Consider the following 72,089-nt stretch of genomic DNA (forward strand, 5'->3'; position numbering starts at 1 on the left):
AATAAAACTGCATCTCTCCATCATAAAAGTGCATCTATCCATCATAAAAGTGCGTCACTCCATCATAAAAGTGCATCGCTCCATCATAAAAGTGCATCTCTCCATCATAAAAGTGCATCTATCCATCATAAAAGTGCATCTCTCCATCATGAAACTGCATCACTCCATCACAAAAGTGCATCTCTCCATCACAAAACTGCATCTCTCCATCATAAAACTAACTGCATCTCTCCATCATAAAACTGCATCACTCCATCATAAAAGTGCATCTCTCCATCATAAAACTGCATCTATCCATCATAAAAGTGCATCTCTCCATCATAAAAGTGCATCTATCCATCATAAAAGTGCATCACTCCATCATGAAACTGCATCACTCCATCATAAAAGTGCATCTATCTATCTATCTATCTATCTATCTATCTATCTATCTATCTATCTATCTATCTATCTATCTATCTATCTATCTATCTATCTATCTATCATAAAAGTGCATCACTCCATCATAAAAGTGCATCTCTCCATCATAAAACTGCATCTATCCATCATGAAACTGCATCTATCCATCATAAAAGTGCATCACTCCATCATAAAAGTGCATCTCTCCATCATAAAACTGCATCTCTCCATCATAAAAGTGCATCACTCCATCATAAAAGTGCATCTCTCCATCATTAAAGTGCATCTCTCCATCATAAAAGTGCATCTATCCATTATGAAACTGCATCACTCCATCATAAAACTGCATCACTCCATCATAAAAGTGCATCTATCTATCTATCTATCTATCTATCTATCTATCTATCTATCTATCTATCTATCTATCTATCTATCATAAAAGTGCATCACTCCATCATAAAACTGCATCACTCCATCATAAAACTGCATCTATCCATCATAAAAGTGCATCACTCCATCATAAAAGTGCATCTCTCCATCATAAAACTGCATCTATCCATCATAAAAGTGCATATCTATCTATCTATCTATCTATCTATCTATCTATCTATCTATCTATCTATCTATCTATCTATCTATCATAAAAGTGCATCACTCCATCATAAAAGTGCATCTCTCCATCATAAAAGTGCATCTATCCATGATAAAAGTGCATTTCTCCATCATAAAAGTGCATCTATCATCATAAAAGTGCATCTCTCCATCATGAAACTGCATCACTCCATCATAAAAGTGCATCTATATATCATAAAGTGCATCACTCCATCATAAAAGTGCATCTCTCCATCACAAAAGTGCATCTCTCATCATAAAACTGCATCTCTCCATCATAAAAGTGCATCACTCCATCATAAAACTGCATCACTCCATCATAAAAGTGCATCTCTCCATCATAAAACTGCATCTCTCCATCATAAAAGTGCAACACTCCATCATAAGTGCATCTATCCATCATAAAAGTCCATCACTCCATCATAAAAGTGCATCTCTCCATCATAAAAGTGCATCACTCCATCATAAAAGTGTATCTATCCATCATAAAAGTGCATCTCTCCATCATAAAAGTGCATCTCTCCATCATAAAATTGCATCTATCCATCATAAAAGTGCATCTATCCATCATAAAAGTGCAACACTCCATCATAAAAGTGTATCTATCCATCATAAAAGTGCATCTCTCCATCATAAAAGTGCATCACTCCATCATAAAAGTGCAACACTCCATCATAAAAGTGTATCTATCCATCATAAAAGTGCATCTCTCCATCATAAAAGTGCATCACTCCATCATAAAAGTGCAACACTCCATCATAAAAGTGTATCTATCCATCATAAAAGTGCATCTCTCCATCATAGAAGTGCATCTCTCCATCATAAAATTGCATCTCTCCATCATAAAATTGCATCTATCCATCATAAAAGTGCATCTATCCATCATAAAAGTGCTCCACACGGCTCTGCGCCGGTTAACAAAGGCCTTCTGAGGCGAAGTAAGAAAAATGTGTTTGTGTAAGAAAAATATGTTTGGATGAACTAATCCTTTAACTATGTAGCGAATACGACTTTGGGTAAATTTGAATTAGCTCAAGAATATAGGGAATTTTGGAAATATTAATAAGTATTAATAATTCATAAGTCGCATGTACCTTTATTTTATCAATTATGGAGATTAACTGGTTCTGTAACTGATCTAATCGTTATTCGTCCAGCGAATAAAGGTGAGATTATCACAGTTAAGAAGGGTTATCTCTTTACAAACTCCAAGAAAGTTTGATCTCCTGGCCACGGACCTCAAACCTTCTGAGTTTATTAATTAAAACTACTGAATGTAGTCTAATATCGAGCTTGTAGCTTAATCTTTTGTTTCATTGACTTTAGAATGGTGGGTTTTCAAACACAGAGACAGTGAAAAGTATAAATGGATTTTAATAAATGTGACTAAAGATTTATGAGCTACGGATAGAAACGTACGTAAAAATGCAAACAATAAACACAAACAAACATTTAAACAATAATAACATACGTGATAAGAATAAAATGAAATGAAAGAAAGAAAGAGAGAAAAAGAGAGAAGGGAAAAGCTAGTAATTGTTACATACAGAAACCTAAACGACGGACCCCAGAAAAGCAGCTTTTATCAGATAAATATACTTGCACGTCTGTTCTCTGTTTGGTTGATGCTGAAAGCGCGGACGAGGTCCTGTTTCGACTGCGTCTTCCGGTGTCGCGGGAAGCTTGAAAAGGCTCACTGAAATGTAACGTTACTGAGAAAGTTCGTCTTCATCTTCCGTGAAGGAAGAGGCAAATATAACTTAGTTGCAAAAGAACGGCTGCTACGACTCGAACATGTGTTTGTCCGAGGCCTTCCGGGATGTTCCTCGGGGAAGCGTCGCGCCGGTAGAAGAGGAGGAAGGATGAGAGCGAGGTGAGAGAGAGAGAGGTGAGAGAGCCCGCTGTGTTTTGAAGGAGCTCAAGTCACGCCCCCTTGCGTGCGTGACCCAATCGCCTGGGAGGACGTATTGTGGTCATGTCCTTTCATTTGGAAAGGTACACGCCTCTTCTAACTAATGCTGGCGGAATAAACTTCGTTCATAAACATTTATAAAACTGGTATTAATCAAATAATGCATCCTCTAATATTCTGTGCTAAATATTCAACACCGTTGTGTTCTTCTGAACAAAACAATACCGCGAATGACAATTCTGTTAGTCAACAACACAAAGAAACAGGATTTCTCGTGATTACATGCATATTAAACTGATTACATATCAATAAAGCTTATAGATATCGTATTTCGGGTATAAGTATCATAAGCACAGCAAGAAATACATTTTAAACATTTTAAAAAGGTAATTTTGACCACAAGTGGTCGGGCATGATAAGGAGTCTGTGTTTTGTGTGTGTGTATGCAGAGTCGTGCACACGTGGAACCGCGTGGTGAACTTTGTCCTTCGTTTTCAGTGTGAATATCTTCTTGAGTTGATGAGATTAACTCAGGGGACCTGACCGAGCATCTGCTAACACTGTTGTTTTGTTTTGAGGGGTTAATCAGTACCTTTTGTTTGTTGATTAGATTTGATTGATCAACACAAAGGCAGACCTGATCATCTGCTTTCCGTTACAACTAGCAGAATTTGTTTTGATTCTGTCTATATGAATTGTGTATGATTCTTTTTTTTTTTATTATCACACACACACTGTTAAAACTGTTTATAGTAATTTAATTAATAGCCTTTATGTGTATGTATATGTTTATGTATATATACAATTATAGCTTGATAAACACACACACACACACACACACACACACACACACACACACACACACACACACACACACACATTCATTCTTATTGTCTCTATAAATGATTTAATACACACATTTATTCTATTTTTTTTCTGTGGCAGAAGTTATGATATTAAAGAAAATTAAAATAAGAGTCTCTGTATCTCACTGTTACTGATTTATCGTGCTGCTCAAAGTATTTTGGGTAAAATCTCTCTACAATCTGTTCTGAAACATCAACACAGTTTCACTGATGATCCATAACCAAAACCAAAACCAATCCCAGGATAGAGTGTCTGAGTGAATGTGGTCTGGACTGTGTGGATGAGGCTAATTGTGTCAGAGACACTGTAGAAGGACAGAGTTCCTGCACTGTGATCCACATACACTCCTATTCTTCTGCTGATGGGCTTCACAGGGAGAGAAGTGTGTGTGTTATTGTGACTGAATCTGTAACTGGAGGAAAAGCAGACCAAACCCCAGGACTGATCATTATATCCAAACGCACGCTCATGACCCCGTCCCTTCCTGCTGATGCTCTTATATGACACTGATATATACACACCTTTATCTCCAGTCCACTCAATCTCCCAGTAACAGCGTCCACACACACTCTCTCTACACAACACCTGAGGATAATAATCAAATCTGTCTGGATGATCAGGATACGGCTGCTCTGTGTCAGTGTTAGTAATCACTCTGTTCCTCTCAGACAGACTGAGGCGTTTATTCACTGTGTTCAGATCCAGAGTGAGCTGATGGGAATCTGATGGAGAGAAAACACATCAGAAACAGGAATTATGAATCTGTCTGATCTTTTAATATATCTGAACTCTTCATGAATCAATGTTCAGTGTATCATCAGTGTCTCAGTACAGCTGATCAAATATCCTGTGCAAATCATCATTTACATGATCAATTATAAAACTCTTCTATCATGATTTATTTCTCCTTCTACAGGAAGAACATGAACACATTCAGTGAGTTTTTCTGCTTGTTTTCTAGTGACTCACATTGTAGGAAGTCGTTCCTGGTCTTGGGATTCATGTTGGTGAAAGTGACTGTGGAAATAAACAGACATGAACAGTGTGAAGAGAAATGACAAGATACAATACATTCATTCTGAGACATTTATAATATAATGCTCTATAATATTAGATGATGGACTCATTTCTGAGAGCAGATTAATAATCTCCAGGGGCTTCATTTATAAAAAACACACATCGGATTGATCCTAAATTCCATGGATTTCATCCTCTGTCATGTGTGTATAAACGCTTGTCCACGATGATGAGTCCGTATTTCTGAATCATCAAGAGATATTTGTGGCCGTTCTGTAGGAGGATTTGATGGACTTGAATTTAATTTATTAATAACTGTGATTTAAAACTGGGATGCATTTAATTACATTTTAGTTAAAATGGATGTTTTATAAATCGTAGGAACATTTCAGAAACGGTTGTACGTTCAGATTTGGGATCTTTCTCCACACGTCTGTATAAACGAGGCGCAGGACTTTACCTCCGTCTGAGATCTTCTTGATCTCCTCTTTGCAGAAATCCTCCAGTTTGTCTCTCAGCTGACGGACAGATTCTCTCATGCCATCAAAAGAGGAGAGAGAACTGAAGGAAACGTCGGGTTCGTCTGTAGATTCAGGAGGTGCTGAGAGAGACTGGAAACTCTACAGAAAACAGAAATCAAAACTCATCATCTCCACACTTCAGCCAATAACCTGCACTATATCAGATCTGAGCGGCTCTTGTTGACTTCACTTCTCTTCAGTGACTCGCTTCAATCCAGCACTTTCACACAATCAGCACATTCTCCTCATATTCATCATTTAATGCTACAAACTCTAGTATTTCACACTTAATAATAATGAACTGACACACATGTATGATAAACTCAAATATACTCAATGTAATTTCTATAGAAAATTGTTTGTTTAACTTTATCAACATTATCAATATCAAGTTCACTGATTTCATCAAGACAGAAGAAACCAGAAGGAAAAATGAGTTAATATGTAATGGTAAATTTCCCAGGGCTTTGTAAGTGTGTCTCTTTAAACAGAAGATGATCAGATGAGAGTCTGACTGATGATTATATGATAACACGACACTTGACTGAATCTGACTGAATTCCTGACAACATCTCAGTCAACGGCTCATTCTGCTCTCATGAAATGTTTCTCTGTCATAGCAGGATCTTGCTCAAGTCCACTATGACCCTGTTCTTCTAGATCTCTGTTACCTGCAGGAACTGGATGTGATCTTGTGTGTGTGAAAGCTGCTCCAGCTCAGCGTCTCTCCTCCTCAGATCATTGATCTCCTGCTCCAGTCGCTCCAGTCGTCCTTCAGCTCGACTCACTGCAGTCTTTTCCTGATCTCTGATCCGCTGTGTGACCTCAGAGCGGCTTCTCTCAATGGAGCGGATGATCTCAGTGAAGATCCTCTCACTGTCCTCCACTGCTGTCTGTGCAGAGCGCTGTTACACACACATCACAATCACACAGTGGCTTCAGCACGACTGACAGAGTCCAAACTGAGACGTCTCAAACTTCTCTTCTTCTCCAGACTCACCTTATGAGACTTCACAGCCTCTCTCAGATGCTGAAGATCTTTCTGTCTCTGCTGGATTCTCTGACGGATATTTATCTGCGTCTCCTTCAGCTGTTTCTGGAGGACAAACCAATGACAGGGAATGACACATAAAACTACTGTCAAACAAACATTAAAGTTACATGAATCCAGAGTTGGTGAAGTGGTTAAAGATCTTGCATGGTCAGTTTTTACTGTCTGGTTCAAACCACAGATTCATGGTTTCCTGAAATGAATGTCAGCAGTATTTCATCAGTGCCTAGTTTTATATCATTAGTATCATCATTTACTTTCCCTCATGTCGCTCCAAACCTGTATGACTTTCTGTCTATTGTGAGACACAACAGAAGATATTTAGAAGAATGTCTCAGCGGTTTACAGAGGCCAAATAAAATATGGTGACACGTCAATAACATCATCGCACCTTGGAGAAACTCAACAGCAGTGCAAAATATGAAAAGACAATGCAGAAAAGCAGAGCGCATGTGGCGGAAGACAAAACTTGTAGTCCATTATAACATCTACAAAGACTGCATCCATGCTTTTAATATGGAACTAGGCAAAGCTAGACAGACTTTCTTCTCAAATATTATAAACAGTAATTTAAACAACACACGCACTCTTTTTGCTACTGTAGAGAGACTGACAAACCCCCCAAGCCAGATTCCCAGTGAAATGCTCTGACAACAAGTGCAGTGAGTTTGCTTCTTTCTTCTCTGAGAAAATCAATAATATCAGAAAGGTGATCAGCACATCCTTGAGTTGCCCTGGGGTCAGACAGATCAGACCACCTGAGAAAGCTGTTACTATGTCTGACTTCAAAGAAATTGATGGCAAAATTTTGGAAGAAACCGTACAGCACCTTAAAACATCAACCTGTGCTCTTGACACACTTCCCACATCATTTTTCAAAAGTGTGTTAAACAGTTTAGAAGCAGATCTTCTAGAAGTGGTAAATGCCTCACTTCTCTCTGGGAGTTTTCCAAACTCCCTGAAAACTGCAGTTGTCAAGTCCCTCCTGAAAAAGAACAATCTGGATAAGACCATATTAAGCAAATATAGACCAATCTCAAATCTTCTTTTCATAGGCAAGATCATTGAAAAAGTTGTCTTCAATCAGCTGAACAAATTCTTATGCTCGAATGGATACTTTGACAATTTTCAATCTGGTTTCCGACCGCACCAGAGCACAGAGACAGCGCTCATAAAGATAATAAACGATATTCGCTTAAATACTGATTCAGGCAAATTATCAGTGCTGGTACTACTCGACCTCAGTGCTGCATTTGACACTGTCAATCATAACATACTTCTTGACAGGCTGGAAAACTGGGTGGGGCTTTCTGGGATAGTCCTAAAATGGTTCAGGTCATACTTAGATGGGAGAGGTTATTATGTGAGTATAGGAGACCATAAGTCTGAGTGGACATCCATGACATGCGGAGTCCCTCAAGGCTCAATTCTTGCGCCACTCCTGTTCAACCTGTATATGCTCCCAATGAGCCAAATAATGAGAAAGAACCAAATTGCTTACCACAGCTATGCAGACGACACACAGCTCTACTTATCCCTATCGCCTAACGATTACAGCCCCATTGACTCCCTGTGCCAATGCATTGACGAAGTCAACAGTTGGATGTGTCAAAACTTTCTTCAGTTAAACAAAGACAAAACTGAAGTCATTGCATTTGGAAACAAAGATGAAGTTCTCAGGGTGAACGCATACCTTCACTCTAGGGGTCAAACAACTAAAAATCAAGTCAGGAATCTCGGTGTGTCCCTAGAGTCAGACCTTAGTTTCAGTAGTCATGTCAAAGCAATAACTAAATCAGCATACTATCATCTGAAAAATATTGCAAGAATTAGATGCTTTGTTTCCAGACATGACTTAGAGAAACTTGTGCATGCTTTTGTCACAGGTCGGGGTGGGCCAAGCCAGACTGCACCCACCCCTGGGGACCGGGCACCGCCTCGAGGAGCGTGTCAAGGGACCAGACAAAGACAGAGGATAAAGGAATAACAATTTCTTTATTAAGTTAAAAGCAGGTAAATTTGAAAAGTCCTAATTAAAATCTCTTCTTTCGCCAGAAGCAATTCGATGGGCCCCCTGGACCGGGGCGGGATGGACGTTCGTGGACACCCTGCGGCTCATCGGAGAGGAAATCAGAGGAGGACGCACACCACTCAGGTAAGCCACTGGGTAAGTACCCTTTACAAGGCTCTCAAGGAAGTCTTGGCTACACGAACCCCATTCGGACTGGAACCAGGTAGGTATTCGCAGTGAGGATGGAACGAACGCCGGAGGCTGCCCAGAGGTAAGTATCCAGAGGACGGGAATCCTCGACTCAGACGGGTCACAAGGACACAGGTGGCGAGCGGGCCGGGCCAGGAGGGGACCATGAACAGCAGAACAACACTTTAATCGAGACACATGCCGTAGGTACTCTCCTTCCTTCTGAACAGTAGCAATGCTTTGCAACACGGGCACGGAGGGCCACCCGGCAAGAGAACACTTCACTTTGGCTGTGCCCTGCAACGATACGACAGGGTTCAATGGTTCAACAAGATGCGACGTTCAACAGTAATACCTTCTCTCCTTCTGAACAGGGCGGAGGCTTTCAGTGGGGACAGGTGGGGACCACCAGACGGAGAAGACGCTTTGAGGGAGACACTCCACTTGACTGCACACTGTAACCAGGTAACAGGATTTAACTTCCCAACAGCATATGGAACGTTCAATTAAAATACCTTCTCTCTTCTGAACAGGGCGGAGGCTTTCCGTGGAGACAGGTGGGGACCACCAGGCGGAGAAGACGCTTTGAGGGAGACACTCCACTTGACTGTACACTATAACCAGGTAACAGGATTTAACTTCTCAACAACGTATGGAACGTTCAATTGAAATACCTTCTCTCTTCTGAACAGGGCGGAGGCTTTCCGTGGAGACAGGTGGGGACCACCAAGCGGAGAAGACGCTTTGAGGGAGACACTCCACTTGACTGTACTCTATAACCAGGTAACAGGATTTAACTTCTCCACAGCATATGGAACGTTCAATCGAAATACCTTCTCTCTTTCTGAACAGGGCGGAAACCTTCAACAGGGCATGCGGAGACCACCAAGCGGAGAGGACACTTGAGCGGGGCACTCCACTTCGGCTGTGCACTGTAACCAGGTAGCAGAGTTTAACTTCTCAACAGCATATGAAACGTTCAATTAAAATACCTTCTCTCTTTCTGAACAGGCGGAAACCTTCACTAGGGCATGCGGAGACCACCAAGCGGAGAGGACACTTGAGCGGGACACTCCACTTCGGCTGTGCACTGTAACCAGGTAGCAGGGTTTAACCATTCAACAGCGTATCAAACGTTCATTTCAAATACCTTTTCCTTTTCCGAACAGGGCAGCGACTTTCGATGGAGCATGTGGAGACCACCAAACGGGAAGGATGCTCTAAGCAAAACACTCCACTTCAGCTGTACACTGTATCGATGCAACTGGGTTTGACCATTCTGCAGTAATGAAACATTCAGCTGTAATACCTTCTCTCGTTCCAACCAGACAGCGGCTTTTGATAAGGACGTGTGGAGACCACCAGACAGGAGGGATGCTTTAAGCAAGATGCTCCAATTCAGCTATGCGCTGTAACAATGCAACAGGATTCGACCATTCAACAGTAAATGAAACATTCAACGGCAATACCTTCTCTCGTTCGAACCAGGGCAGTGGCTGTTGATAGGGACGTGTGGTGACCACCAGACGGGAAGGATGCTCAAGCAAGACGCTCCAGTTCAGCTGTCCGCTGCAACAATGTAACAGGAATCAATGGATCAACAGCATTAACAGAGCGGGGCTGTCTCGAATGGTGAGTTGGGTGCTTAATGTGACAAACCCTGTTCAGGAACAGCGGGTGAAAGACTATAGAGGAGAGTGCACAGCAGACTATTAATATTTCTCCACACGATAAACTTCACTCCATAACACAACCCGTGTGAATCGTCACTTCAGGCACTGCATTCCACTCGCACACCGTGCATTCGGGCCAGCACTCACCCACCGGTCTTTCTCCCACCGGATCGACTCTCGTCTCTCACACGGCTCAACTTCTCCCAGAGACAGCCAGAACGGATGTAGCAATCGTCACATTCAGTGAAGGAAGAACAAAGGTTGAAGACAGATCATTAATTCACTTGGTGTAATAATCCACTCGTGCCACACGCTTTCCAAACGCTCCACACCACTTCAGTATCAGTGCATACAAACAACGGATCAAGTACTCATCACTTTGCGTCTCTCCCACTGCTGACGATCTCCCTTGGGTTTTCGTTGACAAAACTTCACTCTCTCCTTTCCATTCCTCGGCTTCAATCTTCGCCCTGCTGCACAGTCCAGCTTCAACTATAAACAACCCGCCGACAAAACACAGTATCTCACGGGAGGAGAACCACACTGACCGTCTGTTTCCTCTCTCTTTTTAAAGCCCCATCTTAATGCGCGTTCCTCTCACAACACTCTCTGTAATTCTCCTCACCTGCTGTCAATCAGGCAATTGGCCTCGCTGCCATGGCAACAGATTTCGCGGTGTGATGAGACGACCATCCACAAGAGGTCTCCAAATAATACTGCCTTCACGAGGATTTTACTCTCTCCTTATCTGGCTTTTGTCACACCGTGACATACCCCCCTGCCAAACCGTTCTAGTCCCTAGAACGGGATCCGGACACCCAATCTCCATACCTGGATGGGGGTTGTCCCCGGTTCTCCCTTTGGGACCGTCTTGGCGGGGAATTTGGTTCCTCGGGCCTTGGCCCTATCCCCACTCTCTGAGGGACCACAGCCCATCCCACCACGGGAGGCATCCACACTGGTTCAGTAGGCGGTCTCTCTACAGCTGGTTTGGGGTAGTTTGGACAAGGGCGCATCAGATTGCGGTGGAGCACCCGCTCTGGCCCTGTTCTTCCTTCGGGACGAATGGTATACACAGGCTGATCGAGGCGCGGCTGTCGTTGGATCACATACGGCTGGGGCTCCCACCGATCACTGAGCTTACCCTTTCCTTGTCGTCGGTTGTCTCGAACTAGAACTCTCTCGCCAGGCAGTAGTGGTGCACTTCGTGCCGTACGGTCATACAACCTCTTATTCTTGGCGGCGGCTTGGTTAATTCGGTCTGAGACCCGTTCATAGGCCAGTTGAAGGCGTTGATGGTGTCTGGTCACCCACCCCGTTACGCTGCCTCCTTCTTCAGCCGCCGCAGTCCCCAGCAGTAGGTCCACTGGTAGCCTCACATGCCTTCCGAACATCAGGTAAGTTGGTGCGTAGCCAGTCGTACTATGAATGCTATTATTATAGGCATGTACCATCGCCGGGAGGTTATCCACCCAATGTCCCTGTTGGTCACCTTCCAAGGTCCCCAAAAGACCAATCAGCATCTGGTTAAACCTCTCACAACCTCCGTTCCCTTGAGGATGATAGGGCGTCGTATGGGTCTTCCTACATCCATACAATTGACACAACTCATGTACGACCCTGGATTCGAAATTGGGTCCTTGATCCGAATGGAACACTTCAGGGCACCTGAAGGGCTGGATGACATACCTCCACAGGGCATTAGCGGTAGTGATGGCGGTCTGGTCCAGAGTTGGGATGGCCCAGGCATATTTCGTGAAAAGGTCTGTGATCACTAAGATGTTTTGGATACGGTCGACCGGCCTACCTAGCGTCAGATAGTCCATAGCGATGATATGCATCGGTGCTTTGGCTCGAATGGGAACCATTGGAGCTCGAGGCTCCTTCCTGGCTTTAAACAGGGTGCAGCGCGGACAGCCCCGCAGGTAGGCCCTCGTAGTTCCCTCCATCCCAGGCCAGTAGAAGTGGTGTCGCAAAAGTGCCGTTGTCCTCTCCTGCCCCTGATGACCAAACTTGGTGTGGTAAGCCTCCAGCAGGGCGTGACACCTCTTCTCGGGATGGAGCCTCTCCTTCTGGCCCAACAAGCCTCTCACAATTCGATTTTGCGCCCGGCGTTCCGCACCCTCCGGCCAACTGCCCCGCTCCAACCAGGCCCGAACCATCAACAAGTCCTCGTCTTCGCCCTGCCACATCCTCCAACGCTGTGGATCCCATCCCCAACTTGCAGGCGGCTCCTCCGGTGGCTGCCCCGGTGCCTCCACAATGCCCACCATCATTCCCTCATCACGGTCTGCCTCCAGCATGGGTCTCGGACCTTCCGACCCTCCTTCAGGCCACCTAGACAGCACGTCTGCGTTGGTATGTTCCCTTCCTGGCCGGTACTGAAGCTGATAATCAAAGTTGGCCAATTGAGCCACCCACCTCTGTTCTACCGCCCCCAGCTTGGCGGTTTGCAGGTGTACCAGCGGATTGTTATCGGTCACCACGGTTACCTTTGCTCCCCATAGGTAGTCCTTGAACTTCTCACTGAGCGCCCACTTCATGGCCAGTAACTCGAGCTTGAAGGAACTATAGTTGGCATCGTTTCTCTCCGCGGGGTGTAAACTCCGACTAGCATACGCGATGACTCTCTCTTCTTCCTGTTGTTTCTGGGCCAAGACAGCCCCCAAGCCCAGATGGCTAGCGTCCGTGTAAAGAATGAAGGGCTGTGTGAAATCGGCATATGCCAGAATGGGTGCTTGTAACAACTCTTGCTTGAGCTTCTGAAAAGCAATCTCGCATGCCTGGTCCCACTCCACCACTGGGGACCCTCGGCCCCGGACATGTCCTGTTCCACCCAGCAACTGGTTCATGGGTTTGGCGATCTTGGAGAAATCATTGATGAACCTCCGGTAGTACCCCACGAAGCCGAGGAAGGATCGAACCTGGCGCACAGTCTTTGGGGCCGCCCACCCCTGTACGGCCGACACTTTCTCTGGGTCCACAGCGATTCCTGCCGCACTCACAACATGGCCCAGGAACTTGACCTCCTTCCGGAAGAGCTGGCATTTATCCGGTTGGAGCTTCAGCCCGTACTTCTCCAGAGAGCGGAACACCTGCTCCAGGTGCTGAAGATGAGACTCAAAATCGGGGGAATAGATAGTCACGTCATCCAGGTACACCAGGGTGGTATCCATCAGCTGGCTCCCCAAACAGCGCTGCATGAGTCACTGGAACGTGGCAGGGGCGTTGCAGAGGCCGAAGGGCATCCGGTCCCACTCGTATAACCCAAAGGGGGTCGTGAAGGCCGTCTTCTCCCGGTCCCGCTCGTCCACCTGCACCTGCCAGTAGCCGCTCGCCAAGTCCAGTGTGGAATACCAGGCCGCCCGTGTGAGGCTAGTAAGGGAATCCTCGACTCGAGGCAATGGGAAAGCATCCCGCTTTGTCACTAGGTTCAACTTCCGATAATCCACACAGAATCTCCATGCGCCTGTCTTCTTCCTCACCAGTACGATAGGGGCCGCCCAGGGGCTGCTGCTCTCGCGGATGATCCCTTTATCCAGCATCCCTCGCAGAAGAGCACGAACCTCAGAATATAATGTTGGAGGCACCGGTCGGTAGCGCTCTCTACTAGGCGTGGCTTCTCCAGTGGGAATTTGATGTTTCACAATGTTAGTACACCCGTAGTCTTCGTCGTGGGTGGAGAACAACTGTGGCCATTTTGAGAGAAAAGCCTTGAGCCGTCTTGTCTGATCCTCCTCCAGCCCTTCTCCCCGTAGGGACTCACCTCCAAGGTGGGCCGGCAGTCCTTCTCCGGCCCCTCTGCTGCGCATTCCCGTCTGCGCCAGAGCAACTTCCACTATGGTTGGGCCTACTTGGCTAAACTTGACTTCTCCTGGCTCTTGCACTTGCTGCGGCTTCACCGAGATGACTCGGGCTAGACACTGATGACGGTACAGTTGGATTGGAAAAGGATTCGTGTTCCGAACTCTCACCCTAATTGACCTCTTTGGGCGGATGCCAGTCCTCTGGCCACCTCCACCTTAGGACCTTCGTTGTGAGGTTCAACCAGCACCCACTCCTCCGGGTGGTAAAGTCTAGGGGGCACCCTGACCCAGACCATCGCCTCGCTTTGAGCCGGGACAGACAAAGCATAACGGCAAGCCACTCTCCCAGTGCTCTCCCGGGCCTCCTGTTGCTCAGCCAGACAAACTCGGCGACAGTCCGCCCGGATACGCTCCCATTCTCTGCCCTCAGGTGTCACAGTTGCTCGGGCCGGCCCACTCTGGAACAGCTCTTCCCAGCAGTCGGAGATAACATTCATGCCCAGTAGGGCGCGATGAGACCCCAGACACACGTCACGAACCACCACCACTCCTTTCTGGGGTACAACCATACCGTGGATCTCCAGGTCCGTCATTACATAACCCACATACGGGATATCGAGTCCATTGGCCCCTCGCAGAGTTAACCAGGGGGCCTCAGTCGTTGGCCGACCCTGGGTGCCGAATAGTTCCTGAGCTAGGCTCTCCGCAAACAGAGTGACTTGCGACCCCGTGTCCAACAAACACTGCACCTTCTTGCTGTTGACTCGGATCGTAATAACCGGACAGCGGCCCACCAGGCATTCTTTGGACAGTCCAGGAGAAGAAGGGTCTGAAAAGGGGGTCCCGACCACTTGACCCACAGTGGCCGGAGACTCTAAAAACCCCCTTGTGAAGCGCGTCTGGAAGGGCACTGGCGGATGTAATGTCCAGCTTCTCCACAACCGTTACAGATAGGACGCCCTTGTTCATCCCACTGGAATCGGGGACCCATGGATCGGGCGAAACGACGCTCTGGAGGGCGACTCCCGTCAGAGTAGGCCCGCTCCCGCGGCGAAGGAAGTGACTGGAGGCGTTCTCGGCGGAGTTCTTCGACAACAGATTTGGACAGATCAGACATTTGTTCACGAATATCCCTTTTCAATTCTTCCCGGAGGGCATGCTTCCAATCAGAGGTGGCAGGGGCCGAAGGCCCACTAACAGCATTCGCCACCAGACAGCTGGGAGGATCCACACCTTCGGTGTGATCACGCTCAAGGGCTAGAGCTTCTCGCCGCAATTCTTCAAACGTGAGGTCAGGGTTCCGTCTCAACTGCACCCGCAGACTCTGACGTACGGGGCCCTCCCGTAATCCTAGCAGAAACTGATCTCGCAGTAGGGTCTCCTCGTCGCCCAGTCCATGGTCCTGTCTTCCCCTTAGCCTGGTAAACTGTTCCCTCAGTTGCAACGCGAATGGCCGAACAGTTTGTCGAGGCCCTTGCCTACAATTGAAGAATTTGGTTCTCAGGACAGCTACCGGGGTGGTGTCTCCGTATTGTACCGTGAGGAAATCAAAGATGGCTCGGACTGTGGTGCGGGTTGCTTCCGGTGCTGCCTGTACTTCTCTTCTTGCTTCTCCCTCTAGTGAATTTAATACAAACTGTACCTTCTGCAGGGCGTTCAGCCCTTGGAGCCCTGCCAGGTATTCCACCTGGGCCTTCCATGCTGACAGGCTTAATTCTGAGCCCGGACCTCCATACTTCTGGGCCCACGGGGCCCCCATAAAGAAGGGCATAACCGGCTGTCTGGCCTCTGGCTCTTCTTCCTCTGCCATGTAGGACCTTGATCGCTCCACTCGAGACGGTAACCCTGCCGACTACGCCAAGTTCTGTCACAGGTCGGGGTGGGCCAAGCCAGACTGCACCCACCCCTGGGGACCGGGCACCGCCTCGAGGAGCGTGTCAAGGGACCAGACAAAGACAGAGGATAAAGGAATAACAATTTCTTTATTAAGTTAAAAGCAGGTAAATTTGAAAAGTCCTAATTAATCTCTTCTTTCGCCAGAAGCAATTCGATGGGCCCCCTGGACCGGGGCGGGATGGACGTTCGTGGACACCCTGCGGCTCGTCGGAGAGGAAATCAGAGGAGGACGCACACCACTCAGGTAAGCCACTGGGTAAGTACCCTTTACAAGGCTCTCAAGGAAGTCTTGGCTACACGAACCCAATTCGGACTGGAACCAGGTAGGTATTCGCAGTGAGGATGGAACGAACGCCGGAGGCTGCCCAGAGGTAAGTATCCAGAGGATGGGAATCCTCGACTCAGACGGGTCACAAGGACACAGGTGGCGAGCGGGCCGGGCCAGGAGGGGACCATGAACAGCAGAACAACACTTTAATCGAGACACATGCCGTAGGTACTCTCCTTCCTTCTGAACAGTAGCAATGCTTTGCAACACGGGCACGGAGGGCCACCCGGCAAGAGAACACTTCACTTTGGCTGTGCCCTGCAACGATACGACAGGGTTCAATGGTTCAACAAGATGCGACGTTCAACAGTAATACCTTCTCTCCTTCTGAACAGGGCGGAGGCTTTCAGTGGGGACAGGTGGGGACCACCAGGCGGAGAAGATGCTTTGAGGGAGACACTCCACTTGACTGCACACTGTAACCAGGTAACAGGATTTAACTTCCCAACAGCATATGGAACGTTCAATTAAAATACCTTCTCTCTTCTGAACTGGGCGGAGGCTTTCCGTGGAGACAGGTGGGGACCACCAGACGGAGAAGACGCTTTGAGGGAGACACTCCACTTGACTGTACACTATAACCAGGTAACAGGATTTAACTTCTCAACAACGTATGGAACGTTCAATTGAAATACCTTCCCTCTTCTGAACAGGGCGGAGGCTTTCCGTGGAGACAGGTGGGGACCACCAAGCGGAGAAGACGCTTTGAGGGAGACACTCCACTTGACTGTACTCTATAACCAGGTAACAGGATTTAACTTCTCCACAGCATATGGAACGTTCAATCGAAATACCTTCTCTCTTTCTGAACAGGGCGGAAACCTTCAACAGGGCATGCGGAGACCACCAAGCGGAGAGGACACTTGAGCGGGACACTCCACTTCGGCTGTGCACTGTAACCAGGTAGCAGAGTTTAACTTCTCAACAGCATATGAAACGTTCAATTAAAATACCTTCTCTCTTTCTGAACAGGCGGAAACCTTCACTAGGGCATGCGGAGACCACCAAGCGGAGAGGACACTTGAGCGGGACACTCCACTTCGGCTGTGCACTGTAACCAGGTAGCAGGGTTTAACCATTCAACAGCGTATCAAACGTTCATTTCAAATACCTTTTCCTTTTCCGAACAGGGCAGCGACTTTCGATGGAGCATGTGGAGACCACCAAACGGGAAGGATGCTCTAAGCAAAACACTCCACTTCAGCTGTACACTGTATCGATGCAACTGGGGACCATTCAGCAGTAATGAAACATTCAGCTGTAATACCTTCTCTCGTTCCAACCAGACAGCGGCTTTTGATAAGGACGTGTGGAGACCACCAGACAGGAGGGATGCTTTAAGCAAGATGCTCCAATTCAGCTATGCGCTGTAACAATGCAACAGGATTCGACCATTCAACAGTAAATGAAACATTCAACGGCAATACCTTCTCTCGTTCGAACCAGGGCAGTGGCTGTTGATAGGGACGTGTGGTAACCACCAGACGGGAAGGATGCTCAAGCAAGACGCTCCAGTTCAGCTGTCCGCTGCAACAATGTAACAGGAATCAATGGATCAACAGCATTAACAGAGCGGGGCTGTCTCGAATGGTGAGTTGGGTGCTTAATGTGACAAACCCTGTTCAGGAACAGCGGGTGAAAGACTATAGAGGAGAGTGCACAGCAGACTATTAATATTTCTCCACACGATAAACTTCACTCCATAACACAACCCGTGTGAATCGTCACTTCAGGCACTGCATTCCACTCGCACACCGTGCATTCGGGCCAGCACTCACCCACCGGTCTTTCTCCCACCAGATCGACTCTCGTCTCTCACACGGCTCAACTTCTCCCAGAGACAGCCAGAACGGATGTAGCAATCGTCACATTCAGTGAAGGAAGAACAAAGGTTGAAGACAGATCATTAATTCACTCGGTGTAATAATCCACTCGTGCCACACGCTTTCCAAACGCTCCACACCACTTCAGTATCAGTGCATACAAACAACGGATCAAATACTCATCACTTTGCGTCTCTCCCCCTGCTGACGATCTCCCTTGGGTTTTCGTTGACAAAACTTCACTCTCTCCTTTCCATTCCTCGGCTTCAATCTTCGCCCTGCTGCACAGTCCAGCTTCAACTATAAACAACCCGCCGACAAGACACAGTATCTCACGGGAGGAGAACCACACTGACCGTCTGTTTCCTCTCTCTTTTTAAAGCCCCATCTTAATGCGCGTTCCTCTCACAACACTCTCTGTAATTCTCCTCACCTGCTGTCAATCAGGCAATTGGCCTCGCTGCCATGGCAACAGATTTCGCGGTGTGATGAGACGACCATCCACAAGAGGTCTCCAAATAATACTGCCTTCACAAGGATTTTACTCTCTCCTTATCTGGCTTTTGTCACACCGTGACACTTTCATCACCAGCAGGGTGGATTATTGTAATGGACACCTCACTGGCCTTCCCAAAAAGACCATAAGACAGTTGCAGCTCATACAGAACGCTGCCGCCAGGATTCTGAGCAGAACCAGAAAATATGAACATATCACACCAGTCCTCAGGTCTTTACACTGGCTCCCAGTTAAATTTAGGATTGATTTTAAAGTATTATTACTGGTATATAAATCATTCAATGGCCTAGGACCTCACTACATTGCAGATATGCTCACTGAATATAAACCCAACAGATCACTCAGATCACTAGGATCATATCAGCTAGAAATACCAAGGGTTCACTCTAAACATGGCGATTATGCCATTATGCGATTATGCCGCTTTTAGCTATTATGCCAGCCGCAGCTGGAACCAGCTTCCAGAGGAGATCAGATGTGCTCCTACAGTAGTCACATTCAAATCCAGACTAAAAACACTTCTGTTTAGCTGTGCATTTACTGAATGAGCACTGTGCCAATGTTCGTCCGACTGTTTGTACTGTACTGTATTTTTATTTTTATAAACTGTTTTAATTATTCTTTTTTCTTTTTATTATTTTAATTTCTTCTATGTAAAGCACTTTGAATTGCCACTGTGTATGAAATGTGCTATATAAATAAACTTGCCTTGCCTTGCCTTGCCTCATTGGTTCTTTCATGTCACAGTCACATGACTAAACACCATGATGTCATGACACAAACACCAGTGAAGTTTGATGTTTTTGATGTCATATTTGATTTGGGCTCCACATGAGCTTATCAATGATTTGATTTGTGAATAAAAATTTGGCTCTTTTAAAAGTATCATATTTTAAAGACTGCCCTTATTTTGGAAATTATATACTTTAAAAGAATATAATATAATTGTGAAATAAGTGTGAACTGAACGGAATGTTTTCAGACACGACGTAATTGCATGTTAATTGCTATTAAATGATATGTATTATAGTTTAAATGTAAATATAAAGCAATTAGCTGAACTCAATAGTGACTTTTTGACCCACTTAAGATTTAAGTATATAATTGTAATAATAATAGCTCAAAGGGGGAAATATTAATAATAATCCATAATTACCAATTATGATTAATTATTAATATTTGGGTTAATTAGATTAACTTTGAGGTAAGCCAAATTAATATTACAATCAATTAATCAGTTCCAACAAACCGATTGATTATTAATTATTCTAAGAACAATGTATCTTTCATGGTCACTGAAAAATAATTATTCCCTAGCCTGTACGCTTAAAGCATGTAACAAGATCAAGATCGTAAAAGGGACTTTGTATGCAAACAGAGAATCAGAAACCAAATGCATAATTGTGCGCAAGTTTTATTAACTAAATCACAAACATAACTAAACAAAACAAAACAAACAAACAAACAAACAAACATACATACATTCATCCATCCATACATACATGCATAGGTCAAGTGGTGAGTGTTATGGAACCGGAAGCAGGAAATAGATCTATGGAGCAAGATCTATTTTAGTATGAAAAGAACCATCAGCTGATCATTTTCAGAACACCTCATTTAATACTTGCATGGTCAGTTGCAATCGTGGACAATTCTTGAAGTGGTTGAAAAATGAGTCCATTGGTGGGTCTGTGAGGGTCAAAAGTCATGGTGCAAGTTGCCATCGTGTGGTTCCGAAGCTGTTGTGGGTCGGAGCTAGCATGGTGGCTTCGAGCACATGGCTGTGGTGAGTCGAAGCCTGCTGTCCTGGCCTGCTGAGTGCACGCTGGATGGTGCGTCCTCCTGAAGTGCCAAGAAGGCCAGGAGTTGATCGTTGCCATTTCAATGATGGTAAAGTTGCAGTTTTTCTGGATTGAAGAAGAGGCAGTCTGTCTCCTTTTGGGGAGGCAGGCAGTGCTCCGACCTGCTGGGCCCAGGGTCCAGGGCCCCAGGGATGGGGGAGGGGTTTTCCCCAGTATCAGCAGAAGTAGTTTTGTAGCTGGATGAGACAAGCTAAGAGAGAGGCAAGGCTAACGGAACGGCCTTTTAAAGCTAAACAAAAGGCATGCCTTGCAGGTGGTCTTAAACCAATCAGAAAAAGGGAATTTCTGGCGGGAGTTTCCTTTTTGTGGGAGATTTACGACGCTGTCTCAAGTACTATTTTCTGTTCATTAATACTCAGATAGATATAACGAATTCACACTGCATTCTAAGAGAAGGTGATGTACATCAAAGTGTGAGTCATTAAATGAGGAGTAATTAGATAGGAGACATGATACAGGTAAAGTTACACTGACCGTTGGTTGTATAATAAAATACATACCATGGTGTATGCATAATAGTACACAAAACATCACAATCATTCACACAGTTTCTGGAATGCACGTTCATTTCTAGATCAGTTCGTTTCTGTCTAATGCAGCGAAGTCTGCATGGAAGATTGTTTCTGTCTATAATAATAGAAGAAAATCCAAAGCACTCTTCTTTTAGAAATTAATAAAAAGCCTTTATTTGACTGGCTATTTCATGTTAGAAAATTTTAAAAGACATGGGAAAAAAACAACCCACGCGTAGCGGCACAAACAGCCTTCTTCAGGGTATGAAGTCTTTTCATGGTCTCTCTCTTGCATTTGACCACATTCTTTAACACCCATAAAACCTTATCTGATCGTTGTCCGGGTAACGGAGACCGTCTTGTCCTGTTTGGAGGATGGGACGCAGATTCCCCAAGTGAGTTCTAAATATCAGTTGTTAAACTACAACAAATATTCGTGTCTGACTTGTCTCAGTTGTTACATAATGTAATTTCATAATTCTATTGAGTTAAATTGAATAGAAAGTACTTTAAAGAAAAACTTTCATTTTAAATGATAAAAACGTACTTTTTAAAGTGTACTTATGAAACAGTCATGGAAGTTGACTCTCTTTAAGTGCACTTAAGTGGCCTTTCACTTTATTAATATTATATTATCTGCAAGTAGTTTTTTTTAAAATATACTTTTAATTTGAAGTACACTACAAGTGCATGTCAATACACTTAAGCGTACTCCTTTCTTTAACCACTAGTTGTTTAGATTACTTTTATGCTTTTTCTCCTTTTTGGAGCTTGGAACTTTTTTACTCCATTGACTTACAGTGTATAAACTAAAATAGACGAGAAATTCTTCAAAATGTCATCTTTTATATTCCACAGAAGAAACTCAGTCAAACTGGTTTGGGACAACATGAGTAAATGAGTGAGTAAATAAAGACACTTTCATTTCTGTGTGATCAATCCCTCTCAGTTCATACCTGTGTCTCTGTCCTCTGTGCTGCAGTTGATACAGTGTTGTGGTTTTTATGTTCACTCTCCTTACACCACACACAGATGCACTGTTGATCAGTGATACAGAACATTTCTAGCTCTTTATCATGTTTACGGCAGATCATGTCCTGCAGTCGTCCAGTGGCATCAATCACTTTGTGTGGCTTACGAGAGTGAAATTCCTCATGACGGTCAAAATGAGTTTGACAGTAAGATTCCTGACACACCAGACAGGACTTGACGGCTTTGTATTTTCTTCCAGTACAGACGTCACACTGCACGTCTCCAGCTCCAGCGTAACAGTCAGCAGGAAGTTTAGTCTTCTTCAGTTTCTCCACCAGTTCAGCCAGAATGGTGTTTTTAGCTAAAGCAGGTCTTGGACTGAAGGTCTGTCTGCACTGAGGGCAGCTGTAGACTCTCTTCTCATCCTCCTGATCCCAGCAGTCTGTAATACAGATATTACAGTAACTATGTCCACAGTGGATAGTCACTGGATCCTTCAGGAGATCCACACACACTGGACACGTGAACTCATCCTGATCCACTGAAAATCTGGCTTCTGCCATTTTACTGCATGAATACAGAGAGACACAAACACACAACAGCTCAACAATACTTCAGTTTCTGTTTCTCTGAACTGAGGAGTTGAAATAATTTCCTGCTTTTGTGTTTGAGTGACGTGTGTAAAACAGGAGTGTCTGTAAAGCAGCTTCCTCATTCCTGGTGAAGGAGAGTCACTGTACTGCTGTGTTTATGTGCCCTAGTGGAGTTGAAAACATCGTAATTACGAGTTCTGAGAACATGAATAATTCAATCTGTTAAATTCCTTAAATTTAAGGCTTCCACGGCTTGATGAAGAGATTCTCAGATGATCATGGGATGCGTGTTGCAGCAGCACGTCATATCTGGCTATAGCATGTCATAAAGCCACACACACACGCACGTTTAATTTTTTAGCATTGTAACAGTGTCGTCTGCGTAGAGATGAATATGAGAGTTGCCTGCAGCATGAGCGACATCATTAATATAAACAGAAAATAACATCGGGCAAAGGATCGAGCCTTGGGGCACCCCCATAGATACAGCCAGAGGCTCAGACAGCAGAACCTCAGACTTAACACACTGCAATCTGTCAGTGAAATAATTAGAAAACCAGGAAAGGCACATGTTTGAGAGACCCAGGACCCAAGTTTTCCAATAAGAATACTGTGATTAACAGAATCGAAAGCTTTGGCCAAGTCAATAAAAACAGCAGCACAATGTTGTTTTTGGTCGAGAGCTGTTTTTTTAACACCTTTAGTGTTGCTGAGGTGCACCCATGACCAGCTCTGAAGCCAGATTGCATATCAGAGAGGAAATGATGGGACTCAAGATGACCTATTATCTGTTTGTTGACTTGACTTTCAAAGACTTTTGAAAGGCAGGGCAGGACGGAGATGGGTCGGTAACAGTTTGGGTCTGTAGTGTCTCCCCTAGAGGTATTTAATTGACAGTATGAGGTTATTAAATGGCTTTCAAATACACAGAGAAATTACTTTAATATTTTAAACTTATCTTTAATGACTGCCATCAAATGTAGTGAACGTTTAATAAGTCCTTTTCTTTGTGATTTAAAAAAAAAAAAAAATCATAAGCGGGAATAGGCCACGTTTGTTTTTGAATCATTAAAACAGTGCCAAAAGCTCAAATGTTGAAAAAAAGTGCTAACAAATAACATTGCATATTCATAAACATAAAAAATACATCACATGTGGAAACAGGCAACAGCACATTGTTTGTGAATCAATAAAACTGTACAACTCCTAAAAACAAAGTTCTCACATTTCATGCAACAAATTTCATGAGGCTGAACACTCATGCATGTTGCAAAATGATTACAGCATTACACTGTTTTTCAGTCTTTGAATTTTGGAGGACAGCCTTTCAGAATCCATCTGCAGAATGACTTTCTGAACAAATTCAAAATAGTACTTGAGTTCTTTTGGGTATGCCAAATCAAATGCATAGATTGCACCCAGCATCACTGCACAGGCTTGTGCAAAAGATTTAATCTGCTCCAGAATCATTTCTCCTTCAACAACAATGCCGATGTCATCATACTCTCCAAGAACTCCCCTTTCCTTTTTAATCACGGTGATGCCCATGGTGATGTTTGCCAGGTCTTCCAAGAACTCATTTCTTTGAGTGTCCTATATTTAAATGACAAGAAACTGTTATTAGAAATTGTTTTTGATTCATAACTGTTTGAAAAGTCTATACAATCAAAGGAAATTAGGACCACAACATATATATATATATAATTATTAAAACAGTAAGATGTTTTAATTTTTTTACAATATGAATAGAATATGCTGGAAAAGCAAAGAATCTGCAAGAGCTGCAGGACCGTCTCCAGAAGACCGCAGAAGATCAACGCCTAATACATCATTACCACTGTGGCCCTGCTAAAACTGATTTGCACATGAAAAGTAGTAGGTAAATAACATGCTTGACGCTAACACTGGATTGAGCAACTAAGCAATAAACATGCCTTTGAAGAGTGCAAAATAATGTGCAGTGCCAGGTAGTAGCATGAAAACAATCTGTTATTTAAACTGATTAAATTATATATAGAAAGCGATCAAAGAACGCTCCCTTTAAAATCGCTGGAGCTGTCAATCAAACAGCACAAGTTTAGGTGAGTTCTTAATCTGGACTCTTGCCAAATGTCCCATTATAATCAACTAACCTTTTATTTACATTGTGTTTGCACTGTTAGTTATGATGAAATCCTTTGTGAGCGCAAAAATCAAGTTGCAATGACTAGATCACAGCATTCACACTCTGTCACGTTTTGGGTTTGTTCTTGTCATGTTTCTGTGTCATGTCTTGTTTCCATGTCTGTCATGTGATTCCCTGTTTGTCATGTGATCCTGCCATGTCTTGTCATTGGTTTATTGTCTGATCATTGTTCACAGGTGTCCCTTGTTTTGTCATTAGTCTGTGTATTTAAGCCCTCATGTTTGCCATGTGTCTTTGTCAAGTATTGTTTCCTGTAGTCTGCTGTTGTGCAAAGTTCATGTTCATGCTTTGGTTTCTGTTTTCATGCAACGCCATGTTTTTGTTTCATGTTTTGTTTTAGTTATAATAAACTGCACTTGGGTTCTCATCTTTCAACTTGCCTCCAGTGGATCCTTATTACACACTCTCATAATGTCTGTGATCGGCTACAATGCTCATCTTGTTAGGCAATCATAGCAGTGGGTGCTTACACTTAAGTCAATAATACAAAATAGGTGTGCAAGTTCCTCAAACCCAAACTGGGCTCAGGTGCAGGACAAAGGAGGCAAACTGAAGCAAAAAACTAAACGTAATGTCTGATGTCTAAGGAGCCGTTATATCAGTGTGCGGACATTACATTTAGTTTTTTGCTTCCGTTTACACTTAAGCCTCACAGCAAAGCGTTCAAATCAGAGGGCTAGAATCAGGGAAGGAAAAACTGATTTTATTTCTAAATTATGGCAATTTTTGAAGTAAAATCATACTGACATTGCAAGTGGACCTTTGCAACATTTATAAAACAAAATAATGCAGTTCATGACCCCTTTAAGACCCCTACTATGAGTGATGATAATAATACAATTTATATATTATAATTATTATAATTTTAATTTATAATAATATAAAATTACTTACTGTGCAAAGTGTTGGAATAATAAAACTCCAGCAAATTCACATCCAATGTCGACCTAAGGTACAAAAAAAAAACACATCCTTAACCAGTAAACAGATTGTTTACTGTAATGAATGATGCTTCATAATGAAACATTACTTACTGTGCAAATCGTTTGAAAAAAACTCTGGGACTGGACTGAAAACGTTTAGAGAACCTGGAATCTCTGCGTCACTCATGCGCAGACAGCACCTCAAATGAAAGCATGCAAGCACAAAATGATTATTATTGTTTGTTCTGGAATCTGGATACATTTTCATACCACACCATTGTCTCAGTCAGTAGTAAAGATAAAAAAAGCATAATGTAACCAATGTAAATGCTTTAGCGTTGAGCATATTATATTATGCTTCATAACCACTATTTTCTTTAACCAGTCAATAGATTGTTAACTGTAATGAATGATGCTCCATAATGAAACATTACTTACTGGAACCTCAGTGTCACGCATGCGCAGACAGCACCTCAAATGAAAGCAAGCACACAATGATTATTATTGTTAGTTCAAGATATATACTGAACATACCACAACCACACAATAAAACTAGCGAAAATAGGAGATGTTTCAGTAGTAAAGATGTTTGCTTAAATCACAGGATCATAATTACAGGTACATATTTACAGGATCCCTATTGTTAACTTGTGTCACTGAAAGATTCAGAAATCCAATGCTATATTTTGAACTTTACCAATATGAAATTATCCACATATTATAAAATACTACAGCACACACAGTCGTTGACTGACAAAGTAACTTACAAGGAAGCAGAAACACAATCTCCCCCTCATTGCTTCAAAAACCCATAACCGCTAACTGAAGTTTTAATTTTTCAGTAACATGCAAACCGTAACGATTAACTTAGAGGCCTTTCCCACAGAAGTCGTTTTCCACTCCATAGTTTTTCTATAAGCACACGCTAAATTGACGTTTGCGCCGCGAGTTCACCAAAGTCTTTTTCAGCCACTGAAAACGCCAGGCGCTCGGCTAAAAACACCCAGCTGCTCTAAAAGAAATAATAGATCAAATATTACCCGTCCAGAACGATTTATATCTCACGTGTAACCACCAAAGACACATTAGAAGCCGCAGCAAATTCTTGAAGGACTTAGGTATAACCAGATAACCGGGTATAACGTAAACAGTCTGTTCGGAGGATGACGGTCTGGAGCTCAGAAAACGTTGAATTTTTAAATAGGAGCTATCTTTATAAACAAAGACCATATTTGAAGTTTATAAAACTACATTCTCGCCTAAAATATCTTAAAAGTACATACCGTGACATAAAATCAGTAATATTTGAACAATTATGGTGTGCGCGCGCAAAGTATTTGACGGTCGCTGTGTGTTTTTGTCTAGCTCAGGGGTCGGCAACCCAAAATGTTGAAAGAGCCATATTGGACCAAAAAAACCCCAAAACAAATCTGTCTGGAGCTGCAAAAAATTAAAAGCCTTATATAAGCCTTATAATGAAGGCAACACACGCTGTAAGTGTCTATATTAGCTTTATTAGCCCCCTCTCTAGCTGCTATAACGTTAACTTTACATGTTCTGAATCTGAACCAGAGCATTTTATACTCTTTATACAACCAACAAACTATGTATTGTAATAAACAGTGATATAATAAGAATTATTACTTACTGTGCAAATGGAATGAAAAAACTCCACCTCCAAAAAAATTCAACTCCGACTCTTGCACTGCTTGAAGAAGCTGACTGGAAAGGCACCAAAGATGTGCGCATGCGCAAAGAACCAACTTATTTTTTTTTAAGTGACTTTAATTAATTCACATAGCTTGATTCAAAATGCATGTCATTCTCATAAAACCAATGATTTTTTTTTTATTAAAATCAACAACTAAATTTAAATGATTATGAGCAAAATTTCACTATGCTTAATTTAATTGGGGCCATAATCATTTTTTTCAGTGCAGCTGATTTATATGGGTTGAGGTTTTGTAGCTCTCTCAAGACGTCTTCAGTATGAATTTCAGCAAAAGAGAATTGTGGGTGGTTAAAGCCAGGTGCTAACGTAGGTGCTGTGTAGTTGGGCCGGGTGGATGCAGCCAGATGGAATGCATGGCCAGCCATAGTGAAGTGCTTATTGAATCCCTCTATTATAGTGGACTTGTTGGTGGTGACGATGTCTCCTAGCTTTAAAGCTGTGGGCAGTTGGGCGGAGGTGTTCTTGTTCTCCATTGATTTGACTATGTCCCAAAACTTTTTAGAATTGGTACTGCAAGAAGCAAATTTATGTTTATAGAAGCTAGCCTTCCCTCACTACCTGTGTGTACCGGTTTCTGGTTTCCTGAAAAAGCTGCATATCATGAGGATTAATTGAGGCAAGTGCAGTCCGCCATAGAATGTTTTTGTGCTTACTGAGGGCGGTCAATTCCGGAGTAAACCAAGGACTATATCTGTTTTTAGTTCTGAACTTTTTAAAAGGAGCATGCTTATTCAGGATAGAAATAAAAGCATCCTTAAAAAAGAACCAGGCATCTTCCACATATGATATCAGGTCAATGTCCTTCCAGGATACCTGGGCAAGATCTGTTAAATAGGCTTGTTCGCTGAAGTGCTTTAGAGAGCGTTTGATGGTGATGAGGGGAGGTCTTTTAACTGCAGACCCATTACGATCACATGCGATGAGACAGTAATCACTTAGATCCTGACTGAAGACCGCTGGAGTATATTTTGAAGGCATAGTCAGAGCTATATCAATTAAAGTGCTTTTGTTTACAGATTTTAAATTGTATCTAGTGGGTTCATTGATCATTTGTGTAAGGTTGAGTGCATCCAGCTTAGACTGTATATTTTTTGAGACGTTTAACATGTCCAAATTTAAATCTCCTAATAGTAAGAACTCAGAAGATAAATATGGGGCAATCAATTCGCATAATGTATCTATAGCACAACTGGGAGCTGAAGGAGGTCTATAACAAGCAGCTACTTATCTTTGGAAAAGTGGATTTTTAAAATTAATATTTCAAACATTTTGGGGGCAGACCTAGATAGAACAATGGAGCATTGTAGATTATCTCTGCAATAGAATCCAACTCCACCCCCTTTTGCAAGTAACCTCAGATTGAGCTCATACACATGTGTTCCGAGTTTAGTGAAAATGTCTAGTTCCGTTCATGAGTTTTAGAAAATAGTAGAACATTTTGGCACCCCCTAGCGACCGTGCAGCAAAATTTCGAATTTTCTTGATAATAATTGACAATCAGACTCCAGAGAATCTTGCTGCACTGGTTTGGTTCCGATCGGGCCAAAAGCCGAGGACTAGTGCGCAAAAGTATGTTTTTCACAAAATCCAAAATTACTCAAAATTATCGCCTGCAAAATCTGCATGTTGTCCATGCATTTTGTCCGCCTTTAAGGTTCGGTCTGCCCGATCAGCTTTAGATGGAGAATGCTGCATCATGGAAAAAATTAAAGGGGTGGTGTAATGCCCTTTTTAGAAGATGTAAAATATGTCTTTGATGTCCCCAGAGTGTGTATGTGAAGTTTTAGCTCAAAATACCCACAGATATTTTTATATAGCATGTTAAAGGAATGGTTCGGAGTAAAATCAACCTAGGATCCTTTGCACCATGACCTCGAGCCTAACACTTAAAGTTAGAGCTTATTTCGAGATATCAGCCGGATGGCTTAGTGCAGGCGCTAATGGATCCAAGGATATATCTCGTAAATTACCCCACTAATAATGCCCAGAATGGTACCAAACTTCTACAGTAGACAAAATAGGTTCTGTACTCATAAAACAAGGCATTGGAAAGTTTGTAAGTACATCAGGAGTTTATTTAAATAACACTTGCCTGATGGCTCATTGTTCTTACCTCCCTTACTGACCAGTAAACAGGAGAAAATAATGTTAAAGAAAAAGGGCCTCTTGTCTCTCTCAGGAATTTATTTTACAAAGATAAGAGGAGTAAGCTAAATACAATTACCGGCCTATACCGCTACAACAGTTAAAGCTCCTCTATAGGATAGTTCACATGAGCTGGGGCGCAACGCAGCTCTCACTGATGAACAGACAGCACGAATCTCACTCTAGATTTACAACTCGTTTTGGGCAGCAGTCGTACACACGCTCTACCATGGAAGTAGGAGGGTGAACTCGACGAAGAGATGGTTCACTCTGCTTTTACACACACGCTGACACGCTGAGTGGCTTCAGCCGCACCCACTTAGCAGCTGCACCTGTTGCACTCAAATGAGCGGGGAGAGAGAAGAACACAACAAGAAACATGCATACACTCACATGTGGTACAACAATCATTAAACGACATTTACGTTCTGACACGTAACATCTTCAAAGGTTTCATAATCTTAACCACACTCTCTGCGAAGCTCACCTCCTGATCTGACAGATGTGAGGCGTCCTGCTTGTTCTTTACTGACTTGTCTGTTAATGCCGAGTAAATGGCAACTTGATGTTCCAGATAGCGCTCGACCATTTTGTATCTGGAGTTCCAGCGTGTCGACACATCATGTATGAGGCAGTGTTTTGGCAAGTCGAGGATCACCTGTTTACACCCCAAAACATACGCAGCCATCGTGCTACGATGGAAAAAAGTAACAATCTTTCTTATTTTTCCTAATAATCGAGATACCTGGTTGACTGCCAGTGCTTTTTGTGCAGCTAAATTTAGAGTATGGGCAAAGCATGCAACATGCGGACCCAGCCCGGCTTCTCTGATGGCATTAACAATGTTTTTTGCATTGTCTGTGGTCACTGAAATAGTTGTTCCAGGTCTCTCTAGTTTCCACTCTCCCACGACCTCCTGTAGCTTCTCAGCTAGATGAGTGCTTGTGTGCTGCTCATACAGGGGCCGCGTCTGTAGAACTGATGCTTTAATTTCCCTCTCAGAGTCAATAAAATGAGCAGTCACTGTGAGATAGCTTTCCGTAGCACGGGAAGTCCAACAATCAGGCGTTAGTGAATCGGAGGATGCAGCTGACAACTCGTGCTCCATCAACATCCATGTCTGGTTATGGAAGGGACTACAGTTTGCCTCATATGTGGATGGGATGTTGTAACGAGGTTTGAGTATATACAGCAAATACTTGAAGTCAGGTCAGGGCCGGCGCTAGCCATTTGGGTGCCCACAACCATTCAGAATTTCTTAGTTAGGTTCTCTTTACTTCCAAAATAACTGCTGCAAATAAATAATTTTACATTAACAATGGCACCAAACATGAAAATAAATAAATAATATAAAGGTTAAAATTATAAATACCAAATACCACCACAATTACTAAAAACACAGATTTGGAACTGAACAATGTAAACACAGAAAGTTAAAAGTGCAAATAAAATATACAAACACTGAGATTGTGTTTTTTTTTTCTAATTGCAGTTTCACCAACAGATGTCGCCCTTGGCCTATGAACCTCTTGAAAATGACCGCATAGAACAACAACGAAAAAACTTATCTAAGCGGTCTAATTTGGCAAAATCACATCACGTTCAGTTGCAGGGTTTTTCTAAAGTTCACCTTACCAAGAGGCAGACAGACATTGTATTGAAGCAAAGAAATTACAATAGGGAACGTTCTGCACTAATAGCCTATGCACACATCTGTAACGTAATAGCCTACCTAGGGTAAAATTTGCTTTATTTGTCATTCAAATATGACAATGAGGACCCCAACGATTGGCCTTCCTTTCCTTGTCAAACAAACTAAAGCATCTTTAACAGCCCAAGTTTAAAAATTTCCCAGGGGAGACACGGACCCCCGTTAAAATAAAAGACTTAACATGCAGGGCTAAAGCCCCGGATCTTTTGCACTACTAGCGACGCCCCTGGACATGCATACATGCAAAGGCTACAAAACTAACATTTTTATTTAAAACATTGTCTTACCTGCAAGCGACGCGCGAGCATCATCCCGCTGACTCTTCTTTTTTCCGCCCCCAACTCTTGGTGCCTTTTCGAGGCCATGTCTGAGGTCGGTGTCTGCCAAATTTGACATTGATTGAGGCATAATCGAACAGACCACTGGGAGGTGGGGAAGGGGGGCACCAGAGGGAGACTGGAGAGAGGGCCGCACAGGAGATTAACCTTTTTCTCGACTAATTTGGTCTAGGCCTATATTACTTTTGTATTGCTTTTGTATATTAACATGCTTTAGACATATTTTATTTGTTATTTATACTAGTAGCCTATTGTGATGATTTTTCACGACCCAGATTTTTTGGTGCCCCCCCAAGCACTTGGTGCCCTACGCGCAGTGCGTGATGTGCGTGTGCGGAGCGCCGGCCCTGAGTCAGGTTCCTCTATGAGTGAATATGGGCGCATTGAAGACGACATGTAAATTCCATTTGCTTCAGTGATTTTTTGGCCCTATTTGTATGTGTATCTAAAGGCTGGTTAAGCACTGTAGGGAGGAGAAGTTGGACAGTTTTTTTTGTCTCGTTCCAGTGATTGGCACATCTGGGTGATAGTGTCGGATATGCGTTAGCATGTTAGATGTATTTCCACTCACATACCCAACAACTGCTGAACAACGCCGACACACAGTCCTCATCTCATCCATCACTCTCTCGCCTGTACTACTGTAACTGACTGGGAAACCGAAGTTTTCCCAAACTTGCGATCTTAAAGAGGCCGGCGGGTCCTCCTAACGCCCGTTTCACACATACTCCGTTTGCAGTGCGTGTGCGGTGCGTATTTTTTCCATAGCCATGTTAACAGGTTAGAGCTTTCACACTGCACGCGGTTGCAGTCCGTCGATCCGTTCCAGTTGCGGTGCGTATACAGCAGTGCAGAGATCGTTTCCGTACCGAGTCTATTTTTTGCTGTGCTGCAACGCTGAATTAAAGTGACAACGCATGGTTCGGGTTTAAAATGCACACAGATTGACATGAAAATGTAATAATTTCACCATAAATGTATTTAATTAAATAAAATGTAGGCTAGTAATCTTACCATGAATGCATTTAATTAAATAGTACAATTTTTCACAGTCATCTTTTATTTTAAGATGAGGTAAAGCAAGGAAAACTACAATTTACTTCAACAAGGCAACATCGACACTCATCTCATTCGTGCAGGTGGAAAAACAAGTTAGTTGTGACATGCAAGACTTTATGTATAACGATTTAAATAGAAAAGGTGTAAATCTGCTGTTTTTGTAAATTAAGTTTTAATTTAAAACGTATGCAATTTTAATATAAGTAGCTACATGGTTCAATATTTTAACACTGCTTGAGCAACTTAAAATATAATCTATATAGAAGTAATGTATTGAGTAATACGTTGTGTTACGACCTCTCATAAAAATATCAACTCTGAGAGAACAGACTACCAAGAACAAGTAAACGGCAGAATCAATGCAATTATTACTCACTCACAAAGACGTCACAAAGACTCACAATAATAACGAACATTCCATCCAGTGAACGGAATATAACAGCACGGACAACAACTAACAAAAATAACTAAAGACAATTGTTTGATCTGTCAAAGTTTCTTTCTCCTCCTCTTTGGCGTTTATATTAGTCAGCTCTTTCAATCAAATCACGAACAAATCAAATCATGCGTCGGAGAGAGCGCACGTAGCCTACTACACGCTCAAAAAGATAGAGCGACGCCAAGACAGACAAGGGAGGATGTGTACAAAGAGAATCCTAAAACTTTTTTAAATAAAAGTTACTGATAACTTCTGGATTTGAAATAAAAATGAGTAGGTCTATATGTGTTTGTGGTAGCTACAGCCACGGATCAGTTACGCACTGCAAACGCAGCATATGTGAAAGCACTATAGGGCGTGCACCGCATACGCACCGCAACACGGACCGCACACGCACTGCACACGGAGTATGTGTGAAACGGGCGTAACTCTTGTGGGTCGCCACCACTCACCACACTCGTCCTTAGTGCTGCTATCTCTGACTCACTCACTGGACCAGTGACCTGACACAAAACTGCATAGTGCATACATAGGCGGAGCTCGGAGCTACATAGGCACCAATCAGGCAGGGCTACAGATTAGGTGTCCCTAAAGAACCTGCGTATCTAACAGAACTTCTGCATTACATTAATTAATTTGCACGCAAGTTTTATTTTTTTCATACCGTGTATTCTCCATGTAAATTCATGCACCGAACCGTGACGCCCGTACTGTTTCAGTTCAATACGAATACAGGTACCGTTCCACCCCTACTAGACTTGCATTCATACCAGAATAATACAAATTGTGTCAGGAAAAAAGGAAGTAGAATTAATCTTAAAGGAGAACTCTGCAACTCTAGCGAACTCTAGTCACTTCTTCGCTGATTTTCCCTTTTGTTGTCGCATGTTTTCCCCACGAGCTCCCCCTACAGCTGTGGTGGGTGTATATGTCACAACACGGTCGTAAAAAACTCACTTGCGGTGTCCTCCTTCCCCTCTCTACCGCTGCTCATGTCCGTTTGTTTTGATCGGAGCAAGCTAACTGTATCGTGTGGAGCTATGTTTACCGAGATGGGTAATCTGGTAATACATCATACATGCGTGTGTGTTTATGTCGAATTGCCGTAAAGCAATTCGTGTTTCGCGTTCACTCTCGTTCTTGTTTCTCACGAGACTTCCCATTTCTATCTTGCCGGGGCGGTAGTCCCCAAGTTGCAAGGTTGGTTTTCCGCCTGGGAACGCTGGGGGGAGGGGGAAAGTCACCAATATCACCAGAACAGGATGTTTAACCATCCAAATGATTAATAGACAGTTTTATTAAGTTAAAAAAGTTACCAAGTTCTCCTTTAATAACAGATGCATAAACATATTGACTTGAATGCACTGACACTTTGAGAACTGAACTGAGCTGGATGATGACATCACTGTTTTCTCCAGAGCTGCTTTATAGCCATATTGAAATCATTTCATAATTGATGAACTACTGAACCACATTAAATAAACACTGAACTGATTTCAACTGAATAACGACTGTTCACTATTTTCTTTTTAGACCTGCTTTACAGCAGAATTGAGTTCTGTTGTACTCAATGAATAATTATTTTCCTGTTATCACTGTAAAGCTGCTTTGAAACAGTCTGTATTGTAAAAAGTGCTATAGAAAGTGACGTGACATAAAATAAAACTACTACTATAATAATAATAATACAATAGCCTATTGGACAGACTTACCTGAGCTATGAGGTCTGTCACACTGTCACACCTGCACCTCATCATCACCCTCATCACTGCCACTATAAATGCACACACCTCACCCCAGCTCCTGGTCCGATCTCGTTTATACGAAGTGGACTACTCACCTTCTGTCTCCAGCGATCTCCCTGTCTCCAGCGCCTCGTCCTTCCACCGTGTCTCCATTCCTACCTGTGTTTATCTGCCTTGTCACCCACAGTATCATCCATCATCCTCTCATCTTGATGTTTTCAGTAAACTCATTGTTACCCTTCCATCTTCCTCTCCTGAGTCTGCTCCGTAACAGATTTAATTTGATTAACTTATCCAAATTTTTATATATTATATTAACTATAAAAATTCATGATTAATTATTCATATTTCCCTTTTGAGCAAATTTGCTACATATTAAAAATATTTTTTTTCCCAAGCTTTAGACATGTAGAGTGTGTCAAGATGTTAAAGTGAAACCTGTTCCCTGAAACTGTGAAAAGTTAAATTCAGCAGAAGCTGCTTTTACAGTAGTTTGACATTTGAATATGAAGCCTAAGTTGCACATTTATGGGGTTCACAGAAGTCATGATAGAAACGTCCATAGAGGTGAATGGGAAACAACAGATAACATGATTAATGCGTTCCCATTTGCTCCAATAGCAAAAAAAAAAAAAAAAAAAGTTTCCAATCAAGCTCCAAATCCATTGCACAAAAAACCCCCACAACTTTTCAAAACAGGAAAAGAAACACAGAGGGACTGATTACAGCAGAAAGAGAAATGTCCAGTTTACCATCATTACCTCAGAGCCGTTTTATCAGAAACACGTGCAGCAGCGTTCATTAGTTTGTTTGTTTTGTCCCCTTTCATAAGTTTGGAATCATTATGATTTTATTAAATGTTTTTGAAAGAAGTCTCTTCTGCTCACCAAGGCTCACAAAAACATTAAAAAACCATACACTGTAAAACTTTACTGTAAATTTACAGCGAATTTCCTACAGAATTGTACTGTATTTCCATAATACAGTATTAGGCTGTATCTTTTACAGAACAGCTGTAAATATACAGCACATTTCTGTTTTCAACCCGATAAATTCGTAATACAGTATCATACTGTAAAAGCACTGCATTGTGGGATTGATTTCTTTCGCGCTCAATTCAGTTCAAATGTGACGCGAGCCGACAGTATAGCTACTACAGGCAAACTTGATTTGTCAGCGGGATTCAACTGAATAGAATAATCATTCCTGTTAACATGATAAACAGTGTTTGCGAATCTGTGAGAATTTTTTAAGCTTTTGTGAGCTTCGGTTCGTGTTTCAAACATTAGTTGCCTGCGACGCAACAGAAAATGGACGACATTAACGTGCTAACGTTACATGAAGACGGATGGAAGAATTTGTCATCTGAATAATCTAACCTGCGCCTGTGACGATTAGTGGGATTTAGAGTTTGAGAAGATGGAAAATTGTTCAACAGAGTGATACGGTAAGCCAATATATTTTGTTTTTTTGCGTTCGCATTTCTACATTGTTTTCACGAATGCTTATTTGGTTTGATTTTGCGAACGCGGTTTACTACCGCGGCCGCGCAAACAATTCACTCTGTTCCACCTGTTTACCAAGTAACGTTAACTTCGATATTTCACATAATAGGCAACATATACCATGTTATTTGCATGACCTGCTTTTGATATATATTTTTCGTTTCAGGCTTTGTAATCTGATGACGGTCCAGTGCTAATGTAAGTGCTTTTAAGTAGTGTTACAGTTATAGTCTATGTGGTAAAAAAGAAAATGCTATCAAATGCTGTCAGTTCTGTGGTCGTGCTTTTGAATCGTTGTCAGAATTTTGCTCTAGAAAATCCATGTTCCTAATGCTGTTTTCAAATGTAGTATTCCTGATTGCCATGCCATGCCATGCCATGGTCCTACAACTAACAATTCAAAGAGAAGTTAGACGGTGTTATCCTTCAAGCAGATAAGTAGAGATTATTCAACAAATCTCATTAATCTGTAATATGTTTTATATTTTCCCAGGTTCCAAACAGTCGTTGGGCCAACGTCAATATTGGTTGGTTACGTTGGCCCAACCTATCTGACAGAAATACAACGTTGGGCCAACGTTGGTATGGTCAGCTGCAATTGCCCACCACTTCCCTCAAATATATGCATGCAGCATTTCATGTTTTATCATTCGTCCCAGTAAACATGGGGAAAAGAGTGTCTGGCTCCTTTTTATGACGTTGTTTCCAAGCAATACAATGCATCAAATGTGTGAAATCAGAACAATGTATTTATTAAAGATTACAAAGAAATGACAGGACATCGTATGACAAAAGATGGTTACATAAAATAAAAACAGTAAAAATTGATGACGTTACATCTACATTCACATTTTGTGTTAAAGGGGGGGTGAAATGCTATTTCATGCATACTGAGTTTTTTACACTGGTAAAGAGTTGGATTCCCATGCTAAACATGGACAAAGTTTCAAAAACTAAGTTGTACGTTTGAAGGAGTATTTTTGTTCCAAAAATACTCCTTCCGGTTTGTCACAAGTTTCGGAAAGTTTTTTTCGAGTATGGCTCTGTCTTACGTAAGATAGAGCGGAATTTCCTTATATGGGTCCTAAGGGCACTTCTCCGGTAAGATCGCGGGCGCGCGCACACTCGCAGACCAGAGAAAGAGAGCGAAAGCAGTTCACCATCAAAGCGCCCTGCCCGGCTTTTGGGAAGTCAGTGTCACCAAAGAAGTGTGTTTTTGGTTGCCAGGGCAAGACAACCCTGCACAGATTCCCAAAGAACCCAGCGTTAAGGAACCCGTGGATGGAGTTTGTTTTCCTGAGCATAAACGGAGTTGTGTAAGACTGTTGTTCCCTGCATTTCGACGATGATTGTTTTATAAACAAAGCCCAGATCGTCGGATTTGCAGATCGTCTAATGCTTAAGGATCGAGCAGTCACAATGATAACGCGGTCGTGCGTTGGAACGGTGAGTAAAACTGTTGAACAAATGTCTCTGTGTGTTGTTAGCTCGGCGCGTTAGCACAGCTAAGCTTCGCCCACACGGCCCGCCCCCAGCCGCTCGTTTTTTTCCGGAAAGACTCGGTACACCCTATCTTTCAATTAAAAATATAATAAAACAAAAGACTTTTTGGAGATATGAAGGATGCAATATTACTCTATAGGTACTCAAGATTAACAGGAGATTGAGTGAAAATGAGCATTTCACCCCCCCCTTTAAACTTAATAATATGTAGCATAAGTGGGTAAAATTAGTTAACATGTTCAATCTCTCCTTTTTAAAAAGTACTTTATTTATTATTAAAGTTTATGCTAAACAAGTTTACTGTATGAATACAGTTTAAGTAATAACATACAAAACCAAGACAAAATATGTGCAAACCATTGCATGATGTCCAAAATATAATATATGCATTGAATGTGTAAAGTCCAGGATCTTTCATAAAGTGCTGTGACACACAGTCTGCTGTAAACGTTACATCTGGTCTTAAATCAATTTTCCCTTAGGCATAGGCCTACTTTTTTTTTTTTTTGGTTCCTGTTTCCGACCGACCCTGTCAATTTATGTGCGACACAAATTAATTTTATGAGCTTGGGGAAGAAATAATACAAATTAAATAAATGCACAAATAAAAAACTTTGAGGCTAACTATAATTTACGTTTTTGTACACGGTGATGCATGACGTAAGCGGTACTACGTGACGTTAGCAGGTTCCAGCTCACCACGCCCTCCCTTGTACGAGCTACCACACATAGTATTGCATCAGTTAGGACAGCTTCAAGTTAGCGTCGAGATTTATATTTAGTACAGTGGTCAGGAGGGTACGTAGGTGTAGTGTTGCTGGTTGCAACAGCACTGCTGGACGGCATAGCTTCAGACTTGGAAATTAGGTGCCAGTGGAGCTCAAGTGTGCTCAAATTCAGGTTCATTTTACGCGGGATTGCTTCTCCAACTAGAGGTGGAAATGGGCTTCTCCACACAGCTCGGGCTGAAAAGCGACGCAGTGCCGAACGCTGCTCCTCCTGCATGGACTCCACCACCGCAGCGGCGTCTTGATGTGAGTGATCATATTATCACAATGTATGATTGAGTGAGTGAGTGATGTAGAATAGAATGACTGCTGCGCTAGTGCGCTTGACTTAAAGCCTCTGAGCGCCAGCTGCGCGCGCGCCTCACGTCAGAAGAGCTGAGGCGCGTGCTCATTCTTCCAGAACAATCGGTGGGTGATTTAGAATTACCGTTATCTTCAAATCGTCAGCCTTCTTCTAGACTTCACTGAACAGTCGTTAACCCAGCCAGTCCAAGGTAATCTGCTCGATTCAATATATTGTTTTAATATAATCAATCTGTTATCTAGTATTGTTATGGCTTCACGTTAGCAATCTGATGTAAATGTAGCCTTATAATTTAGCCAGCATAATTTACTTTCAATGTAACAATGTAACTACAGCTATCTACCGTTAGCCTGCTAGATTCTAACAGTTAACGTTAGCTACCTAGCAAGCATTGTATCTTTCGTAGTATAGATTAAACAGAATCGAAATAAGCTTTAGTAACTGTAATTAACGTTAGTTATTTGTTTGGCAGCATACTAACTATGTCTGCAAACAACATTTATTCAGACAGAACACTTAAACGTCAGGCAAAGCGGAGGGCTAGTGAGGTTTACTTCAATGCTGAATCTGACGCAGCCGACGTAAACATATGCCTGGAAAAAAACGCCCCTGCTGATGATGTATGGTCAGATGCTGCATCTGATTGGCCCATGACCTATGAATCAGATGAGTTAGAGACTGAGTTTAATGTTGACGATAACGTGATTGATGGATTTTGGTCAAATGCTCTGACAGAAACTGACTCAAGTGATGACGAATTTGTTGAGTCTGCTGAGTGTCTTGGGGAGGAGCTCAGAGGTTGGGCAATAGACAGCCAAATACCACAATGCCATCTAAATGGGCTGTTGGGCATCCTGAGAAAACATCATCCATATCTCCCAAAGGATGCCCGCACTCTTTTAGGCACTCCAACTAATTATGAGGTCCAGCAGATTGCTGGTGGCACCATGCATTATTTTGGAATTGAGAAAGGCATTAGGCATGTGTTAAACCAGATAGACCCTCTCCCAAAGACCATTCATTTACAAGTGAATATTGATGGACTACCTTTGTTCAAAAGCAGCAATAAGCAGTTCTGGCCCATTCTAGGCTTGGTAGAGGAAGACAAAACAAAGCAACCATTCGTCATCGCTTTATATCTTGGATCTAAAAAAACAGAGAATGTCAATCTGTTCCTAGAATCATTTGTGAATGAATATGGAAAGCTTAAATTAGAGGGTGTGGATGTAATTGGCAAATGTGTAGATATTCAAATTTCAAATTTTGTTTGTGATGCAAGTGCGAGGGCTTTCGTAAAAAACATTAAAGCCCACAATGCATACCACGGCTGTGAAAAATGCACACAGGAGGGAACATGGTTGGAAAATCGCATGACTTTTCCTGAAGTCGATTCACCTTTACGGACAGATACGTCTTTTATTAATAAAGACGATGAGTTTCACCATAAAGGGACCAGTGTGTTGACAAGGGTTGGAATTGGTATGGTCTCCCAATTTCCATTAGATGTTATGCACCTGGTTTTTCTTGGGGTTGTGAGAAAGTTGATAGGGTTTTGGATGAGGGGACCACTTCCAACTCGTTTAGGTGCTCATCAGATAGGCCTGATTTCTGCAGTGCTTATGTCCTTTGCCATGAGACTCCCCAGAGAGTTTGCACGGAAAGGGAGATCCCTTGTTGAGGTAGATAGGTGGAAAGCAACAGAGTTCAGAACTTTCCTCCTGTACACTGGTCCAGTAGCACTGAAAGACCATCTGCCGAATGTTCTATACCACAATTTTATGCTTCTGCATGTAGCCATTCGAATATTATGCTGCCCCTCACTGTGTCTCCAGTACTGTGATTTTGCTGAAAAGTTACTGATCACATTTGTCGAGCATTTTCAATCTGTTTATGGTAATTACGTTGTGTATAACATACACGGGCTGACACATCTTGCCAATGATGCAAGGCAGTTTGGTGTGCTGCATAATTTCGCAGCTTTCCCATTTGAGAACTTCCTCTACACATTAAAAAAAATGATAAGGACCCCTACCCAGCCCCTTCAACAGATCATCAGGAGATTGTCAGAAAAAGCAATTGTCAGAACTAAAATAAGGGTGTGCAAGGATGGTTTTTACCAGGAACATAAGAATGGGCCTTTTCCATACAATGTGACATCTCAGCAGTTTACACAGTATAAGAAATATGTAAATGGTGGAACTTTAATTAGTTTATCAGAGGGAGACAACTATATTCTGTTCAATGGAGATATTTATATAGTGAAAAACATTTTAAAAGACAAGGAAGCATCACATCTAGTCTGTCTTAAATTCCAAAACAAGTAATCTTTTTTCACCTATCCCATTGATTCATCAAGTCTTGATATATCCTTTGTAAAACAGCCCGGGCAGTCATCAAAAGTTTCAAAAGTCCTTCTTTTACAGTATAAGGATGGGTTTGTGGCATATCCTTTACTGCATACTGCTTGATTCCCCCAATCCCCCCATCCCCCCTGTTTCCTCTGTTCTTTGTTCTCCTTTTATAGCCTAATGCTTATTTGCACTGCACTTTTAAAAAACTGATTACACTTAATGTGTCTAACAGTCCATCATCAAAATATGTAAATGGATTTACATCTGATACAGCCTCAGGAAGACCTCTAGTGCAGGCCTCAACAAGCTGGCTCCACACAGGTACAGACGAAAACATACAGTGGTCATTGCATCATTTCCCAACATATCTGGTCACCACAGATTCCTTAAATCCAAGACTTGGGAATATGGTCCCCTTAGAATTAATTAAAGTAATGTCCTGTGTATAAGCCACAGGAGAGTGTGTTATGCAAGTTAAAAAAACATTAATATCATATTAACTCCTCTCGTGGATTAACCTGAAGAAATTTAGCAAAATAAATGTATAAACTGTGGCCAATAGTTGGGAAATTACAGTACAAGGTTATATCTGACATTTCTGTCAAAATTGAGTTGTAGTAAACTATATTTAATTCCAAGGGGAGGATATGTTGAAAGCAACTTTTGAACATTGGTCACTTTCCTGTTGCTTAAGATCGCAGCAAAACTCTGGATGGAAGTATATGTTGTGATGTTTGGCAATGTATTGTACATTGTACTGATTCTGTTTCTTACTGTTCCATATGCAGAGACAATGGAAAGACCAAAAAAAAAAAAAATTCTGTAGTAATGGAGCCAAAAGCCTGAACTTGCCAGCCATACCACCATTTGCACCATCAGCACCTGCTGTGACAGTCCCTGAACCAAGACAAGATGGTACGTAGAATTATTCCAAACCTTTTACAATAGTTTTTTTTTTTTTTTTACAGGAGTTTTTTAGTAATGACCTTTAGTCTCTAACATGGATTAGAAACTGTTCAAGGAACAAAATAAAATGTATTTAACCAAAAAGGAGAATAAAACCAACTTCGCCTGGCTAAGTTGTATTATTTTCGATAAACCTTTTAAGCCCTGCTTTTAACAATTAGCCTTAAAGGGATAGTTCACCCAAAAATTAAAATGCTGTCATCATTTACTCACCCTCAAGTTGTTTCAAACCTGTATGAATTTATTTTTTCTGCTGAACACAAAAGAAGATATTTTGATATTTTCCTACTATGAAAGTCAGTGGGGTTCATCAACTGTTTGGTTACAGACATTTTTCAAAATATCTTCTTTTGTGTTCAGCAGAAAAAATAAATTCATACAGGTTTGAAACAACTTGAGGGTGAGTAAATGATGACAGAATTTTCATTTTTGGGTGAACTATCCCTTTAATATCAATGTGCTTTGATTTACAACTACAATTTAAAGGGATACTCCACTTTTTTAGGAAATAGGCTTATTTTACAACTCCCCCAGAGTTAAACAATTGAGTTTTACCGTTTTCAAATACATTCAGCCGATCTCCGGGTCTGGCGGTAGCACTTTTAGCATAGCTTAGCATAAATCATTGAATCGGACAAGACCATTAGCGTCTCTCTTAAAAAAAATGACCAAAGAGTTTCGATATTTTTCCTATTTAAAACTTGACTCTTCTGTAGTTACATCGTGTACTAAGACCGACGGAAAATGAAAAGTTGCGATTTTCTAGGCTGATATGGCTAGGAACTATACTCTCATTCCTGCGTAATAATCAAGAAACTTTGCTGCCGTACCATGAGTCCAGCAGATGTAATGATATGACGCAGGATTGTTCCAGTGCAGCTATGCAGCCATTCTGGAGGTTTTGGGGAAAGCGAAAGAATCCTAAAATTCTCGGGCCAGCAGCATGTGTCCAAATTTTAATCTTAACCGTTCTATTTCATCAGAAACGATCTGAAAACAGGGCTTTAAGTGTAAAATACCGAACTTGTCCTTTAATGCCAGCAACACGTCTCAAAAATAAGCTTGGATGGATTCAACAAAAGGCTGGAAAAGTTATGTTATGATAAAGACAACAAAAGAAGAGATGCAGTCTCTCTCTTTATACGTTCAATTCTGTGTAGTTATAATGTTGGATTGAATGTTTGTCTGAATCAGAAAGAGAACTCCGGCTCTACCAGATGCTGGAAGAGATAAAGGGTCAAGTCAGGCAGAATACGCTCCTCCTTCAGGCCATTATGCGAAGAGAGAATGCAGCTGAAGTTGTAAATGAGGAGTTTCAGTTTCCATTAAGGAGCATGACAGGCATAAAAGATCTGGAGGATAGGCTCTGGTTCTCTGGTAAATTCTAATGATGTTCTGTTACTTCACTTAAAAGAATACAAACATTGTAGAGATCTAGACCTGATTTACTGCTGCTTAACACATTTTTTTTTTTTTCATAGACAAGATATCTTACCAGCTTGGGTGGAACATCTGCCAAAGACATTGTCCACAGAATCATGAGGGAAATAATAACCAATGAGTTGGCCAACAATTTTAATTGGCAAGGGAGAGGACAGAAGAGCCCATTTTCTACACTCTTGCTAGCAAAAGTTGTCATAGGTGATATGTTTTAAAAAACATTCAAAACTTAGACATAACTTTGAAATAGCAAAAGTGGAAACAACTCCTTACATATAATACACATAATGTGTCATTGAATGAAATACAATGCAAGTCAATGAAAGAATGCCAATTAATCCACTAATCATACAGAACTCAACAAAATACACCTCAGATATGATCTGTCTGCTAACCCTTTCTCTGTTTAATTTTCTTTAATTTCATGCTGACAGATGCAGCCAAAAAACAAGGAACAAAAGTGGTGGAAGCCGAGGAAAAAATAAAAACCTGGCTGAAGTATAGTGGAGACCGAAATGGAGGAAGAAAAAAAAGAGCAACAGAAAAATGTACACAAGCCCTTTTTAAGGCTGATCAAATATGTTATTAATTATTATTACATGGCTTGGCTGAATTCCAGTGTAGAATGCGGTCTGTTATTTCTTGGTAACAGACCGCTGCGAAGTATAACAGACCGTTGCCATGAAAAACAGCGCGTTGCTATGGACGCGGAACGGACAATTTTCTTTGGCGGAAGCAATACAATCGTTTTTAAATCAATAAACTCCTTTTTAAATCAATAATTTGTGACAAATTATTTATTTATTTTGTAGGTAGCCATGTAATAAGCGGGATAATGTATAGAGAGGCGGTCGTTATAGCGAATAACAACCCCTTCAGGCTGATTCAAGACCCCTCCGCTTCGCGTCAGGGTCCTGTTCAGCCTGTCGGGGTTGTTATTCGCTATAACGACCGCCTCTCTATACATTATCCCTTACTTATATATATATATTAATATATAAGTTTTAAGTAATTTACATTTTGATAATTACTATATTTTTTCTTTAACACAGAAAAGCAGATGCCTCAAGCAGATTCCAGCAGCTGTGAAAGTGAATGTAAGTGTCTTCCAATGATTGTTTTTTCTTCCTCTGTCTAACCCCACGCTAAACAGAATTTCATGTATTTCATCTAGGCGTACACTGCATTAAGATGTATAAAAAATTTGTTACCCCAACATGATAAATTTCTTGCAGAAAACTTTTTTTTCTGTTTTGGTTTGTGTAATTAAAATAGAACAACACATCTTAAATGTTCTAAAAAGTTGTTTGTATGTTTTTTTTTTTTTTACAGGAGTATATGCTGCTACTTCTCCTCTGCTCCGTCTTCATCATCAGAGCCACACACAATCTCTAATTCACTTCAAATCTGCAAAAAACTCTTTTTGGTCTTCTTCTGCATTTTCTTTGCCACCTTTTTTGTCACTTTTTGGTTCCTTGTTGATTTCTTTGACTTTGTTTTATTTTTCTTTGCATTTTTTCCGCTGCCTTTATGTAGGTTTTTTTTCTACTTGTTTGTCGATTGACTCATCGTTGCAAATCCAGAATGAAAATCTGCAGAATGTATCTGTATATAATGTCTATATAATGAGTTAATTTTGTTACCAATAAATAGGTTCTATATCCAATTCAGTTTGTTTGTTGTGCCGTCTCTTAATGCAATTCAACAATGAATAGGCCATGTTAAAATCTTAAAATTTGAGTGTAAGGTAGATAAAGCCTATTTATTTATAAGTTTGCAGATTTACTATTTATGAAGTTGGCAGATGGTTAAAATAGGCTATATTTTTTAGGTTGGCAGAAGGTCTGCTGGCCATCCAATAACATGGTTGGCCCAACGTTGGCCCAATGTTGTTTTAGTGGTTTTTAAGTTGGCAGAAGGTTGGTAAGGTATTTTTTAGGTTGGCAGAAGGTCTGCTGGCCGTCCAATAGCATGGTTGGCCCAACGTTGGCCCAACGGACAAAATTACGTTGGGCCAACGTCAGCACCCAACGTTGGCCCAACACAACAACAGACGTCGGGCCAACGTCTGTTTGCTACCTGGGTATACGCCCCTGCTGATGTGTAATAAGCTATGAAAGACAGTCCGTAATGAAAGTATTAGTTAATTTTGAACAACTACATTGGTTAAGGATCCAGGGTCTGAAATGAGGGTCTGGTTCTCAACCGGAAAAAACGTGATGACAATATTTATTCATTTTTAGCCCGGTTTAAGATAAAATACTTACTTATTTGATCAAAACTAATGTTAATGAGACTAAATCGTTTATCAGAGAATGATAAAGAGGAGGAATTGTTATGGAAATGTTATATTTTACTCTTTCCCATTTACTTTTGATTTAGCTTGTGATTCTCTCTCAGTGTGCATGTATGTCACCTGGCATGAACGAGTTCCTATTCAGGAAAGACAGAGAGGGTTGAAGAACCATTGTCTCGATCTGGTTTTACAGGGGGGAGCAGGAAAATAAACTAGCTCGATCTGGTTTTACAGGGGGAGCAGGAAAATTACAGGAGAAGAGACTGTATAAAAGACTGCCTGGTTTCTGTGTGATTAGGTCTTGTTCCTACCACGAGGTAGCTGTCGCGGTATTTTTTGTGACCAACCCTTTAAAGAGAATAAACCTTTTTCTCTTTAATACAATTTGACTCTGAATGTTTCTTATGCCTTGATGCTGTTTGTTAACTATTGATTTTGCCACATCATTCCTAGATCCTGCAGTAGATTTATTATTTGATCGCACTAAACGAGGAATAGACACAATTTCTATGCAATGTTCTACACTAGTATTTATATCAGTTAAATTGGTGCAGCAGAGACTATGATTTGGACTTTTGGTTACTAGTCAAAAGGTATTTAACATTTTGGAGATGTTATCCGACAGAAGATCCGCTCCGAATCTGCTTGGGTGTAAGCCATCAGCACGGAAAAGCCTAGGAGCCTAAGTCTTCAGTGTCACATGATCCTTCAGAAATCACTCTAATATGATGATTTGATGCTCAAAAACATTCATTATTATTATCAATGTTGAAAACAGTTGTACACATTTTTTCAACATTCTTTGATGAATAGAAAGTTCAAAAGAACAGCATTTATTTAAAATAGAATATTTTCTAACATTATAAATGTCTTTATTGTGACTTTTGATCAGTTTAACTCATCCTCGATGAATAAAAGTATTGATTTATTTTATTTCTTTCCCCCAAAAATAAAATTAAAATTCTTACTGAATGCTGTTCTTTTGAACTTTCTATTCATCATAGCATCATGAAATAAAAATGTAAAAAACTGTTTTCAACACTGATAATAATCATAAATGTTTCTTGATCATCAAATCATCATATTAGAGTGATTTCTGAAGGATCATGTGACACTGAATACTGGAGTAATGATGCTGAACATTCAGCGTTGATCACAGGAATAAATTACACTTTACTATATATTCACATAGAAAACAGATGATTTCAATTGTAATAATATTTCACAATATTACTGTTTTTGTTTGTATTTTTAATTAAATAAATGCAGCCTTGGTGAGCAGAAGATACTTCTTTTAAAAACATTAAAAATCTTACCAATCTAAAACTTTTGACCGGTAGTATATATATATATATATATATATATATATATATATATATATATATATATATATATATATATATATAGCAGCTAGCTAAATTCGGTTGGTTGCATTTATAAATATATATATATATATATATATATATATATATATATATATATATATATTTATAAATGCAACCAACCGAATTTAGCTAGCTGCTGAACAATATCCCTAGCATAGTATAAAAAACGAAATATATTACCGAAAACACTCGACATGTCAACAAAACATCAACAGAACATCTTCCCAAAAACATATCAAGCTTATTTAAAAACTTCGAAAGCATAAACACTCATTCAAAGTACCTGGAAAAGGGAGATGTAAATAACCATAACAATAAGTTCCCGCCTCCTCAGCGCGAGCTGACCGTCTATGGAGCTGACCGATAAATCTAACACACCAAGAGAGGCGGGACTTAAGGCAGAACAGCCAATCATCAGCCGGTCACACTCAAAGCCGGTGTCATGTTTGAGAGGGAGGGGGGAGAGGAGGCAGCCGCAGCGAGCGCAGACACAGAGCGGCCAGAGAAACGGAGGAGCAACTGTAGTCAGGCGTTTGTGAAAAACTGCAGAAAAAGTGTGGGTGTTGAACCCTCTCACCGGGAAAAGTGTGGGTGTTAAAACACCCACATCCCCCACGGGTGCGACGCCCCTGTTCATGCCATCCCAGATGTATATGACTTTCTTCTTGACATAAATGTCACCGGGTGTCGAATAGGAACTACGACGAACGGAACGAGTTCCCTTGGGGAAACAGTTCCGGTGTAACACCAGGCCGCCCATATTGGCCCTGTCCCAAATGGCACACTCCGGACTTGTGGACTTCCTCAGAGTCCACACTTTGGTGACGTAATGTAGTGCAGACCTATAGGGCCCTTGGCGGGAGTCCACGAGGGCGCATTGAGAGCTATGTTTGGGACAGACTCGATCGTCACGCCGGAAATAACGGTCTGGTTGTTGTTGGACAGGAGAAATCACGTTTTTGCGCTCCAACGTCTTATCTCCATGTCAACTACACAGCCTAATTTTACAGATCTATATTTTTATATTGTGCATGCCACCTGGGCATTAGACAATAGATACATCATGCTTATTTAAAAGATGTATACAGTTGAAGCTAGCTACATAATAATACATAATGTTCCATTTGAACTAAGATTACAATTTTAACACATAATGAAAATGTGCATGAGATTCAGATGAATTTACAGGTTTCAATATTCATACTATGTTTACATATGACTCAGTAAAGCCCCGACATTCGTTTCTATTTATTTAATGAATTATAATGAGATCGTATTATTCAACACACTATTATTATTTTTGAGACATCAACCACTGTTCGATGACCATAATGTTTGTATAAACTGTAGGTAACAACTAGTAAAATATACATCTAGGTAATAAAAACCGTAATATTTTCTTCTCAGCCATGTCAACAATTATCCCTGAGCGAAATCTCCTCCCATCCGTTGTCTGATTGGCCTTTCGCAAGGATTCCTGGGTAGTTAAAGTGCGTGGAGCCTGCATCTATGCGGGCTTCGCGGAAGACCGCTTCAAGGGTACAAAGGGGGCGCTGCTGAGCACACTTCAGAGCATTAAAATGCTGAATGGGACGGCCTACGGACTCGTAGACTCGGCGAGCACGCGCAATTCAAGTCCACGAGACCGAAAGTCCACATGAAGTGCGCGATTTGGGACAGGGCCATTGATGAGCAACAGCTGCAGTGGATAATCAAGTGGAAATGCACCTAGACGTTAGATGCCACCCGCCAATAAACAAAAAGAAGAAGAAGAAGAAGAATCAAGTGGCTATTTGAGCGTGTGTTGGGAACGAGTGAGGGTGCGTGGCGGTTTGAAAAGAGAGAAAAGGCAGTTTGAAGGGAGGAGTGCGCAGGCAAGCAGAGCGGTTGTGATCAAAGTCGAGGTTACGAGAAGACGAGAGGCAGAGGCGGCAGGACGGCAGCGGAAGTAAAGACGGTTGGCGTGGCGAGGGAAATGAGTGGGGTCTGAATTGCAGATTGTTGGTCGAACTTGGTGTCTCCCTTTTGAAAGTATCATCATAGTGGATCTGCCGGTCCCGACGAGCTGAAGTGAAGGTACACTTTTCACTGTTAAGCGGTGTGTCATTGCAGTGTCTGACGATTGAAGTGAGCACGTTGAATATTTAAAGTGGTTTGATACATGCACGAGTAGGGATGGGTATCGTTAAGGTTTTAACGGTATTACTACTCTTACCGATACTCCTTATCGATCCGGTACTTTAACGGTATTCTTATCCGGTTCTTTTTGTTATATTAAAAAAAGGGAAAAAAATAATTTAGAACATAATTAATATTGCTTTATATATTTTTTTAAATGTTAAATAAATATCTATAGCAAAAGAAAAAGCAATGCTTTAACTAAACAAATAAAACATGTATGTTATGCAGAAGGGTGCAGGCTTTTGTGTTTTATATTCAGAAGACATAGGACACCAAAAACAAAGTACAAACACATGGTCAAACAAAAAAAAGTATACAATAAAACAAATATACAAATTATATACCCAGTGCTTTAATTTCAGTAATGTCTACTGACATTATTGTTCAGGAGTAATATGGGCTAAAAAGAATAATAAAGTCAGATGTAAAATAACACTGCATAGTTTATCATAGATAGATTAAAGCTTATAAAAGCCAAAATTATTCATTCAAGAGCTGCGACTGATTTTCTCTTTGCCTTTTGTTGTTTGATTCACATGAATGGAGCAATCGTCAGCAGGTTTATTAGACTGTTGCCTCTTAAAGACCAAATGCAGATCTAATCATATGCATCATTTTCTCCCAACTATTTACGTCCATTATAAGACATAAACTGTATTTAAGTTAATAAACTGTTTAAGTGAATCTCCAAGCCATTTTTACATATTTGTGTGTATATTTGATCGTTTAGATGCGCACACAAAGCCCAAAATATACGTTGCTTGTCTCGTTGCGGTGTGTTTCGGAGCGCGCGCCGCATTTGGAACAGCGTCTATTGCGTCAATTTTGGTACTTTTAATAGCCTTTTATTATCAAACGCGTCCCGCAGTTTAGCAACAGTATAGACTACATTTTACAACAATCACCGATCGTGCAGATTCTGACGTTATGTTTGGGTTTTAGGGAGAAATGACAGCGCACCGCTCTGTGAAGGGAAGGAAGTTGCGTTGGAGAGAATGCGGTATTAGTTTTTAATGGTTATACCTCAAGTATCTTCTTTTTTTATAATTATTGGAAGACAAAATCTAAAATAAAATTAGTTTAATATCAAAGATCTAAAGTGTAACCGTTTTAATGTTTAGTTCTGTCCTCATCGTCACTCATTAAGCAGGGCTGTTGTGATGTGCGCGCTGTGGCTCCGCGTGAAAGATCGCTCTCTCTCACACACTCTCTCTCTTTAGCAAAAATGCATCACAGACAAAGGGTTCAATATTATTATATATAGAAGTGGCTGGCGAGATTAAATTTGCAAGATAATAATTTCTTAATAGCAATAATATATAGCACGTGTACTTTCTTAATTTCTCCAGTACCGACAGCAGAACCGATAACGTCCGAGCTTATCGATCCAGCGGTCTTTCAAAATTCAGCACCGGGGCCGTTTAATACCGGGTTTCGGTACCCATCCCTATGCACGAGTGTTTGAACGTTTGATGTTACCAGCACTCTGGAAGCTTAGTCGGAGACCGTCTAGTCTGGTGGAGTATAGGGCTGGGAAAAAAATCGATTTGATTTAAAAATCGAGTTGGTAGGTCAAATCGATTCATATTTTCAAAAAATCGATTTTTTTGATTTTTTTTCTCCCCCTCTTCTATATAGCGTACATACATTTTGCATTCGCCAAATCTTCCTTCAGGGTTTCCATAGAACGCTCCCTGCGGCGCAGCCCTCGATGCTTCACGACATCACGACAAAAAGACTAGCATGTTTAATTTTTTAACGGTCCTCCACGACGACGGCGCGCGAGTGAGTGAGTGAGTGAGAGTGTGTGTTCGCGAGTGAGTGAGCGAGCGAGTGAGTGTGACTGTGTGTGTGTGCGTGTATGTGAGTGAGTGTGTATGTAATGTGCGAGTGTGTGTGTGTGATAGGGTGACCACCCGTCCTGCGTAGCGCGTGCGCGCACAGCGTTTGAAGCCCAATTCACGCGTCACGCAAATTGAGACCGTGTCACGCATAATCTATGCTTGCTCAAAAAAGAATTTGGTCGCTCTAATATATACTCGAGCCCCAGGCAGCCAAACGAACATTACTTGACATTTCAGCACGCTATTGTTGCCACACAAACCCCTCAGTTGAACTGACTAGGTTGTTGTCAACTTTTTCGTTGTTGTCATGACAGCGCACGCACGCGCATACCAGACACACTTGGAAGGAAGGAACTTTCAGATGCGCGCTTTCCAATTCGAAAAATTCGAGAAAGAGACTGTCTGAGAGCCAACGCCATCATCAATTAAAAAGAGAAGGTGTGAGTACAAGAAACAAGAATGGGGAAATGAATATTTGTGGCTGAAAGGTGTTGAGGGGGATACCGAGAGGGCTTTTTGTGACCTTTGCAAAACGTCCTTCTCAATCGGACATGGAGGGAGGGGAATACGAGGTCAATCGTATTTTTTTTAAATACTTTTTTTTAACTGTTCCTGTGGTGTTGAGCAACTACAATTCCTGTTAATCCTATAAATTTATATTATAATTTATTAATTTATTTAAAGTAAATTGTAATGAAAAATAAATAAAATTAAATAGTAAATCTTAAGTGGAAGTACATCTGTCAATTCATTGAATGTTCAAAATATTATGAGTCTTTATTTAGAAAAAAAAAAAACACATTGGTTGGCCTATTCATGAGCATACATCAAAAATTACACGTTTAGGAGAATAGGGCATTATTAATACTATGCAAGGTGGTATGTGCTAGAAATGGGTAAATCACTATCAGTGAGTCTGCCAGTGGGGCACTGCCGCGCCAGACAGTGTCCCACATTGTCCTTCAGAAACATACCCCTTGTCCCCCCTTGGGCTTATTAGCAGGTGGTCACCCTAGTGTGTGTGTGTGTGTGTGTGTGTGTGTGTGTGTAGGCTATGTGAGTGAGCTTGTGTAGCCTATATGTGCGAGTGAATGAGTGTGTGAGACGGCTCGCGATGACTGGTCGTAAAACAACGTGTAGTCTGACATGTTTCTTGTCCACGACATGACAAGATTTTTTGAGTCAAAATCGTGTAATCTGACAGTGACTATTGTAACAGACAAACAAAATTTTGTTTGTTAATGCACTTTAAATACAATAAATATATATTTTAAAAATATATTTAGCCTACAGTTCGCAGTTATTTTGTTTTAAATGAAAAAAAAAAAAAAAATCGAATCGTAAATCGAGTTTTTTATAAAAAAATCACAGATTTTTTTAGGGAAAAAAATCGCCCAGCTCTAGTGGAGTACCAAGAATTAATGTGAACATAGAGAACCTGTTATCCGCCACTGCATGCTGCCATCGCTGTTCTGTGGAAAGAAGACTCAGTTGTTAACTGCTGGATTTTGTACTCACCACTGCTGTTCTGTGAACATAGAGAACCTGTTATCCGCCACTGCATTCTGCCATCGCTGCCCTGCGATTATCCGTCACTGCACCCCAACTGCCGCTGGCCTGTGAAAGGAAGGTGACACCCAGTTATCTGATGCTGTCCTGTGAAAAGAGAGCCCACTGTCTGCGGCCACCCACATGTAGTCCCTTGTACCCTGCCCGCCACCTACTGCTGACTACTGCATTTCATCTGACGGTCATTGCCTTCTGCCTACCATATACTGCTCATTGCTCCCCACCAAAAGGTCCTGGTCCTCCGTCCAATCCCCGTTTGTCCTGTGAAAGAGAGGTGACACTCAGTTATCTGATGCTGTCCTGTGAGAAGAGAAGACCCACCGTCCACCGATCCTTACCCGTAGCCTCCTGTGTCCTGCCTACTACTTGCGTTGGTCTGCTGTCTGTCATCTGAAGGTCCTGGCCTTTGGACCAATCCGTCCTTCGTCCCTTCCCATTTTTCGCCTTGAAAAAACTCACTCTGGGGTGGGGGGAGGGGGTGTCAGTTAGAATATTTTAAACTTACGCGTGAAAGGGTTAAAGAAAAGATCGAAAATAAATATTTGTGTGTGCTGTAAAGTGGTTAGAAAAAAAATTAAATCGGAATCGGCTAAAATCGGTATCGGCAGGTCAAACTCAATGAAAAATCGGAAATCGGAATCGGCCTAGAAAATTGTAATCGGTGCATCTCTAATTTTTAATAGTTAAAACAGTCATATCATTAGTATTTTTCTTATCTAGCCTATTGTTTGACTTCAGAAGGCATTGACTCATCCACTGAGGTCGCATAGATTACCTTCACGGTCTCTGTGTGTGGCTTTTAAAGTGTCTATAGGACTCGCAGAGATGGATTACTTTCCTTACAATCTTAATTCGTGTTTATCTGTAGAAAGAAAGGAAAATGCATCTGGGACAGCATGAGGGTGAGAAAAATAAGTGAGAATTTTATTTTTGGGTGAACATCCCTTAACATTCATATGCTGTTGGTATGCTAATCCAAGATCAGCATAGACTAATAAGAATAAAGTGCAACCTCTTGTATACTTGTGAACTATGTTTGTTTTAATATAGAGGAAATTAAAATATTTGCTAATTTATATTAAAATAAAATAAATCAGGTGTCTGAAGATCAAGATCCCAGTCATTCAAAGGTGATGTGTCTGAACAAAGTAAGATTATTGTCTGACAGGGACAGTGGATCTCTGGTACTATCACTCCATTTTCTGTGTCAGCATCAGCATTTTGTTTATGGAAAAGTTGCTCCACTTCCCGGAAAATGAGAGAGGAAATATATTATAATCTAACACAGGGGTACTCAAGTTCAGATGCCAAGGGGGCCACATTTAAACCATATTAAATGTGAAGGGCCACAAATTACAACTTGCATCGTAAAACTTTATTTATGACAATATTTACAGTTTTTACTTATATAGAAATTCAGTTTATTTTACTGGAAAGGCACTAAGTGGACTGTTCTATAACATTGACTGTGCTACACTGATAGTTATGTTGAATTCCATGCGGTAGGGGTGGGAGGGTGGTGAATGTATTGTTATGTATTTCTGTACTGTCACAATACCTCTTTGATATTGTTAACTAACAAGACAATAAAAATTGAGTACAAAAAAAAAAAAAAATTCAGTTTATTACCTATCTTGCTAGGTAAGTCTTGCTAGTCTTTGTTCTACTGAATACTGTAATACTGAACATAAAATAAAAATTTTAATTTGGTTAATAATTTTCTTGCGATATTAATGCAAAAAAAAAGAGAGTTCATACTCAAAGAGTATTTAAAAACCTTGCTAGGTAAGTCTTGCTAGTCTTTGTCCTATTTAAAGTATAGGCTAATACTGAACATGAAAATAAAAAATATGGAACAAAAATTGGATTAACAGTTTTCTAGCAATATTAATTATTAATATTAAGCAAAAAAAAAAACAAGAGTTCATATTCAAACAGAGTTAATTTTTTTTCTTTTCAAAACGCTATAAATCCATCCTTTTTTCCCCCCCAAAACGCTATAAATCTTTTTTTTTTTTTTTTTTTTTTTTTTTTTAAGTCTTTTGTCTTTTATTTTTCGTGTTTGCATTTATGAGCCAAAAACAATGTTATGTGACAGTTCTCCATTACGGACATGAGCGGCACTAAAAGACTTTCACAGAGACCTCAAACAGAAAGCACAAACCTTTCTTTAAAAATGGCGTTTATCGCGTTTTGGAAAAGAGCTCTTCATATATTATCTTTATATTTAAATATTTAACAATTATTGATTAGGCCTATATATAGGCAATTTGCCTACATCAAATGTTCAATTATTTATTATATGTTTTCTTTAGATGACATTATACAGGGTCGCTTTACAAATTTATAAGGCTATTATTATTAGTATACTAATACAAACGTTTAATAGTATACAAGTATACAAACTTTTAGTATACAAATGTTTAGTATACAAACTTTTAAGTTTGTCAGAATTCGCTCAAAAGCAGCTTTGATCAGTTTTGCATGCGAGCCGTGCCCCGTTCCGAACAAAACTGCAGGTTAAAACTGGAGGTTTTGCAAGAGTGTCGCGAACTCATTGACGTATTGACAGCTCATAATTGTAATGGGAGCGCTTTTTGCTACTGTTTATAACCCATTGACACTTTGAAAATAATTTTGTTTTTTATGCTGTTAAGAGGATCATCGGCTAATTAGGCTACACACTGCAGTAGAGATGCAAGGATCAGCTCTAACGTCACCCGAATCAGCTGTGAAAGTGCGCAGCTCTGAATGCACGAGCTATGCATAGCGTGCCGCACACACAAGTTGCCTGACAGTTTTACTGCGCTTAGCAAGTTAATGGTACATTTCGGAGATATCAAGTAGCTATATAAAGTCTCACTAAACATTCCACACACATCACAATGACGATGATGAATGTTATTTTTTATTAATCGACCAACGGATTATCGACCGTCCGCAATATACATAGATAAAAATCACACTGTCTAATATTCGCGTAACTTTTGAGCTTAAATTATAAAAAAAGTGCGTTCATCTTTTGCATGACGCGGGCCATAAAATAAATGCCGATGGGCCGGATGCGGCCCGCGGGCCGCCTGTTGAGTATCTGTGATCTAACAATACAAACTGCTTTAAACTCCCACATACAGTAACAAGTTGCAGACTTAAAATATTTATTATATATATATATTTAAGGGATTTTACAGCACTAAATATTTACCTCGGAGTCATGCAGCATTTATCATATGTAATAATATATCCATGGCTGTGCATTCCCTAGTTGCTGGAGGTTTTCAGTCATAATTACTTGCATGTATTAATATTTGAATTTGGACATATATTTATTATTAAAGACTATTAAAGATTAAACAATTTTCTCAGAAATGTTCATTTGAAGTGCATTTATTATTAGTCAAATATGGACACAGAAAAAGCATTTTGTTACTCATACTAGATACATATAATAGCTTTATCAGTCATCTTTATCACACAAAAGTAATCAGAATAAATACTGCGACCAGGGCGATACTTCAAAATAATTGAGTGTTTACATGTTATGAACAGAGACGTGGTCTGTGGTCAAGTCGTGTCTCTCCTCTTTCAAAAACTCTGCATTGCAAATTAATCAGCAATTGAGAAATTCAGGTTTATATAGCTTTATTGGCATGGTAAAAAAAAAAAGGCTTTACATTTCCAAAGTTGAATCAGGCAGTGATTGACAGCGCTCTGGTCCTATGACATCGGCCCAATGTTGTTTGGGGTGGCTGGGGGGAAATATGATCTAATCGAAGCAAATATGATCTAATCGAAGACTGTAAACGAATGTAGATAAACAAGTCATGTAGCTGCTAATGATTGGGCAAACAGTTAAATCAAGACAACACAGCTGTATAATGTTATGGGCTCTCACTGAAAAAAGCCAGTACTGTATTATAAATAGTATTAGCTGTTATAGTATTAATGAAGAAAAAAAAAATCAGACTTACCACGAGTAGGCTAACGTTATCCAGTATCCTCCTGATATAGCGACGATGACTAATGATAAATATCATTCGTCTGTACTATTCCTTCTATAAGAAATCATCTCAACAATATAGTGTAGCAGCAAATAAATACAGATATAAACTTAATATCACTAAAATGAAATAGAAAGCTGCGATTACTACTTCTTCTTCTTCTTCTTTGGTGTTTATTGGCGGAACGGCAAACCAACTTGTAGGTGCATTACCGCCACCGACTGGACTGGAGTGTGGACCGAATACATGCTTATAGGATTGACATAATGAAATATATTATGTATGGGAATTCATGAGGACACAACCCCCCCCCCCCCCCCAAAAAAAAAAAACGCCTAATTTCTTTTACTTAATTTCGTTTCTTTAATAAATTTAATAATACTCTCATATATAGCTTTTTCCTTTAGTATACCTATCAGCGGCGGTTTCTTCATTAGGGCGATCGGGCGACGCACCACCAAAGTGTGTAAGGGAGTAAGGGACTTTTTCAATCACTATCTCATTCAACCACAGAGTTACGCTAGCAGTCACTCACTGTTGTTCTGCCTCTGGATATAGCAGCTAGTCCAATCAGCGCCGAGTCACGTTCTGTGGAGTACCGCCTCTTTTTGGGCGATTTCACTCTGGCTGAGAATCGCCCAGAGTCTTCCCATAGACTTACATTCAAAGATTTTTTTTTTCGAACTGCAGGCACTGCAATGCATTCTCTATGGGTTCCGGGAGGGCTCGCACTAACGTGCTTTCGTCATCATACGTAACCTTATCTTGTGCAGCGATTGGTGGAAACAAATGTTCCTCTAATAGTATTTAGCCATAAGCTGAAGTGACATCCAATAATTTCCTCAGTGCATAACTTACATTTCACGGACATATTCTCCATCTGTAAATGTTAGAAAGTCCAGTTTGCTGTCATGAGTGGGCGAGCTTTCTGCAAGCTATACTTCCGTGAACGAGCGCCCCCGCGTGCATGCGCGCCGAACAGACGGAGCGCAATAGAATAGGAGCGCAATTATTCTGACTAAAATATACATTAGCACTAAATTATAAATATATTTAGCTAAAACATTTGTTGTTGAATATTTGTTGTTGTTGGTGAACATAAATGTGCTAGAGAATTTCAAACCTACATGTGTATTTTTATGATATTAGCTTTTTTTTTTTTTTTTTTGGTTTAGTAAATTTAACTACTTTAAAAAACATTATTTTGTTTTTAGATTGTAATGTTGCAATGTTAGAATGTAATGTGATTTGACCCCTTTTTTGGATAGACTGCAGATAGACAGCAAGGTTACACTATGTTTGTTTTTATAACCTTCAATATAAACATTGTTTGTAGGACAATATCGATCTGGATATTAAATATTAAAAAAAAAAAAAATTAAATACAGGTTTTTTTTATTCAAATAGAAAAAATAATAATTAAATACTCAGATTATACTATACATCGCCATTTAGCCCAAAAATTCAGATTTATTTGGCAATTGGCTACCCTACCGGCTGAAGTTTTAGCTAAACTTTAGGCTAATGATAGCTACATTATTATCACTGTTAAATTGTTATTTAACAATAAGCCTACATTCAGTCCTGAATTAAAAATTCAGTTTGTTGTGCCCCCCCAAAAATTTTTAGCACCAGCCGCCACTGATACCTATTATAGAAAAATCTTTATGCTCAGCTTTAATTAATGACTGAATAAAATGACGTCTTTCATTGTTGTATTTCCTGCAGTGAAGTATTACATGTTCAACTGTCTCTTGCTGACTACAGTGATTACATTCCCCTGTTGGGTGCTTGCCAGTTTTAAACAACGTGCTATTCAATCCTGTGTGACCTATTCTCAGACGGGTTATAATATTCTCTTCACTTCTGTTCCTGCTCTCTCTCCTCCCAGCACCAACTTGTTGTTGAATATTATACAAGTGTCTTCCTGTTTCAATACCATCCCAGTGTACCTGCCATACCGATTGTGCATATTTCCTAATGAACACTTTAGCTTCTGCTTTACTTAGTGGAACTTGTAAATCTATCTCCTTTGACTTTAAAGATTGTTTAGCCAAAACATCTACCTTCTCATTACCCACTACACCAACATGAGCAGGAACCCAAATAAATTGAATTGATATACCCATAAGCTTTATGTTATACAATTTATGGAATATTTCATTAATTATATCCATCCTAAAAGATGATCTGCCAGATTTTATACTTTCCAGTGCCGAGTAGCTATCAGATGCAATAACTATGTTATTCATTTGCTTTTCTTCTGTCCACTGTAGGGCCATTAAAATTGCCAATAGTTCTGTAGCATAAACTGATAAATGGGACATCCACACATAAACACCACTGACGTCTTCACTTCCAGGTCACGAAGCTGTCAATCAACAACTCAGTAACCAATGAGAACACACTGCCACTAGCCCCGCCCCCACGAGAGAAATGTGTCAGAACGGCGAACGAAAACTCAGGGAGCGTAAACGAAAACTTCAGAAGCGGAAATGAAAACTCTGGAAGCGCATTTGTAAGTTCAGATCAGCGATTGAAATATGAGAAATAGTTAGCAAAACATGCAGTGTATTAAAAACGAAGTCAAAAAATTTGCCTGCGATTTATACTTTTTCAGTTTCAGAGATAATTTATTTAGTTTCAATTTATATTTTCATTAGTTTCTTGAAATGCTACGTTCATTATTATTGGCACAAGAATAATTCCATAGACTTCTTGTTTCTTTCTTTTTATTATTTTTGAAACAAGTTGTTCAAATTGGTAAAGGTCAGCACAAGACATCAAAAAGAAGCAAATTAATTTCAGGGTTGGGTCAAAGCCAAAATAACAAACAAAATTGGTTCTACCTCTGTTTTAGAAAAAAAAAAAATATTATCCTATCAAAGAAAAACGTTTAAACAAAATACAGATACTAAACTGACTCCATTACTAGCCAAAAACAAGAGAAAAAGTAATGTTCACAATCACAACCTAGAAAAATTGGCACCCCAACCCCTACAGCTTCCGTGCTGAGAACAGTGACATTTACAATAATTATAATAATGAGGGACAACACTCACCCACGTTGAGTATTAAAAGAAAACCGTTTACAGAAACCTTTACAAAAGAAATGAGAAAAGAACAACAAACCAGGAAGGGTAAGGTGAGAGGAAAATAAATAACACAGTAGGTCTATTTATAAAAGACACTGAGTTAATTTTCTTTCCAACAACAACAGTTTCAACGACATGCACTATGAACGACAGCCTCTCTTCCCTCTATCCACCTCTCTTCCTCTTTTTAAAAGACGCACAATCCCATCTTGACCAACCATGGGGCACGTTACCGACACGTTCAATTAGGGCGGTGCAATCTGCGGGAGTGACAGATTGAGAGAGAACAAGAGAGAGAGAGAGAGAGAGAGAGAGAGAGAGAGAGACACAGACACCATACACAACATGTCTCATCTTAACGTGTCACAAAAAAAAAATGAGAATGAGATTTTCATCAAAACAGAGTTTGAGAAAAGCACACACACACACACACACACACACACACACACACACACACACACACACACACACACACTGTTCTTACTGTCTCGATGAGGATTTGATACACACATTTATTCTGTTTTATTTCAGTGAAGTTCATCAGTATTAATGTAATGAACAGGAAATAAGAGTCTCTGTATCTCACTGTTACTGATTTATCATGCAGCTCAAAGTATTATGGGTAAAATCTCTCTACAGTCTATTCTGAAACAATCAACACAGTTTCACTGATGATCCAGAATAAACATTAAACCCAGGATAGAGCGTCTGAGTGAATGTGGTCTGGACTGTGTGGATGAGGCTCATTGTGTCAGAGACGCTGTAGAAGGACAGAGTTCCTGCACTGTGATCCACATACACTCCTATTCTTCTGCTGATGGACTTTACAGGGAGAACAGTGTGTTTGTTATTGTGCCAGAATGTGTAACTGGAGGAAGAGCAGGACAAACTCCAGGACTGATCATTTCGTCCAAACCAATTACCCGATCCCTTCCTGCTGATGCTCTTATATGACACTGATATATCAACACCATTCCCAGTCCACTCAATCTCCCAGTAACAGCGTCCACACACACTCTCTCTACACAACACCTGAAAATACCAATCAAATCGGTCTGGATGATCAGGATATGGCTGAACTGTGCCAGTGTTAGTAATCACTCTGTTCCTCTCAGACAGACTGAGGTGTTTATACACTGTGTTCAGATCCAGAGTGAGCTGATGGGAATCTGATGGAGAGAAAACACATCAGAAACAGGAATTATGAATCTGTCTGATCTTTTAATGTATCTGAACTCTTCATAAATCAATGTTCAGTGTATCATCAGTGTCTCAGTACAGCTGACCAAATATCCTGTGCAAATCATCATTTACATGATCAATTATAAAACTCTTCTATCATGATTTATTTCTCCTTCTACAGGAAGAACATGAACACATTCAGTGAGTTTTTCTGCTTGTTTTCTAGTGACTCACATTGTAGGAAGTCGTTCCTGGTCTTGGGATTCATGTTGGTGAAAGTGACTGTGGAAATAAACAGACATGAACAGTGTGAAGAGAAATGACAAGATAAAATACATTCATTTCTGAGACATTTCTAATATGATGCTCTATAATATTAGATGATGGACTCATTTCTGAGAGCAGATTAATAATCTCCAGAGGCTTCATTTATAAAACACACACATCGGATTGATCCTAAATTCCATGGATTTCACCCTCCGTCATGTGTATATAAACGCTTGTCCACGATGATGAGTCCGTATTTCTGAACCGTCAAGAGATATTTGTGGCCGTTCTGTAGGAGAATTTGATGGACTTGAATTTAATGTATTAATAACTGTTATTTATAAACTGGGATGCATTTAAGGACATTTTTGTGCAAATGAATGTTTTATAAATCGAAGGAACATTTCGGAAACGGTTGTACGATCAGATTTGGGATCTTTCTCCACACGTCTGTATAAACGAGGCGCAGGACTTTACCTCCGTCTGAGATCTTCTTGATCTCCTCTTTGCAGAAATCCTCCAGTTTGTCTCTCAGCTGACGGACAGATTCTCTCACGCCATCAAAAGAGGAGAGAGAACTGAAGGAAACGTCGGGTTTGTCTGTAGATTCAGGAGGTGCTGAGAGAGACTGGAAACTCTACAGAAAACAGAAATCATAACTCATCATCTCCACACTTCAGCCAATAACCTGCACTATATCAGATCTGAGCGGCTCTTGTTGACTTCACTTCTCTTCAGTGACTCGCTTCAATCCAGCACTTTCACACAATCAGCACATTCTTCTCGTATTCATAATTTAATGCTACAAACTCTAGTATTTGACACTTAATAATAATAATAATAATATATATATATATATATATATATATATATACTTAAGAGCAGATTGAATGTAATGCTTTCAGACACTTAATTATTTTCTAAAATTATGATTAAAATAATCATTTTAATTAAATTAATGTCTTATAGTCTAAATTTATATGAAATGCAATAAGCTAATATTTAGAGAGCTTTTTGACCAACTTAAGTAGGATTTAAGTATCTATGCAATTTTATAATTATTTCTATTGTCTTTGAAATATGGTTAGTTAATGCTGAATGAACTGACACACATTTATGATAAACTAAAATATACTCAATGTAATTTCTATTGAAAATTGTTTGTTTAATTTGATCAACTTTAACAATATGATCAACTTTGAAGATCACCTGACCCAATTTTGGTGCCAATTAATGAAATTATTTTAGTAGAAATAAAAGATTTCATTAAAAAGATGATAAAAAGTCTAGTTGGCTGGATATTGATACCATCAAGTTCACTGATTTCATAAGACAGAAGAAACCAGAAGGAAAAATGAGTTAATATTTAATGGTAAATTTCCCAGGGCTTTGTAAGTGTGTCTCTTTAAACAGAAGATGATCAGATGAGAGTCTGACTGATGATTATATGATAACACAGCACTTGACTGAATCTGACTGAATTCCTGACAACATCTCAGTCAACGGCTCATTCTGCTCTCATGAAATGTTTCTCTGTCATAGCAGGATCTTGCTCAAGTCCACTATGATCCTGTTCTTCTAGATCTCTGTTACCTGCAGGAACTGGATGTGATCTTGTGTGTGTGAAAGCTGCTCCAGCTCAGCGTCTCTCCTCCTCAGATCATTGATCTCCTGCTCCAGTCGCTCCAGTCGTCCTTCAGCTCGACTCACTGCAGTCTTTTCCTGATCTCTGATCCGCTGTGTGACCTCAGAGCGGCTTCTCTCAATGGAGCGGATGATCTCAGTGAAGATCCTCTCACTGTCCTCCACTGCTGTCTGTGCAGAGCGCTGTTACACACACATCACAATCACACAGTGGCTTCAGCACGACTGACAGAGTCCAAACTGAGACGTCTCAAACTTCTCTTCTTCTCCAGACTCACCTTATGAGACTTCACAGCCTCTCTCAGATGCTGAAGATCTTTCTGTCTCTGCTGGATTCTCTGACGGATCTTCATCTGCGTCTCCTTCAGCTGTTTCTGGAGGACAAACCAATGACAGGGAATGACACATAAAACTACTGTCATACAAACATTAAAGTTATATGAATCCAGAGTTGGTGAAGTGGTTAAAGATCTTGCATGGTAAGTTTTTACTGTCTGGTTCAAACCAAAGATTCATGGTTTCCTGAAATGAATGTCAGCAGTATTTCATCAGTGCCTAGTTTTATATCATTAGTATCATCATTTACTCTCCCTCATGTCGCTCCAAACCTGTATGACTTTCTGTCTATTGTGAGACACAACAGAAGATATTTAGAAGAATGTCTCAGCGGTTTACAGAGGCCAAATAAAATATGGTGACATTAACATCAAATCTCATTGGTTCTTGCATGTCACAGTCACATGACTAAACACCATGATGTCATGACACAAACACCAGTGAAGTTTGATGTTTTTGATGTCATCATATTTGATTTGGGCTCCACATACTTGAGTTTATCAATGATTTGATTTGATTTGTGAATTAAAATTAGGCTCTTTTAAAGGGGTCATATAATGCCATTTTTGTACAAGCTAATATGATTCTTTAGGGTTTAAATTAAAAGTTTGTAATATACTTTAATTAAAAATTCTCATTAGTATTGTAAGAAAACACTCATTTTACCTGGTCAAATACAGCTCTGTTTTCAGCACGTCGTTTAAGTGCATTTAAGTGCATGTGTCTTTAAATGATAATGAGCTTTGCTCACCCCGCCCCTCTGTTCTGTGGGGGGTTTTGACAACACACGTGGAGTGTTGCCTTGACAACAGTTGAGGGTATATTTTGAAGAATGACAGCGGGAGTCTCTGAGGACACATCTGTGCAACCGTATCAATTTGAACCGGAGTCGGACCCGGAACAAGATGACGGCCCCGAAGAAGTTCGATAATTAAGGCTTGAACAGGACGTTTCTGAATGTTTGTTAACGTAATGTCACTTTGATCTATCTTTGTATGTACTGGCAGGGTAGAGTAGTGAGATACGAACGCTATGTATTTACTGATGTATACGTTAGTTCATTGACAGATTGACGTTACAGCTAATGGTCATGAAAAAAATTTTTTCGGTAAATGTAGGCTTGTCAGTGATGCGTAACTTTATCTATGCAGTGGTACAACTGTCAGGGCTGAAGCACTGACATGAGGTCACGGCAGGAATGTTTCTAACAGTAGTTGAAAGACACCTAAGAATTTTGTGTTACCATTCATCTTCATGCAGTTGTAACTGATTTTTTTTCCCCATTACTTCTTAATCAGTAACAGACACCGTTATAAACCATCTACAAAAGTAAGCTTAGTGTAGTATTACCACGTTAACTTTAACACCTGCGCACAGTTTGTAACACAATAACCATAACGCGTTGTTCATTATAAACGAGGGATTATGAATTATATTGAGAACGTTGTACATGTACATTTAGGATCATCAAAATGACTGATGTGTTCCTTATTACACCCAAGAACAGAACACCACAATCACTTAGACGCCATTCTGCTCCAGCATATCAACAATGTCCACGACTATGATGACAGCTCGCTCAGGAGCGAGGGCGGGTCTGTGTTGAAACGCTGCTGTCAATCAACAATCGTGGGAGGGGCGTCCGACCATGTGATGTCACGGCTTGATTTGAGACGGGAAAACATATAAGAAGATAAAAAAAAAAAAACACTGGATGGATTTTTATCATTTTATGATGGTTGTGTACAGGCACTGCCAACACACATTTCAGTACAATCAAATTGTAAAAGTGCATGTACCATTATATGACCCCTTTAAAAGTAGCATATTTTGAAGACTGCACTTAGTTTGGAAATTATATACTTTAAAATAATATAATTGTGAATAAGTGTGAACTGAAGTAATGTTTTCAGAAACGTAATTGCATGTTAATTGCTATTAAATGAAAATGTATTTTAGTTTAAATGTAAATATAAAGCAGTTAGCGGAACTTAAGAGTGACTTTTTGACCCACTTAAGTAAGATTTAAGTATATAATGTCATTTAATAATTATATTGAGTTAAATTGAAATATTAAATATTATTAAAATGTACTTTAAAGTAAAACTTTTCATTTTACATGATAAAAAAGTGTACTTTATAAAGTGTACTTATGAAACAGGCACTTAAGAAGCCTTTCATTTCATTAATATTATATTATCTACAAGTACAGTTAAAAAAAAAAAAAAAAAACTTAATTTGAAGTACACTACAAGTGCATGTCAATACACTTAAGCGTACTACTTTCTTTAACCACTAGTTGTTTAGATTATTTTTGGAGCTTGAAACTTTTTTACTAAATTGACTTACAATGTATAAACTAAAATATATGAGACATTCTTCAAAATGTCATCTTTTATATTCCACAGAAGAAACTCAGTCAAACCGGTTTGGGACAACATGAGTAAATGAGTGAGTAAATAAAGACACTTTAATTTCTGTGTGATCAATCCCTCTCAGTTCATACCTGTGTCTCTGTCCTCTGTGCTGCAGTTGATACAGTGTTGTGGTTTTTATGTTCATATTCCTTACACCACACACAGATGCACTGTTGATCAGTGACACAGAACATTTCTAGCTCTTTATCATGTTTACGGCAGATCATGTCCTGCAGTCGTCCAGTGGCATCAATCACTTTGTGTGGCTTACGAGAGTGAAATTCCTCATGACGGTCAAAATGAGTTTGACAGTAAGATTCCTGACACACCAGACAGGACTTGACGGCTTTGTATTTTCTTCCAGTACAGACGTCACACTGCACGTCTCCAGCTCCAGCGTAACAGTCAGCAGGAAGTTTAGTCTTCTTCAGTTTCTCCACCAGTTCAGCCAGAATGGTGTTTTTGCCTAAAGCAGGTCTTGGACTGAAGGTCTGTCTGCACTGAGGGCAGCTGTAGACTCTCTTCTCATCCTCCTGATCCCAGCAGTCTGTAATACAGATCTTACAGTAACTGTGTCCACAGTGGATAGTCACTGGATCCTTCAGGAGATCCAGACACACTGGACACGTGAACTCATCCTGAGAAAATCTGGCTTCTGCCATTTTACTGCATGAATACAGAGAGACACAAACACACAACAGCTCAACAATACTTCAGTTTCTGTTTCTCTGAACTGAGGAGTTGAAATAGTTCCCTGCTTCTGTGTTTGAGTGACGTGTGTAAAACGGGAGTGTCTGTAAAGCAGCTTCCTCATTCCTGGTGAAGGAGAGTCACTTCTGTGTTTATGTGCTCTTCTAGTGGAGTAAACATCGTAATTACGAGTTCCGAGCACATGAACCATTCAATCCGTTAAATTCCGCGTTATACAGTAAATTGACTCAATTCCGTCCGTGTTGGGCTTTACTTTCGGTTTTATTTGCGGTAGTTTGCGCGTTGGCTTGATGAAGATTCTCACCTGATCTGATGTGATGCGTGTTGCAGAAGCGCGTCATATCTGGCTATAACATGTCATTGATGTGTCGTTCATGACCGATTCATTCATTTTGAACGAATCTTTAATATGACTCGGGACTACAGAGTTGTCTCAGAGAGTGACCGCGCATGCGCGCAACATCCCATAGGTTCTGTACATGAAACAGAAATGATTTAATTAGGTCCTCTGAGTCTTTCGTTCTTCCTGTCAGTCCTGTCATAGATTATACCTGATAGCACACCCACGTCGCGCAGACATCTGTAGCTGTAGCTATCGATTATTTTAGTAATGGAGTAGGCTATTCTACTGATTATTCCATCGAGTTATCGGATAAATAAAAAATGTAATTTTAATAAAAAGTGACCAACAGCCTTATTGATTACTTAAAATACAAATAGGTAAACACTTTACAATATGGTTCAAAACAGTTGTGTACAATTTTTTTTTCAAAATTCTTTGATGAGAAAGTTCAAAAGAACAGCATTTATTTAAAATAGAATATTTTCTAACATTATAAATACCTTTACTGTAACTTTTGATCAGTTTAACTCATCCTTGATGAATAAAAGTATTGATTTATTTTATTTCTTTCCCCAAAAAATAAAATTAAAATTCCTTCTGACCCCAAACTTTTGAACGGTAGTGTTTAATGTTACAAAAGCTTTAGATTTCAGATAAATGCTGTTCTTTTGATCTTTCTATTCATCATAGCATCATGAAATAAAAATGTAAATAACTGTTTTCAACATTTGATAATAATCATAAATGTTTCTCGAGCATTAAATCATCATATTATAATGATTTCTGAAGGATCATGTGACACTGAAGACTGGAGTAATGATGCTGAAAATTCAGCTTTGATCACAGGAATAAATTACACTATATTCACATAGAAAACAGCTGATTTAAATTGGAATAATATTTCACAATTTTACTGTTTTTGTTTGTATTTTTAATCAAATAAATGCAGCCTTGGTGAGCAGAAGAGACTACTTTTAAAAACATTAAAAATCTTACTGACCCCAAACTTTTGAACGGTAGTGTATGTAAGCATTAAGGTACGAGAGGCTGTGCCGTATGGTGAATAAGTCACGGCTGAAGGGCATTGTTAGACACAACAGCTGTGTCCCAATGTGAAGGCTGCATCCTTCGAACGACGCATCATGTAGTCTTCGTAGGATTTCCTAATTGTGCAATCAGGTGTTCCCGATCACCGCTCCTGGCACCAAGCAACGGTGCGAGAGGACAGCTGCCATCCTGATAATTCATTTGATATAATTGAGTAAACAGCTGTTTTATATTTTACTGGAGGACATGGTGAGGATGTTTCAGCCAGGGTCATGTATTTTCGGTTTAGCCCTGTTTGAATATAAAACCCAATTGAATATAAGAAAGTCCAGTATTTCTCCCGCTCGTCATCGGCAGCTGTCATTGTTGCCAGGCGACAAGAACAATCCTCCGTAGGCTAGACCGGTCCGAGCGCTTCAGATGCGCCCTAAAAAAAGTTAAACAAGAAATATATATTTTTCAATCATTCTCTTAAGAAGAGGAAACAGCCTGTCCATCCTCTCCCTACTCTCCTGTGCTCGCCTCTGCCTCCCTCTCTAGTTGCCCTCTGTCTAGCCGGCTTCGTGCTGGTGCTGTCCCTGGCTCCTCCTCACCGTGGGCAGCCACTGCTGAACTCGGCCCTGGTGTGTCCTCAGGGATTGAGGCAATGACGACAGGGGGGTTGGTGCAATGGCTCGGTCCCAAGTCCAACACCTCATCCATGAGGACACACCAGGGCCAAGTTTCAGCAGTGGGTTTCCCACTCACACCCTCACCTGTCCCAGGACACTTGCAATCCTAAGGCAGAGCAAATTAACCATGGCTTGTTAACAACAACAGCACAATACATTTCAGCGAAGATGTGTGTATTCATTTTCTTTCTTTATTTTTTTATACAGCACTAGCCTTGAGTACCTTACTGCTTTTATAAAACAGTTACCACACAGTACAAATATTAAAGCCGAAAAATATGTATCTGTGCAATTTTCATGAAGTAAAATCACTAAAGCCTTCCTTCCGCTGGAAAAAGTTACATGCATTATTTCAGCATCTTTTATGAGTGAGTCAGTCAGTCAATAAAGAAAACTTATACATTGAAAGTATAAGACTCAAACTTGTGAACACGGAAATAGTCCAGGCGTTTTAAGCCAAAATGGGGGTCAACCGTGAACAAATTGCAACAGAAGCAAACTCAACTGATTTTGTATCCTCAATATGTCCTGAGTTAGGGAAAAAAAAGTCCTGAATAATCCCATTAGGGGAAAGTTCCGAAAAAGACCCAAATATACCCCATTCATACGCATATTCATTATTTTTCTCACATGAATAGGGTAAAAAATTAACCTTTAGATATCACCATGAAAATGACTGAGTTGATTACTTATATCAAGACAAACAAAAAATGTATTACAAGTTTTTTTTAATTGTTTGTTAACATGGACAAACGGTGCATAATCTAATTACAGATGTGCTAATTTGCATAAATACCACAACAGATCTAAACATTGGGTATAGCCTGGTGAAAATGTCTTGTTGAATCTTGTTGACACATAACAGTAAAAGACTAAATGTTAAGGTCTGAATGGAACCCATTTAGGCTACCCATGAGCATTAATACATAGAGGCAGGAAGAAGTACTTTAAACCAGCCTTTATTAATGTTTAAGAGATGGGGTTTAGGGCTGGGTCCGTGGGACTGTTTCTGGGGGACGAGTCTGAGGGAAGAACAGGAGACAATGGTGAGTAGAATGCAGAAGACAAAAAGGTAGGTAAAATAAAAAGTGAATCCCCAGAAATAGTCCCATGGTCCCAGCCCCAAACCCCATCTCTGCAATAATAATTAATAAAGGCTGGTTTAAAGTACTTCTTCCTGCCTCTATGTATTAATGCTCATGGGTAGCCTAAATGGGTTCCATTCAGACCTTAACATTAAATATTTTATGGTTAGACTATGTGTCAACAAGATTCAACAAGACATTTTCTCCTGGCTATACCCAATGTTTAGATCTGTTGTGGTATTTATGCAAATTAGCACATCGGTAATTAGATTATGCACCGTTTGTCCATGTTAACAAACAATTAAAAAAAACTTCAACTTCAAGTAATCAACTCAGTAATTTTCATGGTGATATCTAAAGGTTAATTTTTTTACCCTATTCATGTGAGAAAAATAATGAATAGGCGTATGAATAGGATATATTTGGGTCTTTTTCTGAACTTTTCCCTAATGGGATTCTTCTGTGCTTTTTTTTCCTTACTCAGGACATATTGAGGATACAAAATCAGTTGAGTTTGCTTCTGTTGCAATTTGTTCACCCTTTTTTCTTAAAACGCCTGGACTAAAAAGCAAGATGCAACAAATGACTAGGTTACGGGAAAACCCCTTTACTGTTAAAATTACCGCAGCAGACATTCAAATGGATTTTTTATTATGAATATAGGACTGACCTGAAGAAAAATGCTATATCTACTGTAAAAGCAGGTACACTTGCTGGTGCACTTGCTTTCTCGATCCCTCACAATACTCGACGCTAGCTTCAATGAACAATATCAATGAGATCAAACGTGTTTAAGTTGCTAAGAGTGGTTTCTAGGGGTGTTGTTTAGTGATACATAGAACCGTTGGGTGAAGCGGTCATGGTCGTGTTATATTGTGAATAAAACACAGCTTTTGACCAATCAGAATCAAGGATTGGAACTAACTGTTTTATAAATTGCAGGCCAAACCTTGGGTGAGGACCTTCCTACACTTTCAACATCATTTATAAACAAGTTGTAAAGCAGAAGCCAGTTTAACCCAATAATTATAAAAAAAAAAACTGTTATGACTCATAGGTAGGCTCTGTTTTACAATAGCGTTTTGAATGCTGTCTGGATGAACAAGTAAGCCAAGTCGAGTATGTATTCTATTTGTGACCATCACCTATAATTATAGAGACGGTGAGTAAGGTATCAAAGATGGCGACATCCATACAACTAAAAAAATGTATCACAATTGACACGTCCAATCAAAGCGTGACTTCATCTGTCAAATCTGAACTACCAGCTTTTATGACTGGAGAAGATAAGATTATTTGAGTCAGGCACAGACCACAAAATTGACAGTAGCAGAGAAAGTGCTTCAAATAACCATGCATGTAGTTTATCGTGGTTTGCCCAGTCAGATACTTTGACAGATGCGTGTGGAACTGTAAAGGCGGTATACATGTAATTACCATGATTGTTACATGTAATACAATGGCTATGTTTATTTACTTCTTTCAGATGAGTGAATGTGTAACACCGTGTCCTAACCAGACTATTTCTGCGACGTCACCGCTGGAACAACAGAAAGTATGATCATTTCAGGTATAGTACTGTACATGTGCTTTATTTAATGTTAAAAGCGTCTGCACGTTTGAAAATCATTGTGTTTGTCTTTTATAGCCGTACTGAAAGCAACTCACCTCAGATCTTAAAAGTGAACAAAAACGTTCAAACTGTTTGTTAAGAGACAAGTGTATTCTGACATCAATTGTTTCAGTAACTCTGTATTTTTAATAATGTAAAAAAAAAAAGGTGTAATATTCATGAATTTGTGTAATTATCCATTTCGTTGAGAGTGCTTGGAGCTTGCCGAGCATGCGCTCTTCTGATTAGCTGTGATTTTTACCACTGTGACAAATTTTTGTCGCTAGAATCTTATCGTGCCTGGTTAGGACACGGTGTTACTCCTACCAGTTAAAGGAATACTCCACTTTTTTTGGAAATAGGCTCATTTTACAACTCCCCCAGAGTTAAACAGAGTTTTCAAATCCATTCAGCCGATCTCCGGGTCTGGCGGTACCACTTTTAGCATAGCTTAGCATAGATCATTGAATCGGACAAGACCATTAGCATCTCTCTCAAAATAATCAAGAAACTTTGCTGCCGTACCATGAGTGCAGCAGGCGTAATGATATGACGCAGCGCCTGATAATAGTACCCAGCTCGGTAGCCTATTATCAGTCACCATGCGCTGCGTCATATCATTACTCCTGCTGCACTCATGGTACGGCAGCAAAGTTTCTTGATTATTACGCAGGAATGAGAGTATAGTTCCTAGCCATATCAGCCTAG

The 72,089-nt window shown here is 40.5% G+C and overlaps 2 protein-coding genes across 3 annotated transcripts; both read right to left on the reverse strand.

Moving 5' to 3' along the window:
• Positions 1–2,367: 2,367 nt before the first annotated feature.
• LOC308702627 (tripartite motif-containing protein 16-like) lies at positions 2,368–22,599 on the reverse strand. Its single transcript, XM_081385625.1, has 6 exons — positions 21,953–22,599; positions 6,329–6,424; positions 6,000–6,233; positions 5,268–5,427; positions 4,760–4,807; positions 2,368–4,512 (listed from the first exon to the last, which is right to left on the reverse strand). Exons 1-6 carry the CDS (start codon positions 22,529–22,531, stop codon positions 3,983–3,985), a joined length of 1,647 nt encoding a protein of 548 aa, XP_081241751.1. The 5' UTR covers positions 22,532–22,599; the 3' UTR covers positions 2,368–3,982.
• A 36,995-nt stretch (positions 22,600–59,594) lies between these two features.
• LOC308702797 (tripartite motif-containing protein 16-like) lies at positions 59,595–67,047 on the reverse strand. Of its 2 annotated transcripts, XM_081385893.1 has the most exons (7): positions 66,928–67,021; positions 66,002–66,578; positions 63,438–63,533; positions 63,109–63,342; positions 61,993–62,152; positions 61,483–61,530; positions 59,595–61,235 (listed from the first exon to the last, which is right to left on the reverse strand). In XM_081385893.1, exons 2-7 carry the CDS (start codon positions 66,572–66,574, stop codon positions 60,721–60,723), a joined length of 1,626 nt encoding a protein of 541 aa, XP_081242019.1. In that variant the 5' UTR covers positions 66,575–66,578; positions 66,928–67,021; the 3' UTR covers positions 59,595–60,720. The 2 variants fall into 2 exon arrangements, with proteins under 2 accessions (XP_081242019.1, XP_081242018.1); XM_081385892.1 differs by having other exon boundaries at positions 66,002–67,047.
• Between the last annotated feature and the right edge of the window lie 5,042 nt (positions 67,048–72,089).

Source organism: Scardinius erythrophthalmus (assembly GCF_964197995.2).
Source record: "Scardinius erythrophthalmus genome assembly, chromosome: 1".
Classification (NCBI taxonomy): domain Eukaryota; kingdom Metazoa; phylum Chordata; class Actinopteri; order Cypriniformes; family Leuciscidae; genus Scardinius; species Scardinius erythrophthalmus.

Coding starts and splice junctions, on each gene's coding strand:
- LOC308702627 (XM_081385625.1), bottom strand. CDS start 22,531: ATGGCAGAAGCCAGATTTTCAGTGGATCAGGATGAGTTCACGTGTCCA. Junction 6,425..21,952: donor CACAGAGGACAGAGACACAG/GTATGAACTGAG, acceptor TTTGTCCTCCAG/AAACAGCTGAAGGAGACGCA. Junction 4,808..5,267: donor CAAGAAGATCTCAGACGGAG/GTAAAGTCCTGC, acceptor TTATTTCCACAG/TCACTTTCACCAACATGAAT.
- LOC308702797 (XM_081385892.1), bottom strand. CDS start 66,574: ATGGCAGAAGCCAGATTTTCTCAGGATGAGTTCACGTGTCCAGTGTGT. Junction 63,534..66,001: donor CACAGAGGACAGAGACACAG/GTATGAACTGAG, acceptor TTTGTCCTCCAG/AAACAGCTGAAGGAGACGCA. Junction 62,153..63,108: donor ATCACATCCAGTTCCTGCAG/GTAACAGAGATC, acceptor TGTTTTCTGTAG/AGTTTCCAGTCTCTCTCAGC.